Source organism: Telmatherina bonti (genome assembly GCF_933228915.1).
Source record: "Telmatherina bonti genome assembly, chromosome: 6".
NCBI lineage: Eukaryota > Metazoa > Chordata > Actinopteri > Atheriniformes > Telmatherinidae > Telmatherina > Telmatherina bonti.
Genome location: NC_136624.1, coordinates 19,505,278 through 19,577,366, shown reverse-complemented (window position 1 = coordinate 19,577,366; position 72,089 = coordinate 19,505,278). Strand labels below are relative to the sequence as shown.

Here is a 72,089-nt window from a genome sequence, read left to right as displayed (position 1 = left end):
AACTGTCCAGAGAAAGGCAATTCTTTGCAGATTTATGTCTCCCTGTGTCCATTTTCTTCTATCTTTGCTGACCGGTAAAATGTGATTAAAAAAATTAAGTTTTTATATCAAAATAGTCCTCTTTTTTCCCTATAAAAGAGCAAAAGATCTTTAGTGACTCATCTTGTCTCAAAGGGCAGTTGCATACATTTTATTTTATTTATTATTTTGTTCCCCTTTGGATTATCTTTTCTTCACATCTTGTACCAAATTACTTTAAATCTATTGTGACAGTGTTGAATTGATTTAAAAAGCAAAAAGCAAAATAATTTCACGGCAAGGTTTGCTGTTGAGCACTGCCTGTCGACCAAAACATGTCACAAGCCATATTGTCCTCTATCTCTCACCCTCTGTCGCCTCTTCAACAAAAAAAACTTGCAAAATGCAAACAACTGAGCAAAAGAATATGATATCACCTCTTTATGGAACATATCAAAGTAACCTGTAACTTTTATGTTGTTACTTACAGTAGAAGAAGAGCCAACTGTGAGTGAAACTTTTGCCCCAGCATTGCCTCCCACTTTGGTAACAGAGAATGGGAGAAGCTAAGCATAATGGGGCAAGCGCCATGTTGGCATCTGTTACAGTGTAAACAATAGTTTATTCCATTCATTCATAGTGAGTTGGGATACAGAGTGCTGTTACAGAAAATGTGCTGAAATGCCAGAAAGGGGATTTAAAGGGACACACTAACCAGCGAGACCAGAGAACGTACTCTCCAGAAAATTGGCATGATAAATATTGTGGAACCTAAAACCTTAAAACAAGACACTGAGTAACAACACAAGAAACTACCACAGGTTACCATGGCAACATTTTTGCCTACCTGGGGCCTAACTTATAAAGCGGTTGCGCGCACCTAAGCATACACCAATTTTAGTCAGCTTTTGGGATTTATAAACACACGACTTGGCAGTAAAATGTCCTTACCACCACGCTAACACTGACCCTGACCTACGCACAACATCTGGAGAGTTGGGAAACAGCGATACCAAAGGCTGAAAATGAAACCAAAGAAATGGTGTGAAATTTAAGACATTTGTTCAAAATCAATTATAAACTTTCACACAGAATGTTGTAAATTAACATAATTTACAGAAAGACAGAAAATGCATATTACTTAACAAATAAAACACGTTCATAAGAATGCCAGAGTCCCTCTTCTTTCTGTTCACAGCCTTGCAGATGTCACATCTGTCTCTGAGGTGACACATTTTCACATGGTGCACAGTGTCTCCCTCATTAGTGTTAGCTGAGAACATCTTAAACACACACACACTCACACACAAACACACGCAAACACAATCAGAAGAGTAGTTTGGATAAACTGGATTGGATTTTTTTCATGCATGATTGCTTCCTGACTTGAGATTTGAACTTTGACCCCGCTCTGCAGCCAACCACAGACACGCACACACACACATACCCAGACACACACAATCCCCCAACTGCTTCATAGTTTCACTATTTTGCCATGTTTGCCTTCAGCTGGGTCTCCTAAATCAAATCACTAACAACATGCAGAACATTGTGAAAACTCGTGAGGTATGCAAACACACGAGGAGGCACGTGAACATTAAATTACACAATTGTCGTGTGTGTGTCTCCTCCTGGTAAAGGTTTCTGTCCATCCTGCTAGCTTCACTCTGCACTTGAAATTTAAGTATAAAAAGTGTGATCTTATGGAAACCCTCATGAAGTTATGATGTTTAAGTGTGGGATAACTAATGCCATGAAACCCACTTCTGTGTGTATTTCACATCTTTTCATCCTCAGCTCCTCCTGCGTTATCTATGACGTCACACAGAGCGAAAACAAAACACAGCAGATACACAAGCTTCACAATCACTGAGTCAGAAACTAAATAAAATCTCAGTGCATCAGCTTGTAGAAAGGAAACATCCAGCAGACGTCTGAGTCAACTCAGTGGAATGTCTGAATAATTCACTAACATGTTCAGGATTTTACACACTCTCTTAAAGAGAAACTGAAGTTTGCCTGGTCGCACTACCCAGAAACAGGAAACAATAACACAGCAGCTCATGGGGCATGAAATACCAAACCAATTGCAACTTTAATAGAAGCAGAGGTATTATAGTTTTTCTGACTAAACTTGATGTGATTTATCATGGATTGAATGGACTGAAACAAAGAGAGTGAAAAATCCATTCAAATAATTAACTATTTTTATCTAATGATGGCATCGTACAAAGAAAGTGCATCAAATTTTATTGTACCAGTTATAAGGACATGCGACCATAAAAACACAAATATCACCATGCTAGGATTAAACTGTAGGAAAATAATTATTATTTAAGCATCATCCAACAGTTGTTGAGATATTTTGATACTATGATATTTTATGCCATATAGATAGTTTCCACAATGGTACAAGGCTGTTTAACAGGAGAAGAGTAGCCAGAGAATATTTTTTTTTAGAAAAAATGTTAGATATCAGCATGACACAATGAGACATAGTCTGACACAAATAAAACCATTTAGGTTTTACTGCTAAAACTGAAGGAGTGAAAAAAGCAACACAATCTCTTGTATCCCACATATGTTCAGGAATGTCAGATATCTGAGTGACATTTTACTGAACAAGGTCACATTTTTCACATTTTGACTGAAGTGAAGGAACGCTGTAATGCGGAGCATTCAGCTGAGCATTAAAAGCTGAGAGCAGCCAGGGTGCAGAGCAGAAAAGGCAACTACAACTACAATATATCAGTAAATTTAGCATGTGATAGGAGTGCTTACAGGTCAAATGACACTAATTTTCTAATCTGCAAAAGACAGGAACAAGGGAAAAAACCAAACCTTAACTTCACTGATTTGCTTAAGGATATATTTGACAATGCCATTGAGTAAAACTTGGCACAGTTGCATAAGTCATTATTGTGTGGAATGTCACTAGTGACTATTTTGGTTTTGTCATTTTATTATTAGAATTACTTACTGAGGCTGCACGGTGGTATGGTGGTTAGCACTGTGGCCTCACAGCAAAAAGGTTGCTTGGCTGGGGCAAGGTTTGGTCAGTGGCCTTTCTGTGTGGAGTTTGCATGTTCTCCCTGTGTATGTGTGGGTTCTCTCTCTCCCACCGTCCAAAGACATGCATGTTAGGTTAATTGGTTACTATAAATTACCCCTCAGAGTGAGTGTGAGCGTGAGTGGTTGCTTGTCTCAAATGTGACCCTGCGATGGACTGGCGAGCTAAAAAGAGTCCTGCTTTATAGAGTATTTCACTAAATCGGTTCAAAATTGACACTGTGTTGGAAAAAAACGATGAGAAAAACTAACTGCATTGATAAACTTGACAGAAAATTTTTTTTTCCTTAACTGTAATAATTTGCTGTTAGATATGATGCCAGTAAAAAAACCGATGATGACCACTAGGAGTTGGTTCAGTTTGTTTGTTGTTCTCATATGTATTAGAGGAAGTTCCCTGTTTTGTTGCTTTTATTTTTCTCCTTAGGAACTCTGTTTGATAGTAGTTCTAGAGCTGAAGTGTGTTTATAAGGTCTTAGTCAGTTCCTGGTGCTTTCCCCACATCACACTTCCCAACAACACTTTCCCACTAAACACGTTATGTTTAGTGGGAAAGTCTGTTCAAATGTTTGACTGGTTCTGTTTATATATAGCAATATATTAGCATCAACTTCAGGTCTTTGTGGTATAAGATGAAAAGAAATGTTTGCTCTTTTTCAGCATCATTACATTTTTGTCGTCATTCTGATACTAAAGATGTGTGCGGGTATTCTGATATATATCATCTAAAATATCTGAATCTTCCTCAAAATGAAATAACGTTCAGTCTGTGTTTCTGTCTTTGTGTCTAACCACCAACTTTCCTCTTTTCATTAACCTGCTAACTTGTGTCCACATGGCTCTTGTTAAATAGCACGTGCACAATCACACACATAATGGCACAAGTTAAAAGAAGACAGAAGGCTTAACAAAGCACACACTGACCAATTAATATGTTTCATTTACAGACAAGGACACAGAGTCATATGCAATAAATTGTTTTTGTTTGTTGTTTTTTTTAATTGTGTTCAGCTTTGTCGTTTACATGCAAATTTTGTAATAAATTTTGGATGGCTAATTATATTTTAGATGTAGGTTCAACACAGGGTCTGGAGGTTCAGAGCATCATTTTGATGACTTTGATAATGAAACTGTAGTAATGATTAATTGCAAAAAGGACATTGCTGACATTAACCTCTTGTCAGTTCACCTGGGTCCTGTGATCTAGACTGTCTCTGGCAAGCTGGTTCCAGTTCAGCTGTAGTCCACATACATCAAGCTCACATGAGCTTCATTAGCGGCAGCTGATCAGAACAGCAGCAGAGGAACATGTGAAGTGTGTTAGTGATCATGAGTTACTAGCCGCTTCTCATTAAACTGCCACATCTCTGTACCTCTGTACCTCTGGACTCCAGATGGGCTTTCATGGACAAATGTGACTCTTTGTTATATCCATAGACTTCAACTTAAGGAACAGCTTTACTGGATGGATGAATATTTAATGATAGCAGTGATGATATATTCAACTGATATTAAGCATCACTAAAAACCCAGCAGCTGCCTGTTCTTTAAGGTTCTAACTTATGAACAGACAGAAATAGCATAGGGCTAGGATATATTTAACAGTGAATGTCATTAGATTTAAAAACAAAGCCTAAGTCAGCTATTCAACCTGTGTACAGTATATACACTGGGAACACCCACTTGTTCCAATGCAATGTTGTGAAAGGTCTGGGTTGTCAGTCGATCACAGGGACACAAGTTAATGATGAAAGATTAAAGATCAGAATTATTAAAAAAAAAAAAAAACAAAGGCATGTGGTGACTGAATAGAGTCATGTTTAAATGCACTAAATTTCTTCAATCCCAATCAGACCAGTACTGTTTATACAACCATGAAAAAGTTGTTCCAACCTTGACGTGTGTGTAGATTCATCACATGTCGAACACAGTAAATTGTTGGATGTGCACAGAAAATACGCGGAAATATTTGAAAAAAGGTTGAGACAACTTGTGAATCTAAGTTGCCTCAACTTAATTGCATGAGTAATGTGAACAGTATTTTCAGTCATTTATTCTTTTATATCATGCAACTTCTGCACCAGAAGGCTGAGGCTTGAACCAGGAACCATATTGTTGTGAGTCAACAGTGCTAATCAACACACTGAAGTCCAGAACTCTGTCTCATGAATCTCCCTTAAAATTGTGTTGTTTCTTATGACTAATGAAGCATTTGTAGCAAACTATATGCAGGGGGGTATTTTAATAATTTAATAGACATCCTGGGTGATAGTGTGGTGGTTAGCACTGTTACCTCACTGCAATACCTTTTACCTATTTGGATCTCAAAGAGATTATAAGTTGAGCTAAAATATGAAAAAGCAAGAGGGGGAGTGTGACAAAAAGTACTTTTGAATGGAAAAGTAATTTATTGGAAACAGCAATTAAACTGAAATAGGCTGTTTATCAGCCGATCAAAAGTTTAAGACCATTGCTCAAAAAGTAACAAAAAACTCCCCAAACCAGATCAAAAATGTTTCTCAGTAGGACTCAGTAATGAGTAAATCCACTGTTCTTGTTAATCACTTCAAAAATTTGTTTGGGCGTGCTTGATGCGAGTGTTTCCAGGAGGCTAGTGGGAACATTACTCCAAGGGGTGAAGATGGCTTCAAGAAGGGCATCAACTGTCTGGAAATGATGGCCATTTTTATAAACTTCCCTTTTCTTCCATCCCCAAATGTTCTCTATGGGATTTAAATCAGGGGAACATGCAGGATGGTCCAAAAGAGTGATGTTCTCCCTGAAGAAGTCCTTCATCAAGCCAGCATTGTGAACTGCAGGGTTGTCCTGTTGAAAAACCCAGCGGTTACCACACAGACGAGGGCCCTCAGTAATGAGGGATACCTGCTGCATCACCTGCACATAACCAGCCGCCGTCTGACGACCCTGCACCACCTGAAGCCCCACTGCTCCGCTGAATGAAAAAGCACCCCAGATCATGATGGACTCCCTCCACTGTGCTGCGTAGAAAACATCTCAGGTGGGATCTCCTCGTCATGCCAGTGACGTTGGAAGCCATCTGGAATGTCAAGGTTAAATTTTTTCTCATCAGAGAATAAAACTTTTTTTCCACCTTTCAATGTCCCATGTTTGATGCTCCCTGGAAATGGGAAGTTTTGTGGCATTGATGGAGACGAGGTCTTTGAATTCGTTTTTTGTTTTTGAAACCCTTTTCCCGCAGATGCCGTCTTATGGTTACTGTAGCTGCAGTCGGCACCAGTAAGTGCCTCTATTTGGGTCGAGGATCGTCTTGTGTCTTGACGGACAGCCAATCGGACCCTCCGGATCAGCACAGGTGTAATTTTTTTGGGTCAACCACTTAACATTTTCTTCCCATAATGCTCAGGATCTTTAAAAAAATTTAGAATGGCTGTCTTACTGCGCCCAACCTCAGTAGCAATTGAACGCTTCGAAAGGCCTTGCTTAAGCAGCTCGATGATCCGACCATGTTCAAGAAGAGAAAGCTTCTTAGCGTTAGCTATCAGGAAGGCATGACTGTGTGAAAGCCCAACAAGAAATGAGAATTTTGAGCAGATTTTGGCTTTTATAGCCTGTGGTCTTAAACTTTTGATCAGCTGACAAACAACATATTTCAGATTAATTATTGTTTTCAATAAATTAGTTTTTCAAAGTGCTTTTTGCCACACTTGCTTTTGCATATTGTAGCTCTTCTCAAAATCTCATTGACATCCAAATATGCAAAAGTTACATTCTAGCAATTTTTCAACTGGTCTTGAGATTTTTATCAGGACTGTATGTATAGATGATTTTATATAGTTCCAATACAAACAATAAACTGTGTTCTGAAACATGCATTATGACCCTTTAAGATTATATTTACAGCCAAACCAGCACATACAAATATGGAAGCAAAGAGCTATCACCCGAATAAAAAAATAAATAATACAAAAAACTAGGAACCTAATCACATTATTACGTAATAGTTTATTGTAAAAATCTGAATCATGACACTGTGATGAACCAGAAAGGACTAGTCTTTCTGTCGGCCACTCAATTCACACAGTATAAGTGGTGCATCAGTGTTTACAATCTTAATTTTAGTTTTCAGAAGACAGAAGGGCCAAAGGTGTAACAATGGTACATGTTAACCAAAAGCAACACACATACCCAGACACATGCATGCACCATCTCACTGCATGCAGTCAGGTGATGTGTGTTGCATGTAACTTTCCCACATTCCTGTGTGTACAACAATAAACAAGTAGAGCAATTAATCCTTGACAAAAACAATTGAAATGTTTCTGCTTGACAAGAATAGTTTCCATGAAATTTATTTTGCTTCATTATTTTTATGTCGCAGCAATATCTGCATGCAGTACTTTGTGTTTCCCTTTTTTGCAATGAAACTATCACATTGTACTTGATCCCAAATATTTTTTTATTAGGGTGATAGTACGCTTCAGTGTACATAACTGGTTTTCATAATCATAAAACCTTGTGGACATGGAAAATAAAATAATATAAGCATCACTTCCACACAACAACTTTCACCCATGCACTTTAGTAGAACGTTCTTTTATTATCCAAACCCTAGTTCAATGATGGGTCGCAAAGAAGCTGGAGCCTATCCCAGCAGTCTTTGGGCAAAAGGCAGGGTACACCCTGGACAGCTCATCCATCCATCGCAAGGCCACATTTGAGACAAACAACCACTCATGCTCACACTCATTCCTATGGGCAATTTTGGAGTAACCAATGAACCTAACATGCATGTCTTTAGGACTTTGGGAGGAAGCCAAAGTACCTGGTGAAAACCCACACATACACAGGGAGCACATGCAAACTCCACACAGAAAGGCCACTGTCCAGGCCTTCTTGCTGTGAGGCCACAGTGCTAACCACCACAGTGCAGCCTTTAGTAGAACATATAAAATTTATTGCCTGTGAATTATATAATTCAAATTTAAGTGGAACTAAACATGTTTAATTTAATATGATCAAAGTTATCAGTTTTTTTCCAGACTCCTGTCATCCAGGAGGTTACCCGGAGCTGCTCTGAGCCAACTAGCTTCAGGATTATATGCACTAATTAATTGTTTTGGTCTTTGTTCTTGACTCTTCTTTTTTATTTTACTTTTGTAGCTCTAAGATAGAAAACTTCTCATTTTTATAAATCTGCTCTCTCCTGTTTGTTTACATCAGACCCACCGCTACGAGCAGCAGACCCAGATGAGGTAAGGACGGGCCCTTTGTGGGAGTTCTGTCGTGGTCGGCCCCTGTCATTGCAAACACTTTATGTTCTCACTGCTCTGTCTTGATTTAAAGTGGGTTGGCCCCTTTCTGGCTGAGGTATTTACATATTTTGCTTCTTGGCAAGAACTGCCTCTTCATTTGGTGAAAAGCTACATGTGTGCCACAGCTGTTTGTTGGTTTTTAATAAAATAAACAATATTTTACTGTTAAGACTTGTTTATTTTTGTGTATTTTGAGCCCAAGATATTAACAAAGTGGGTTAAAATGGAAAAAATAATCGGATCATGGTGAGATTGTGCTGAGAAGGTATACCAAACATAGATATTAAAAACTATCACTCGATAGTGATAGTTTATTTTCTTTTATATAGTTTAATGTTAAACATTTTATCGTCTTTTTGTTGCTCTCTTTTGGAAGGAAAGAGACAGAGCACTTTAGAAGCCTTCCAAAAACAAAGACGCTATTTATAAATCTAACATTGGACGTAACATTATACATCCTCATGTATTAGATTAAACATTGCACTGCTTTCTGTACTATTTATACAGCGTTCTATTATCTACAATACTAAAGTTTTTATATAGTTGAAAACATTTCATGTCTCTTTTTTAATTTAGATCCTGTCCAGGCTCAACTCTGGGTGTCCTTAAATGCCCCTGGTGAAGTGCTTTGTAGAAAGACACAAGGACAGAGTGTCTTTTGACTGTTAAGACGATACTGAAGATTATGTGTATGATGCTGTGAATGGGACTGTTTTGTTGCTGTTGTTGCTGTAGTTTTGCTTGTTCTCTTAAATAAACCAGTTGTATCATGATGACTATGAACTAAATGGTCTTACTTTTCAACATAAGTTCAGCTTCCAAGTGATTAATGGGTTGTAACTTGCTTCTATTTCTAACTTAGATAAGATTCTACAGGCCTAAAACACTGTGACTCCACAACACAGCCTAGGCGAGCTGATTTACCTGTAATGAAAATCGCAAACGCATGATGAGAGACAGTCATCTGTTCGCAGGAGAGGATGAATCTTGTCCACAAAGATTGTGTCCATCTTGCTTTTTCTCTTGCAGCCTCTGACAGGCACACCTGTAAAGAAGGGCAAGGGTTGTTTAGATATTTAACCTCAACAGCAAACATGAGGGGTAGCAGTTTTGAAAGGATGATAGGGTGCTTAAAGGGTCCTAGAAAAGACACTTCAACTGCATGCTTTCCCCCTGAAAGCCATTGAATTGCAAGCTACAGTCCTAAACCAATGCATTGTGGCTGTTTGACTATATCATCATTATAAAATGGTGTAACTTAATTTGCCAAATAGGAGGAATGAAACAATCTATCTACTTTCAAAACTGTAATGAAATGAGGACATTGTTCAGCGCTGGTAATGCATGTGATGAGTATGGAAGAGCTTTCACGCAAGCACAAAGAATTCAACCTTAAGGGGACTTTGTCAGGGTCACAAGCAGATGTTTCACCAATTTCACTTATGTACAGTAAGCAGATGAGACTAAGAACAAGTTTAAGAATTTTGGTTAAATGAAAGTTACACTGGAAGGATGTATTTTTTGAGCTTGTAAAGAAAAACACTAGGTCCTATTTGAGTCAGTCTTGCTTTAATACTATAGACCATATATGAAAGATAAACGGTAAAAAGTGAAGCCTATGCTGAAGTGCAATTAACTGCAGTTCCCTCCTCATCCACTAGGGCCCCGAAAACAGAGGCGGGTGGGGATTTTGTATTTTTTTTCTTTTTACTTGGCTTTAGCCCGCTTACCTCCATTAGCTGGTTAGCTCCAGTTAGCACGAGGTTCACTCGGTTTGCTCTTAGCCAGTTAGCTCCTAGCTACTGGTCCGAGTTCACTAGATGTCAATCATACAGGATAATGCTCCCAGCCCCCCTCTCAGCTCTACCGTTTTGCCTATTTTTGTATTTTCCGGAAAAGACCACAGACATGATGTTGCCAAGATGGCGATGGTAGGAACCACCCAATAAGCTTCAATTCAGCTCTTCAGAAACCTACAGGTGACGTCATGGAGGCTCTATGTTTAATACCAGTCATTTTAATTACTTTTGTTACTTTTACTTCTCAGAAGGGCCCACTATCTTGTGGTTTCGTATAAATTTAATTTTGATTACGTTTGGATGAAATTTTGATCAGTCAATCACAAGCCTATTTTACAAAACATATCATGAATAAAAACAGCCATTAGTTTAATTTGGCCAAAAATAGTATTGCAATATCATTTTCTATATTGATTATTCTTAAGCTTGCTCACTATGTTTGTTAATGCTGTCAGTTTCAAACAGTTGTGTTGTTTTGTTGTTATGTTGTTATGTTGTTTTGCTTCTTTGCTTTTAAATTGCACCCAGCAGCCCAAAATGATAAGATGATGTTTTCATATTGGATGTGTGCCCTGCAAGTAATGGTAAACAATTTCACATCAGCCCACATTTAGATGCTCTCTTCATAATCAGCAGAGCGATAGCATTCCTAGTGATTGTATGAATTAGAAGTGTTTTACTATTTTTACTGACTGGTGTTAAAGGGGCTCTTTTATGCTATTATACATGTAGTAGTTAGGACAAACCTCTGGCTAAAATCCAACAATTTGCTGTAGCTTTTCATGTCATGCTGGACAGAAATTTGAGTGTATTTGTTTTTTGTTGTTGATATTATTTCACCACAAAATTTGATGAATACACTGTTTACAAGGAAATTATCAAATTGGGAAGTAAAACTTTAAATAAAGCACAACAAATTTGACATTCATATAAATGAAGGTAAAACATAGAGGCTTGTTCAAAGATGCCCAGGTTCTTTAGCAGAAGAAAGAATACAGAGCCATACACAGTGAACGGCTCATAAACTGGACAAAGTTATTTTTTTATAAATTAGAAGGCATCATTATCTATCTTGCACCCAATTCTTCTAGATTAATGTCATGTTTGATCTAAGAAGGAATCATCCAAACTGCCTTATTCTCTTCATGACTCTGCTTGAAATATTAAAATACAGGTCAAGACTTTACAGAAAACCTGAATTTCATTTCAGGGAAATTCTAATGCTTGATTATGAGACTACAACACAGTCAAGTCTGACTGTAAATGTGTGTTCTCTGAGACTTATAGGCATTAACTAAAATAATCTTAAGTCACAGTCAGTGGGGTTGTGATAAAAAAAAAAAACAGACACTGGTTACAAAACCAAATTAGGAAAAGACACACACATACACACAAATTTACAACACTGATGCCATTGGCTGCAGCTGATGAATGGTTGAGTTGTTAACCAATCAGGAGCATGTGACCAGTGAATATGTACACAGATCAGCATCAGCTGGCTTCACTTGCACTCTCCTCATTTTACACACACACACACACATACGTACACATCTAGTAACACAGGTTCCTCACTGCCACTCATCTTGAATTCATCTGGCATCAGTCATCTTCTTCTGTTCATCATGCACAGCAAAGAGCATATTAGGTAAGAGGATTTTGTCATTGCAACATGCTTTTTCCTTCCAAATATATTTTAAGTTATTTTGTGTTTAAAGAAAAATTTGACTATTTTTCCTATTATAATATGTCAATACCTGCTACAGCTTCTGGACCATTTTAGTCTTGTCAGTGCATATTTCTCTTGTGTGGATGTTTCTCATTTTAGATGCATGAAAATGTATATGTATTTTTATAGATCCAGGAATGTATCACTACTTGCTGGCTTCCTTGTTATATCAACGAGCTTGTAGTCATTTGTTGCTCAATTCTTGATCTGAACCAGAGTTTTAATAGCTCTAAATAATATAGCCTTGAGCTCACACTGCATGAAAATAAAAACTCACCATGAAATACTAACCACTTCCCACAGCTGCTTAGATCTAAGTACAGTGGAACCGAACAAGTCTGTGGTAAGAGGATAAACAGATTGTTCTAAATATTTTCTTCATGCCACATTGTAAAAGTACCTAAGTGATGCATTAGCAGAAAGCTGTTGTTAACAGCATATTTAAATTTTGATCAAATATGTTACAATTAATTTGGTCCTGCTGGTGTTTACTTGCAATAAAAGTCTTGTATTAATTTTGTTTGATATTTACAAGCGGATCAAATTATGACCTTTGTAGTTGATTAATTTCTTTGGACAATAGCTGCTCTTTATAATTTATTTTCGGTCAGATTTCTGTCTAGCTGAGGATTGTATTTGTGCCAGCTAAATTGTCTGCATTTTTCAGCATCTCTTCCTAAGTTATAGTGGTCAGCTGTTGCAGTGCCCAGTGACTTTTCTTTAGAAACAGCTGCCTTCTGTAGCCAAAGCACAGAAGCTGATTTTGGGGTGTTAATTTTCTGTAAATGCAAAATTGAAAATAAAATATTACACAGCTCATATTACCACTACCTTTGAAGTCCAGGAAAAATAAATCATGAAACATCTATTTTTTGGAGAGAACTTTCTATTACTCTCCTCGAAAGCGCTGTTAATCCCAAAGAATCCAAACTAACAGAAAACAGCAGCATTAATTAAAAAAAACAAGGTATTTCAGGTTCTAAAATGTGATGATGACAATGATGATGATGATGATGATGATGCATCCCCAGATCAGCGGTTATGGTATAATCCAGATTTTGTTTTGCTTACCAACAGCCACTGCCCTGTAAAATGTAAAATTTTATGCTGGTCATTTATAACAGATTACTTTTTGTCATCCTTTCTTTATGTTGACAGTTATGATGAATACCAGAAAACAGCTGATTGGTTGATGTCTCAGACGAAGCACCGCCCACAGGTGGCAATCATCTGTGGGTCTGGACTGGGCATGCTCGCTGACACTCTCAAATGTCAAGATTCCTTTGCATACTCTGACATACCAGGTTTTCCTCACAGCACAGGTACTCTAACTATACTCTGAATACTAAATTATTAAAAAACTGATTCTGAAATCAGATTGATGCACAAAATTAGTGAGCCTTCAGATTACTTCAGACCTGCAGAGCAAACCTATTCATTGTGCATGTTACATTTTGATCATATGTTAAAAAAACAAAACAAAATTCTATGCAAGACGATAATAAGAAAAAGCACACGTGAAAAAAGTTTTTCTTTACATATTCACAGTTTATCTCCAGCTTGTTTATTATAGTATTAATTGTGAGATTATAGTATTTCTGGAAAAACCTGAATTTGTGTGAAAAACTTTTTATGAAATATTTCACTTGTTAACATTACAGCCAGGCTGCACGGCGGCGCAGTGGTTAGCACTGTGGCCTCACAGCAAGAAGGTCGCTGGTTCAATCCTTGGCTGGTTTGGTCAGTGGCCTTTCTGTGTGGAGTTTGCATGTTCTCCCCATGTATGCGTGGGTTCTCTCTGGGTACTCCAGCTTCCTCCCACCGTCCAAAGACATGCATGATAGGTTAATTGGTCACTCTAAAATTGTCCCTAGGAGTGAGTGTGAGTGTGGTTGTTCATCTGTGTGGCCCTGCGATGGACTGGCGAGCTGTCCAGGGTGTACCCTGCCTGTCGCCCAAAGCCAGCTGGGATAGGCTCCAGCTTCCCCGCGACCCTGAATAGGAATAAGCAGTTCGGAAAATGAATGAATGAATGAACATTACAGCCTGCAGCAAATACTGACAGGGAAAAATGTATTTACTGTCTGATCCAGTCTAGTAACCTGCTGCAATTGTGGTCAGTTGCTTCAATTCTCTGATAAAACAACAATTTCAGCTTCAGACAGAAGATTTTTTTGTCCTTTATCAGTGGTTTCAATCTTGGAAAGGAAGTTGTGTTATCCTTATTTTCTAGCCTATATACAGAATTTGAATGAATGACTTTCATATTTTTCCTTTTCACATAGCCTTTTAGAATAATATGCATTGTCCTGTTTAATTATGATCTCTGTTCTTGAAATGTACTCCTCCAAATTTTTCTCCAAACGTCATATAAAACCACTGATCCACTACACCGGTGGTGTTTTTAATATTTTGGCTTGCTTGCAGCATTACAGTTGTTTCTCTGTTGTAAAATGCCTCAAATCTTACTTCATACTTCATTGTTATATGATGCATAGAGAAAAAGAGCACAGGATTTAATATTCACATCACTTCACTGGAATGTCAAATCAGCACTACAGGCAGCATTAAATACTGAATCTGAAGATGAACTTGTAGACATAAAAAGCAAAACACAGCATGGTTTGCTTACAAGATCCATGTATATTTGTGTGTGTTTGTGTGTTGCAGTGCAGGGTCATGCAGGACGGCTGGTTTTTGGGGAGCTGAAGGGGAAGTCATGTGTTTGCATGCAGGGTCGCTTCCACATGTATGAAGGACACTCACTTCTCAAGGTATTCAAAAACTTTTTTTTTGTCTTTTTTGTTTTTCTTTACTTCTGAGGATTGGGATGCATTCAGTAACACCAGGGCAGAGCTTTAAGACCAAAAGAAAGTCTGGATCCTTTAAGAGTTCTGTGAGAAAGTGCAATTGACAAGCAAACCTCTAATTAGTGAAACGTTATTTGTTTTTTACTTAAGATGAACCTACTATACCAGAGGATTTTTTTTTTGTTTGTTTGTTTTTTTGGGGTTTTTTTTCTGAATGAACACATTTTATAGAGGTACGTAATAAAAAAAAATAAATTTAAAAAAAACAAGAAAAAAACATTAAGTACAAAGACCAGCATCAGTTGTGTGAAAAATATCTGAATTGTTGGAATGAGCAAACGAATGCAAATGCAAACAAAATGACAAAATAAAAAACAAAACAGCAGTGCATCGTGCTGAGAAAGAGACACCGGTCCCTGTATTGGGTTTAATAGCCAGTTCTACTCTGTTCTGCTCCAAAGAAACTGCAATGGAAATAACACACACAGCAAACAGGGCACAACTATTACACAAAATGCATTCTACTTATAAATGCCACAAACACACACAGTGCGCTGATTAAAAAGCTTATTCACACAACCTTGATACAACACACATATGACTGTAATCAGCAGCATGAGACTGAACCTGTAATGTGTGTGCGTGTGTGTCATGCATTGGTCTAGTCACATGCAGCCTTTTAGCGGACTACTCAATGCTGCCATTGTTTCCTACTATGTAAGACACATTCACAGCTACACAAACTCTCTCTTCTGTGTCAGGCTGAGACTCTGACTCTCCTGTAGGTGGTGCTCTTTTAAGGATCCTTTTTTCCCTTCTAAACAAAGTCTTATTACAAAATATTTTACTTGGGGTGGAAATGCCTCTTTTATATTTGGCCTTTATGCAATAAATCAAGTTTAGTGGTGTATTATGTAATCGGCATCAGCAGGTACTGCCTGAGAGGCTTGAATTAATTTTCATCATGTCACAAAACCCTGAGTGCACGACATTAAGATGTTTGTTTCATTTTGCTTTATTCCAAATAAGTTTGATTGTCTGACTTGCCGGTCTGTCCTTCAGACAACATTTCCAGTTCGAGTCTTCAAACTGATGGGGGTGGAGACTCTGATAGTGACAAACGCTGCTGGTGCTTTGGCTGACGGCCTTCAACCCGGTGATATCATGATCATCAAAGACCACATCAACTTCCCCGGACTGGTGGGCCTGAACCCACTATGTGGACCCAATGATGACAAGTAATGTGTTGTCATGGTGACAAACTGCTGTTGCTATTGTTCCTGATGCTGTTGATCATGTTGCTTGTTGCCGCTGATTATTTGATGTTTTTAGATATAAAGTTTCTTTTCTTGTCGGGAGCTGTAGTTTTACCTTTGACATGCTTCAACTATCACTTCATGTCAAAACATGTCAAAGGTAAAACTATAGTTCCTTTCTAAAAGACTAGTTTTCTGACATAAAACCTCTTATATCTAAAGCCAGAGTAGACATAATGAACCTAATCACGCTGTTGTTTTTAGGTTTGGGCCTCGCTTCCCAGCCATGTCAGGCTGCTATGACAAAGGGCTGCGTTACCTAGCTATGGAAATTTCCAAACAGCTGGGTATTGCTGGCCTTGTGCAAGACGGGGTGTATGCCATGGTAGGCGGTCCTAATTTTGAAACCATTGCTGAGGCCAGACTGTTACATCGACTGGGGGTGGATGCAGTTGGTATGACACAAATACATTTGTACTCTTTTGCTTATCACAGAGTCTGCTTAATTCATTGTAACCTTGATCATATTTGAGTCTTATAACACTAGAGAAATCAGTTTCCTCACTGAGAATGGGGCTACAAGAAATATCTCAAAGAATTCATATCTGTGAAGAGTATTAATTAGATCAGTGTCAACGACTAGTGTTGGTCAGATGCCAGAGCCAGTTACTCTTCCAAACTGCAGTTTAATGAGATAGTTTTGAAAAACTCCTTCTGCACTTCATCACGTGTCCTTTTTCTGTAAATTTACAAAATAGCTGTATACAGTACAGACAGGAGCCAGATTTATGAGAGCTAAATACAAAATAAATCCTAACAGATGTGAGGCGACACAAATCTGTCATCGCATAGTTTAGCAGGTATAATCAAGGAATGAATAAATGAAAAAACATAACATATAAGAAAAGCAAGCTAAAAATGATAGATAAAATTACCTGAAAATTTGTTCAGAAGTTACGTTATGGAGCACCAGGGTTTTCTATATTGATGCAGGGTACAGAATTATAGGAGGGTCACTATGTGTGTGCAACTCATATCTGTGCATGCTTGAAATACACATGAGGTAAGATTTACTGCCAACAGCTGCATTGATTCACTCCTAATTAGCATCCTTGAGCTAATTCTTTAATTGGTTATCAGTAGCTATGATATCGTCAAGGTAGTTTTATTCTTCAATTGGGCTTAAAATGTCATTCCCCAGCTACAACTTTTTGTCTAAATACAGTCACTTTTGATCCCCAAAAGACCAAGATTATGATTGAAAAATTCATGATGAGCTCCAAAAATCACTTGACAAACCAGTGGGTGATATTACTATAGCTGCATCCACCTTATCTAAACAATCAATACCAGAAACATCACTGAATCACTGTTAATTGTATCTAAGAATATCTGTCAGATATAATTATGGGAAACAGAATGTTACCCCAGCAGAAATAAGGCTGGAAATTTAAAGTCAACTGGTGGTCACTAATCTGCAAGTTATCTGCTGGCCATTATTTGCTGATCAGCTGATTAGATCAATACCTTAAATAACTCTATTATTATTAATATGTTGTTCTGACCCATATCAGTGACCTGTTGCTCCGTTTCCAGGTATGAGTACAGCTCCTGAAGTTGTTGTGGCAACTCACTGTGGTCTGAGAGTTTTTGGCCTTTCCCTGATTACCAATAAGGTAACACCCAATGGCACACTGATCAATACTACCATTTGCATTAATGCATCCATATAGCATTTTGTTCAGATGCCTGCCTGACCAACTTGTGTTTGACTTTGTGATTTTATAAACAGTTTTATATTTTAGTAGTCTGATTGACTGTCAGATTTTTATTTTTATAATTGGTAAATTTGATAGGTTTATGTGAAATAGAAAAGATTGATTGCCTAACTGACTTACCTCAGGTTGTGAAGAGTTACGAGGACTCTGAAAGTGTGAACCATGAAGGTGTCCTCGAGGTTGGCCGATTGCGCTCTCAAACTGTGCAGCAGCTGGTGACTGAATTGATCAGCAGGATGGAGATCAATAATAATGACAACACGAATAACGCTGTCTGAACACAAACACATACACACATATACGCACACACACACATACACGGCCAGACACTGTGTACATATCTTATTAATATATTTACAGAGTTGTTACAGCTTTCCTTTTGAGTCTTTTGTAAAGTTGTTTAAATCTTTGCTGTAATGAAAATTTTATTTATATCACTATGGTGCGTAATTATCATCCATCAGGGTAAACTTGAGTGTAAGTATTCATTTTGGATATTTTACATTAAATATAAACACTTAAATAACAGTAACAGTTATTTTTCATGGTGCTTTGTTATAACGAAATACTTATGAGAGTTGTAAGTATTGAATTGTGTTTTGTGAAGGATTTCACTGATTAAACATGCTGCCACACCTTCTGATTTTGTGTCTTGCTGAGTTTTGTACGATAGAAAAGATAAAACATAAAATATTACATTAATATTTAAAAATGTATTTGCATGTTAAAAGTGATGATAATTTTTTTTTTTTTTTTTTTGTACCCAGCATTGAAGTTGACATGTGGGACAATCTTTTTTTGAAAGCGGTAGAGTGTGCCAGAATTTACTCCCTTCAGAGAAAGGGTAACCAAGAGCAGTTCTGTGTGAAATTTCTCAGACCCCACAGAGGAAGCCGGGTCCTAAGTCCACTGTGATTTCCCAGTCTAACAAAGTCCTTGTAAATCACACATGCAAATTTAAAATCGTTAAACTTCAAACAGCTCAGCTGATAGTATTTAACTGTTACAATGGTGAAATGACAACGTTGTTTGGTTTTTTTTTCAAGAATTTTTAAAGATTTTTTGTACGGTGATTCTGAATGTATTTATGCCTGTGAAGAACCAGCCGGTGAAGCAATATTCTTAATGTGGGAGGATGGTAGAGTGTAAGAAGATTCTAGCAGCCCCAGAAATGGTCTGATGTGTTTATAATGATGTAGGTTCAATTTTATTGTGAGTGATACCCTTTTGACATTATTCTTAAAGCTTAATGTTGAACCCAATGTGACACAGAGATACCAGAAATATTTTACAATTTTCAGCTGTTTTATGTTCACTGGCTGTTTTGTAAACATCATACAGATGGTGTTTTTGGTGTAGGGGACAAGATTTAGAGAGCCACACAGGTGAGAACATTAGACACCTCTGTTGTGCTTCTTGTGCTTGTGTAAATCACAATATATTCTGCATACATAGAGGGGCACGCATTGCGTAAATCATTAATGCAGAGGAAAAATAACAGTGGACCAAGACCTGACCCTTGAAGTACACCAGTACCAGTAAATCAACAGAGGATTAGACACCATCTCATGTTTTCTGTGAGCCAAATATGATCTCGTATGACTTTATCCATGTTACTTAAAAAAAAAAAAAAAATTAATTATGGTTACTAGGTGCTTCTTCCTAACTCAGTAACTCAGTTAGTAACAGAGTTACAGCATTATAAAACAACAAAAGACTCAGATAAGTAATTATTTCATAACTTTTTTTAATGTTCAAGTAAGTTCCCTTTAACAGAACTTCAAATCACCTGCATGCTCATGTCTTCATGATAAAACTGAATCGCAGATCAGACTAACAAATCAAACTGAAACATAATAATCAGAATAAATTACTAACAGAAAAATGAAGAACACTAATCTCAGGCTGCTTGGATGTCACGGGTCCATCTCTTCATCAACAGAGCTTAATGTAATTCTGACTGATTAAAGTCACCAGAAGAAACATTTTCTTTCTGATCTGAAGAAAAATTTCTTATAATGTTTTTGCCGTTTCATCTTTGAGGAAAAGTGATAACTATGATTTCAGTTCACAACTATTCCTTTATTTCCTTGATCAAATCATTTGTGTATCAATCATTTGCACTAAGATGGATTTTCACTGCTTTCGATGGTAAAGATGCCTTAGATTTGTACACAAATGCTTATTTTGCTAGTTTCAACCAATCGTTTTATAATCTATTGTTTAAATAATAGCTACTCACTTTGCGAGAACCCAACATGTTTATACCATAGATTATTTGTATGTCTGATACTGAAAAAAAATGTTGGCTTTGATTTTTTTTATTTTTTTTTTTATATTTATTTGAGCATAATGTTTACTTTCAAATTTCTCAGAATCAACAGTCAGTATTTTTGTTCCTATTTAATTAAACACAAGTTACACAAAATTTCAACAACAGGATCAGGTATGTAACATCAACTTATAATTGAAAATGTAATGTTTTACACCATTTTTGCCATTTGTATAACATTAACGTTGTTAAAGCCAGATTACAAATGTTTTGTTAGCATGTACATTTACAGCCATGTGAATGGAGTTCTCACTATGAAGTTTCTCTTTGAGGTAGTACACAATTAAAATTGGTTCATCCTCCTAAGCATTCATGATATTTTAATGCCTTACTATATTCTAAACAAAAGTGTAAGACTGATGGACCAATAATGCTTTTAATATGTAATCAAAACTAGCTTGCATTTGATGTTACCAAAGAATATATAATGATAATTCAAGCTGCAGACTGAAAATTTTCACTTCTGATCTCATCATTGATAAGTCTTGAAACCTTGTTGTGCTTCTTCTTGCTTTACAGTTTTGTCACTCCCGCAGAATATCACTTCCACTCAGAGTGACAATGGACAATGAGGTGCCCTATAGCCTTTTTATTGTATCCCTTCTGGTTCTGGTGGTGAATCTGATGGTTCTGCTGTATCTCTGTTGGACTGTCAGAAAGACCATAGACAGGTTATTCAATTATTATTTTCTAACTTCTGCTATCTATTCTGATTTAGCAATTTAATCTATTATCTAGTGCAGTGATTCTCAAATTTGGGATTAGGACCCCCATTGGGGTCGCAAGACAGTTTCAAAAGGGGACACCAGGTCATTGTAAAAGATACAGTCTGATCTAGAGCATAAGTAAATTTGGGATTTTTATTCATTTATTTAATTTAATGTTTATTTTTTTTCATTTGACTTCATTATTTATTTATTTATTTTGCCAGGACTGTCAAAATGAAACCATTAACATGAAGATAATGCTGTGAAATTAGCACTAATGTTCATAACATTTAAACACTGAAGATAGTACCCATGTCATATTAAAATTCTGAATTTGACATTACAGTATCTTAATGAGAGAAGTTGATTCTGGCGATAGAGGTGCCTTTTCACAGCAGTGAACTGAATCCATCAAAAACTGCTTTATCTACTTTATTTGTGAAGATTTTGACAGTTTTCCAGCCTTACATTTACAGTTTTTCTCAGTCCCTTTGGTACATTTCTCCAATCACTATTTACATTTGCACAACAGTAAGTTCAACGTCCACAAAATTTAGCCATTTGTGCACATCATAGTAGCAGTTTCTCATTCCTTCCAACAAATTACAAATGCTTTTGGACATGCATCAATTGCTTTCATACAACTCTCTGCTGTTTTTATAACACTATCATTTGCTAAGGTCATGTCAGTCAAAATTAACTATACTTGTGAATGCTGAATTGTTATTCCATATAAAACTAATAATCTTCCTTTCATTGCTTGAGTCACAAAAATGTTGAACTAGTTGTCAAAATCTATCAAGCAAATAATATAAATATTTAAATTTGTTTTTTTCCTGAATATGTCTCCTAAATTGAATAATTTCTCTCAGGTGAACCTCAGCTTTCACTGATGAGAAGGGGTGTGTGAAGCATTAGTTGCAACCAATGATAAGCCACTTCTCTACAATCACTCAGAGCTGAATCCCATAAACCCCCACTTCACAAGCATATATAAACCAAGCAGGACATAACGTGTACGACTTCTACAATACTGTGACACAGAAATGAAAGGACAGCCTCGTGGAAGAAGGGTGAGGGTGCAGGGAAGAATGGGAAGGGGACAAAACAGGGGAAGAGGAAGAAGAGGCCAAGTACATTGGTGGATTCCTGATGAAATCAAGGCTACAATTATGGATCATGTTGTCAATCACAACCTCACAATGGCTGAGGCTGGTCAAGGGGTGCAGTCAAATGTTGGGAGAACCACTGTAATTTCAATTATTCAACATTTCGTCGAGAGAACAGGTGTTGGACAGTAATTCAGCACCAACTACTGTCATTGTGTCATACATGAAGCTTGCAGAGGAACAAGAACTTGTCACTTTTTACATTTTACATTTAGATTTACAGCTTTACTGTATCACAGATTTCGTGTATTGTCGTGTACAGTAGTGTTACAGTAACGATTTGGCATCCACATACCCAAATGGCCCTGCTACTGGCCATGGATGCAGCATGTGATGACATCACACCAAAGTCCTGCAGCGGGTGGATTCGCCACTCGAGGATATACTTTCCTTGCTGCATTGCAAGAGATGATATTTGCTGTGATGTAGATGAAAATATGTGGTCAGAGAGGAACGTCTGGATGTGCATGATTGATTTACAGTACTAAATATGTTGTATGTTCAGTTCCAATATATTTACTGCATTATTGTTTAGTTATGTACAGCTCTACTCAAAGGGAGTTTTTTCTTTTGCCCAATGCTGTGAACAAATTAGAATTGCAAAGAGCATATGCAGTAAAAATGCGAAACATACATTTTCAGAGTCTTGGACTCAGTTACCTCACTAAACACAGCAATGTCTAACTTTACTGTAGTTTTCAAATGGCCATGCAAATAGTATATAGTGCTGTCTTGAGCATTTTCAAGCAATGTCACAAAGACATGACTTTTTTGTTTCAGAAAAAAGCTCACATTGCACCTGACCCCAACGGCTCCTCCCGCAGATGGTGAGTTCACAGGAGGGTCCTGAGAGAGAGTCAGGTCCTGCCTCAAGTGGAGGAGTTTAAATATCTCGGGGTCTTGTTCACGAGTGAGGGAAGGATAGAGCGCAAGATTGAAAGACAGATGGGTGCGGCGTCTGCAGTAATGCGGACTCTGCGCCGGTCTGTCGTGGTGAAGTAGGAGCTGAGGAAGAAGGCGAAGCTCACAATTTACCAGTCGATCTACATTCCTACCCTCACCTATGGTCATGAACTGTGGGTCGTGACTGAAAGAATGAGATCTCGTATACAGGCGGCTGAAATGAATTTCCTCTGCAGGGTGGCCGGGCTCTTAGAGATAGGGTGAGGAGCTTGGTCATCTGGGAGGAGCTCAGAGTAGAGCTGCTGCTCCTCCGCATCGAGAGGAGCCAGTTGAGGTGGCTTGGGCATCTGGTCAGGATGCCTCCTGGACGCCTCCGTGGTGAGGTGTTCCAGGCACGTCCCTCTGGGAGGAGACCCTGGGGAAGGCCCAGGACATGCTGGAGGGATTATATCTTTCGGCTGGCCTGGGAACGCCTTGGGATCCCCCCCGCAGAGTTGGCAAATGTGGCTGGAGAGAGGGAAGTCTGGGCTTCCCTGCTTAGGCTGCTTCCCAAGCGACCCGACCCTGGATAAGTGGCAGAAGATGGATGGATGGATGGATGGATGGATGACACTGACATTTTCATTGAGATGAATACTTGCTCTTGAGGAATGAACTATCCATTTTGTGACACACTTTTGCATGTTGTCAACTAGGTTTTGCAGTTACTGATTGTGCAAATGTATGTAGGGTGATATGAGAAATGCACCGAAGCGACTGAGAAAACTTGTAGGTATTGGCTGCAAAATCAGCCATGTGATATATCACACAATCACTCAGTCAGATACTCAGTTTAAGTGGGGGTCGTAAAAACCAATGTATCTCATATTGGGGGTCAGAGCTGCAGAGACTGCTCTATTGAGTCAGCCTAATTTCAGCCTTTGTGCAGTTTATAGCAACTGAACTGTTTCTGCACCATAATTACAAAATGCTCTTCGTCTCTACCTGATAGATGCTAAGACATGTCATGCTGTGTCATGTGGAGCTGTGCTGAAGCATTTTCTGTTCTTCTTCCTCAGAAACTTCACCAAAATTCAGCTTTTATCTAAAGAACCTCCGCATCGTTTGACAATCATGACCAAGTCAGACGAGGCTCAACCACTTCTGGATCACCTTTTGGACCGAGTTTTTCTTCGGGTGGAAGTCACACCAGAATCTGGAGAAGGCAGCACTGAACAGCTTAGACCAGATCTTGAAGAGGAAGCTGAATCAAATGGTATGTCTTTGGCAGCTACTTCTCTTCCTCTTATAGTTAGAGGTTGTCAAGCATTTTTAGAATGGTTTCATTGTGCATTTTAATTAAAGATAGGAAAGATATTCTCTCCTGGCAGAGAGCATTTTTAAGGCAACTAACATGGGGAAAAAAACAACCTTTGCAGCAGAGCTGAAGAAGCATCTGACTGAAAGCACTGTTGTTTGATGAGTAGCCTGTGTGTCTTTAAAATGTAATGCAGACCTGACTCTTTGGTATTAGTTTTTTCTATTTTAAAGACCTTAATACTCTTCAGAACAATGTGTCTCACTGTAGCTCTTTAACAAATTACGAAATATTGCTTGTTTATAAACATTTACGGTATATTGTTGTGAATGTAACGTTTATGGGATGTTCTATTCTTTTTTACCATTCAAATTTGATTATGTGATAAAAACATGTATATGATCATGTAATTCCTTTCATCTGCAGCCCCTCACGCACCCTCCACCAATCAGAATCAAACTGAGAGCCATTCTCCTGAGGAGTCAGGTGCATCACTCCAAGTTCCTACTTTCTTACAAGTTGCATCCATCACAGTGTGAAGAAAGCAACAAGATGAAACAAGTTTAAAGCTTCTCTACTTCTTATAAAAAAAACTTTAATGTCTTTAATGCTTCCATTATACCAACTGACCTCTGAAAAATGTATCATCAAATGAAAGACCTTCTAGTTTTTTAGATGCACAAACACATTTAGGGAAGAAAAATAAACACTTGAAAGTAATAAATGGTCATAAAAAAATCAAAGGCCCATAACACTGGATGCCCTAGATCAGGGATCCTCAATCCTAGCCCTCAAGGACCAGGATTAAGTTTCCCTGCTTTAGATTTTTGTTATATTTGTCTCTCTTACCACATGAGGGCAGCAGTAATCAGTCAATTCATCAGATCCTTTAAAAAAATAAAAATAAAAAAAAAACAGGCCTGGCCCCAAGTTTGTGGATGTTACAGTTCAAAATGTTGATAAAGCTCCCACACTTTTTATATATTAAAAAGCATATTCATGCAAACAGTTAGTTATAGATCAACCCTGTTAGGACCACATTGACTGTACATTCAAATAATGTACATTTTAAGGGAAAGTATTTGGATAATAATTAAATTATGGCTGACTTTGATTTTGTATGAAAGAGTTGCACTTACTTTTCTAAATTAAGTAACAACTAACAAAGATCTCTGGTCAAACTTTCAGACAATGCTATTTGTCCTTTTTTTGGACACAAAAAGTTTTAATAACTTGTGCAAATAGTTTATTTTGGCAAAACATGAAAATAACAGGATGGACAATGATATAACAGGGTCAACCTTGAACATGACAGACACATTGTGGGATGTCTTTGAATGGTCCCATAAATGCAAAAACTCTGATTTGGGGTTTGACTGGAGTCATTGGTGGGGGCTTTCAGTCCTTCCTGCCATCTTTAGAGTATCCATGGTGCTACGCCTTGAAGAGAGAAGCATCACAACACTTGAGTGGTATTCAACCCCCAGGGGCCTCCTCTGAATGCATGTTAAAGGTACTGTTCAAATCCACACTGATCATTAGTAAGTCTGAAGCAGAGGTTATGAAAGCAGAGGTTTTGGCACTTAGAACTTAACTTGCATTTACACATTACTGCACGTATGCTAAAATATATCTGAAAATATATCAAATAAATTGTAATAAAGAAAAAATATTGTTTGTAAAAAAAAAATAATAATAAAAAAAAAATGAGCAGGAGAAAGTTCTCTGTAAATCCCCCCAAACGTCCCTCTGCAACAGACTCTAATATGACAAAAGTTGATTAAAAAAAAAAAAAAGTATCTTATTTCTATGTAACAAAGTTGGAAGGAGGTTACACGTGAGCAAAAGCACCAGCCCAACCAACAAGCACTCAGACTGAAGAACACATGCTGACAAACACGTCACAACACAAACAGTAAAGACATTCTGCAGTGTCACATGCAGTTGTGTCTCTGCTCCTCTGTATTAACATGTTCAATTTACCCTGAATAAGACAAACTGGGTGTACGGATGAACATTAACTAAGTCCTCTTCAGTGCACATTAGAAGTCTGAAAGGTGTTTACTTTATGGAAGTCACACGGGACTAGTGCACCTTTAGATCCAGTGTGTGTGTGGGCAAAAGTAGTAAAGACATTGTCCTCACAAGTGTTTTGTGTAGTTTGCAGGAAACAAGCCGCTGTTACCCCGCAGCCTCCCTCTCCACCAAGATGTGTTAGAACTATCTACGACTTCAATGATGTCCCCGGCGCAGAAGCCAAGTTCATCGTCTTCCTCAGCGGTGAAGTTGTACAGTGCCTTAACCTGCATGTTAGATGATCTCTGTGGGAGACAAACAAACAGATCGACAGCTGAGAAACAGTTCAGTGCTTGCAACAAAGGGAATATAGCTTAAAATCTTTTCTAACCTTGCAGGTGAACCTTAGCATGGGCCTCCAAACCAATATAACCTACACTTATAAAAGACATCTAGGTCAAAACTCTTGTAAACAGCCTGACTTATGATGTAAGCTCGGCTCAGTACAAGCAGCTGCATAATAGTTACTAATCACCTGGTTTTATGATCAAATTTGTGACTCTGCAACTTATTCTCCCCTAAAAATGAGCATTCAACATTTGGCCTTATGCCAGATACAATAGCCTTCTATTTTATTTATCTATATTACTCAGCATTAAACTGGGTTCACCATAATATTATTATAATCCAGCTCCGGTCCTCAAGGGCCACGATCCTGCAGGTTTTTCAATGCATCCTTGCTCCGACACACCTGTCTCAAAAGAACAAGTCATTGTGCAGAACTTTGTTGGCTGTTGGGTCTATTTAATGGAAGTCAGGTGTGTCAGAACAGGGATACATCAAAAACCTGCAGGACGGCGGATCTCAAGGACAGTCTTTGGTCACCCCTGTTATGTTCTATATGAGCGGTAACCTGACTCAGAAGTATCCTTTTAAAAATCTGTGTCCACAACTTCTTCCAGACCACTTCAGAAATTGAACATAATCAAAGTTAGACCAAGACCTATTCTATGAAAAAAAAAATCACAAAAATCTATCCAGTAACAAACAAAGAAATAATTTGTTTTTTAAACAAAGAAATAGATTAATAGACAGATAGACATTACCCCCTTGGTGGCAAAAACTCCTCACCCACACCTCACTCTTCACTCCATTCACTTTCCTTTTCTGCCCTCCACACTCTTCATACACAAGCTAGTTACAGGAAATGTTGACTTCCCCTTACTCACAGTCTGAAACTAGAAAAGCACTCAGAGAGCGCAAACATCCGCCAAAACCTTTGAAAAATCACTAGATCCAAACAATGATCCAGATCATCACCAAAATTAAATCAGTTCCTTCTTTTCACATTTCCAACAACTCCTGAAAATTTCATGAAAATGTGTCCATAACTTTTTCAGTTATCTTGAACACAAATAAACAAACAAACAGATAAACAGACAAACAAACTAATAAATGCCAGTAAAAACATAACCTACTTGGCGGAGATAAAAAAAAAAAAAAAGTTAGTAATTCAAATAAATTAGAAAACTAAAACATTTTGGGCTTTTATGTCACTTCCAGAAAGTCACTTTGTGGGAAAAATCTAATTACAGAAAATTGTAGCTCACCATATGAGCTGACGCCAGTATATTAAAATAATCTTGGGGATAAATGGCTCAGTGCTTAAATGGATGGCTTAGAACATCCCTTTTTGATCGGTAACATGATATTATTTTTCATATTATCATTATTTTATGGACTATTCACCTATAATTGGCTTTCTTCTTTGTGTAAAACAAAATTAAATAAGAGTAATTGTCTACCTGGGTTGTGGTACTTACTCTGCAGTTCAAGCTGAAATCTTTGAGGAAAATCTGTCTGGTTTTCGAGATGGAGTTGGTTTTGTAGAACTCCACCAACTTGTTCACGGAGGTGAACTTCTCAGACCACAGGAAGTACTGGCCTTTGTTGTCCCTCATTACTCTGAAGTGCTGGACATCACTTTCGTGTCTGAAGAAAAATTAAGTGTTAGACTTTTGTGATAGATAGATAGATAGATAGATAGATAGATAGATAGATAGATAGATAGATAGATAGATAGATAGATAGATAGATAGATAGATAGATAGATAGATAGACAGACAGATAGACAGACAGACAGACAGACAGACAGATAGATAGATAGACAGATAGATAGATAGATAGATAGATAGATAGATAGATAGATAGATAGATAGATAGATAGATAGATAGATAGATAGATAGATAGATAGATAGATAGACAGACATCTTAGTCCAATTTTCCAAGGTTTTCCAGGAGTTCATTTTTTAGCAATGTGTGTTTTTCATAATGTAATAATAATTGTTTGTTTATTAATTCATCCAATGTTTTTCTGCATAGTAAAAAAAAAAAAACACAAGGTTCCAGCTATGCTATTAAATATGGTTCAGAATATATATTGATAAATTGCTCTTTAGCAAAATTTACAGGTCAAATTTCATATTTCAAAGATTGTTTTAACAGGAGAGCACAAACTATAATTCAACTTATTTACATACAAGATCTTACTGCAGTGTGATGCCACATTTCTAAAATATGAATAACACTTTTTGCTATATTTATGTATTAAAACGTTTCGAGTCTTGAGCCACACTGATACTTTCCCACAGTAGATAAACTAAAGCTGCTCCCTTTCTGTGTATTTGCTCCATATTGCTGTTTCAAAACCTTTTCTTAGAAGAATATATAAACCTTTGTTATGTTTTCTTGACATAAACATGGGAACATATTCCCTGAAAAAACATGAATCCAAGGCTAATTACATCAGCTTAATTGCAACATTTTAGTGTGCTAATATTTTTCTTTAGCTCAAAGTCTGATCAGGAGAGACTTTATACTCTTTCACCTACTTGACAGACATGGAGAACTCTGCAAGGGACTTTTGGCATCCTCGAACAACAAACTCTCCCACATCTTTGTGCATCAAGAACTCTTCTGCATTAACACGTGTAGCAGTCTCCTGGAACCACCTGAACAGAAAGGCCTTCTTAATATCTGCTGTGCTGTACAACACATAGTGTTATAAAAATAAAGCACTTTGAGTTAAGTTTTCCTGTTTGTCACTGACAGGTAAAAACACAAATGTTTAGTTTATTTTTCTCTTTTACAGAATGTAATTGTTGTGCTTTATCAGCACAAACCTAACTTTCTTAAAAGGTTTCTATCAGTAGTTTCATATGCTTTCACTGAGCTTTAGTGTAGCTGTTTCTTACTCTGGAATCTGCAAATTAATGTAGTTTCTAGGCACATATCCTACTTGTCCGTTCATCTCAGCCTTACACCAATCATCATTTTCCCTTAAAATCTGTCCAAAAGCAGAAACACAATAAACACAAACACAAAGGTATAATGTAGCCATAAATGAGCACAAACAACTATTTAATGATGTGATAGTGCCCAACCTTTACTGTATCGCCTTTACTGAAGCTGAGTTCATCATCTGTCGTTGCAGTGAACCCATACTTTCCAGTAGCTTCCATCAGGAACAGCTGAAGCTACAGACAGGTTTAGCAAAGGTGTGAAGTGAACAGAGGAGACAACAATGGAGACCCTGCAAAAAAAAAAAAAAGGAAAAAGAAAAACACAATGTATGTAACACAAAAGTTAAAAAATTATTTCTACCCAAGCATCTTGGAAAAAACATGTTGAACATCAGTCAAAGATCTGCTCTTAGACAGCAAAGACATTTACATTTCATGATAAAACACTGTTTTTAAACCAGCACCCATTGGTTGTGGTTTATCTTTAGGTAACCAGATATAAATCTGAGCAGACTGTACTTTTGAGACTTTAACCCTATGCAGCCTAACATATTTGATACAAAAAGTTTTGGAAAAATTTGGTATAATTTTATGGTAAAAACTTTGCCCAAATTCCCATTGAATACTAAAAGCCAAACATTACACTATAATAATTTTCTCATATTATGTGGTAATAAATGGGAAATAATGATCTTGCCCCATCTTAGCTCCCTGATTTTCTTCATCCCTATTCACTTTCTCAATCCTAAGGTTATCTGGCTGTCTGCTCCTAATGGTAGCAAGATCCGCCCTTTCTTAAAGGGGAAATAGCTTTCTCTTTTGCTTCTCTCCAACTGGAAAAATCTGCCCTTGCACATTAGAAATGTACCTTCACTGAACTGTTGAAAATTAATTTTCATTATTTGGCTTTTAACCTCAGCTAGACAGACTTTTTTTCTAATTTAATCTAACTGTGCTGGATTTTGGTTATTCTTTTGTCAAATTTATACATATACCTACTAATATATATATTTGTCTGTCTTAGGTTTTATAGTTTTTAGTATTTATTTATGAGTAGCACTTTATTTCAACTATGTTTGTTGTAAAGTGCTTGATAAATAAGGTTGGTATGGTAAGGTATAACAAATAAATCTATAACTCTTTCAGTACATTTTGACTGCCAGCAGTTTTGGTTCCAACCACAAAGCGTTGACAGCGGGCTGGTCAATCTTTCAGCAAAACAACACAAACCAAGAGCGTTTCCTGTGTTTGTGGCTGCAGAAATAAACCGTGTTATGCAAAAGATTAGTAACCATATTGAAGAGAAACCAATGGCATGTTGTAGTATGTAAATTGATTTTTTTTTTTTTTTTTATCATTACTTGTTTTTGCCTAAGAATGTCTAAAATGGTCTACATATATAAAAATATAAATTTCTGTCACTTATAAATAATAAAAGTGAAGCTGCAGATAAATAGATAGATGATGAATGTAAATTTATTAGGATTTTTCTTTTTCACAAAATATTTCATCTTAACATGTGTTCTGAGTTAAACATTAATCACATATTAAGTGCAGATTGATCCCAGCTTTTTTTTTTTTTTTAATCTGTTTCTAAATATACCATCACATGATATTTACACATATGTATTAATACACCTGTTGAAGTTATAGGACACATGACTTTAAATTTTAAATTGGCTTCATTTAAATTGAATGACCATACACATGGATTTACAAACACACGCTCAAATGCCCTTTATAAACACTCAAAACTCCTGAAAAATAGCTTCACTTTTGTTTGGGAATAAACATGAGTAAATATCCTACATGGCTCTACTGTTTCCAAAAATTTCAATTTTAGAAATAGGTTATTTCTAAAATAACGAATGGCTTACTTTACAAAATCTCCTTAATGGTTTCCAGAACAGACATCTTGAATGGCACGTTTAGGCCAACCAAACCCTGCAAGTCACATATTCCAAAAAAAAAAAAAAAAAAAAATGCAATTAAATATTCATTTAACATGTGGAAGTAACACAAATGTGGTTTGCAGTCACCAGTTAATATTTTCTTCTGTGACTCCCTTTGAAATGTGGAAAGAGGAATAAAAGCACTGAAGAATAAGAAAAAATGCTGACAGCAGCTGAAAACCGCTCAACAGTCACGCTGAATTCAACATGATCATGATGAAAAGAAAGCACCCCATAAAGAGTTCTTTTGGCAATGATTAAGCCAGTTTTCTGACAGTTCTGACATTTTCTAAGTTTTTGGATTGAATTTTATCCTGATTGTGAGCCACAACCTATCCTCTGGCACTGATTGCTCCTCTAAAGCCCAAATAGTGAGCTTGTATGACTGGACTACCCATCACATCCTCCTCCACAGGATGCAGATGTTTGTTTGCTTGGATACCAAAGATGACCTCTATAAATTCTGCTGTCAAATCCACAGCTGGCTCAGGAAAGAAAAACAAAACAGAACAGAATCGGTTTTTTGGCTCCATCCTAGCTCTGTCAGAAATATTAGTTTGCAGCTGCATTTAGGGCGAAATGTGAAGAAAAACATTGTAAGAATTTTTTTGGGTTTGTCTTTGTTTTTGTTTGCTGGTGCTTAACGCAAGAAAAGTTCATTAAATTAATCCACGTTAAAAACAAAGACAAAGTACTGGTGCATAAATAAATGCATAAATAAGTATGTGTCGTGAAGATGAAAAACAGAGATATTAGAGACGGAAAGAAAATGAGGATGAGAAGTTAACTGATTTATTTATTTATTTATTTATTCATTTATTTATGTATTTAGGCTATGATTATAATTCAACTTACCCGTCTTCCTCTGCGATTCAGTCGTATACTACTTCATTGAAGAGTATTGCAAGCCTCGCAGCTTTTCCCCGCGCGGTGTGAACGCAGCAGTATGGCCACAAATCAAAACCAGAAACCAGGTTTGGAGTGGAAGAAGACGTTCTGGTTGAGGTGCAAAGATCTGAATTCTACTCAGGACAGAGATGATGGAAAGCTCCTTGTATCTCACGTGTCACGCCGCGGTGCTCTGACACAGCTCCAAATAACTTCTGTCTGCTCTGTCAGGGTAAAAAAGAAAGAAAGAAAAAAGCTGCAGAGTGAGAGCTTTGCACAGCGCCCTCCCTGATATAACGTGTGATAATAACCCAAACAGTTAGAACAGCCTTGAGTAATAATAGTTAATTTTACAAAAATGGATATTTTGTACTTTCTAAATTTTACATGAAATAATGTGATTGTTATGGTTATTCTGTCTGTAAAACTGCTTCAGTTTATTGAGGTTTGACATTAGCTAATGTGAAGTTCTCTTCGGGTCGTACCATAACAACTCATGTCATTACTCTGCTGTTTGGGTCGTGTCAGACATGTTTGGTATAATGGGGGGTCCACTTAATGACTGCAGGTCCAGGTTCTGTGGCTGCAAAACAAAAATAGCTCCTCCTCCTTTGGACAGTTTTAGTGAGGTTTCCAGATGCACCTGCACATGATGGTCAAACATCTCCACTTTGGTCTGGCTTGTCTACTTTGTTCTAGAAGTTTTACACAAATGCAGCTTTGCAAACCCAAACCATGCTGCCATGTTCCTCTAAGAGAGAGGAGGCTTTCTTCAGCAACCTTTAAAACATTAAGTCATATTGGTTTCAAATTTTTCTGTATGTATTGTGAAGATTTATAAACAATTTAACTACCTGCAGAGTCTAATGGAGTTCTTGCTTCTTTTAGTCATTTCTCTGAACATAGGCAAAACCTGGGAAAGGATTGTATTTTCAAAAGAACTGCAATGCATTAAAACACTGATGGAGTTGAACTGGTCTGATATGTTCTAAATAATCACAATGAATGCATCATGTCCTGCCCTCTTTGCAAGTGTGAAAAAATGTGAGGTGAATCTTCAAACCATTGTCTGCACTCGCCAGCTGCAGATGGGTATCTCACATCCGCTTCTTTGCCCGTTACTCATACCACAACAAAAGCACCTACGTATTTTTGAGTACAAGTGAGCATGGGCTTGTGAAGAAGCACTGCAAGTTTGGGGGCCAAATGTTTATTTCATTTACACTGCTAGTTACACGGAAACTCTTTATCTAACTTCATGCTTAAATGGAATTACTATGCGACACATATATGTGTGTGTGTGTGTGTGTGTGTGTGTGAAATCAACTCCTTACAGTGCAGTACATAAAAAAAATAATCAAAACTTTCATAGTTGAACTGCAGATGGCAGCATTGTATATATATATATATATATATATATATATATATATATATATATATATATATATATATACACATATATATATATATATATATATATGTTCGTTGTCGCATAGTAATTCCGTTTAAGCATGAAGTTAGATAAAGAGTTTCCGTGTAACTAGCAGTGTAAATGAAATAAACATTTGGCCCCCAAACTTGCAGTGCTTCTTCACAAGCCCATGCTCACTTGTACTCAAAAATACGTAGGTGCTTTTGTTGTGGTATGAGTAACGGGCAAAGAAGCGGATGTGAGATACCCATCTGCAGCTGGCGAGTGCAGACAATGGTTTGAAGATTCACCTCACATTTTTTCACACTTGCAAAGAGGGCAGGACATGATGCATTCATTGTGATTATTTAGAACATATCAGACCAGTTCAACTCCATCAGTGTTTTAATGCATTGCAGTTCTTTTGAAAATACAATCCTTTCCCAGGTTTTGCCTATGTTCAGAGAAATGACTAAAAGAAGCAAGAACTCCATTAGACTCTGCAGGTAGTTAAATTGTTTATAAATCTTCACAATACATACAGAAAAATTTGAAACCAATATGACTTAATGTTTTAAAGGTTGCTGAAGAAAGCCTCCTCTCTCTTAGAGGAACATGGCAGCATGGTTTGGGTTAGCAAAGCTGCATTTGTGTAAAACTTCTAGAACAAAGTAGACAAGCCAGACCAAAGTGGAGATGTTTGACCATCATGTGCAGGTGCATCATATTGTTGCAAACACAGCTCTGGAAGCTGTTGCTGCCTAATTGGTGTTGTGCTGTAATTACTAGCTTGAAATATGTATACTCAGGTTTAATACAGAAATCATGATTATTGATGTGATACAGGTCTAAAGTTGGCTAGTTTAGATGACAAAGGAGGTAACTGCATGAAAATGAAAAACAAATAATTGCCCAGAATATAAATTCTGGAAGCATTTATGGGATTTCTTTCAAAATATTTTAATGTAGAGCATGATGAAGACGAAAGATGAAGATGATGATGAAGATAAAAAAAGATTTTAAAAAAAAGAACACCTGTACTGAAATGAAGTGAAAATAGAAACAAAGATCTGAGAAAACTTGAATAAATGTCCTGAACATCACATATTTACATAAATGACATAGATGTCGAAATAAGTTTCACTAGCAGTCTATTACCCCATAATACTCAGTCTAATATGACACAAATAAATAAACACTCCAGTTTAATGTGTAAGAACTGATGTATTTTAACTTGTAGCATCCACATTTTACAAAGAAGTGAGGCCCACAACAACTTAAGAACCCCATTTATAAACAAAATCCAATTCTACATGTTCATTGAAAACATAACCATTGTAGTGTTTCTAGTAAATATAAATTTATTTAAAGGTTCTAGTGTAAAAAAAAAAAGTGTCAGCACAATCTAAACAAATATTACATTTGATGCAGCAGAAATATGTATTGCTACAAACTAATTCAAATACTGTCTCCTCGAAGGTCAGGTATACCTAATATCATACGGCCATTTAAAGATAAAATATTGGAAAAAAAGAACTAATAAAATACACACAAAAGAAAATTATATAAAATTAACACCATGTGTATAAATATAAAGCTGAGCACCTTTCAGCAGACAATAAATTAAAGTGGCAAGCTGTGGAAAACTGCATATGCAAACTCACCTATTTAGCTATATTCTATGTTACTAAAGCTCAAGCGCTTGTGTTCTTGTGGTGAAGTTCTAGTGGAGCATACTCTTGGCACCAGGTGATGATCTAAATGCACGTCAGTCAAAACTGAAGAGAGGGGTGGAAGTTTAGCTAAGTGAAGGTTGCAGACAGTTTTCAGACAACTTTTCCTTTCTTAATATATTTTAGAGCTCTATAAACATTTTCCACCTAATTATATTGTCATATGCTATATATGTATCTATTATTCACTTAGGAAGCAACCCTGATTGACAATCAATTTCACATGTTGTTGTGCAAACGGAATAGACAACAGGTGGAAATGATAGGCAATTGCCAAGACACATCCAATAAAGGAGTGGTTCTGCAGGTGGTGACCCACAGACCACTTCTCATTTCCGATACTTTCTGGATGATGTTTTGGTCACTTTTGAATGCTGGCGGTGCTTTCACTCTAGTGGTAGCATGAGACGGAGTCTACAACCCACACAGGTGGCTCAGGTAGTGCAGCTCATCCAGGATGGCACATCAATGCAAGCTGTGGCAAGAAGGTTTGCTGTGTCTGTCAGTGTAGTGTCCAGAGCATGGAGGCGCTACCAGGAGACAGGCCAGTACTTCAGGAGATGTGGAGGAGGCCGTGGGAGGGCAACAACCCAGCAGCAGGACCGCTACCTCCTTCTTTGTGCAAGGAGGAACAGGAGGAGCACTGCCAGAGTCCTGCAAAATGAGCTCCAGCAGGCCACAAATGTGCATGTGTCTGCTCAAACAGTCAGAAACAGACTATGAGGGTGGTATGAGGGCTTGACGTCCACAGGTGGGGGTTGTGCTAACAGCCCAACACCGTGCAGGACGTTTGGCATTTGCCAGAGAACACCAAGATTGGCAAATTCACCACTGGTGCCCTGTGCTACTCACAGATGAAAGCAGGTTCACACTGAGCACATGTGACAGACGTGACAGAGTCTGGAGACGCCGTGGAGAATGTTCTACTGTCTGCAACACCCTCTAGCATGATCGGTTTGGCAGTGGGTCAGTAATGGTGTGTGGTGGCATTTCTTTGGAGGGCCGCACAGCCCTCCATGTACTCGCCAGAGGTAGCCTGACTGCCATTAGGTACCGAGATGAGATCCTCAGACCCCTTGTGGGACCATATGCTGGTGCGGTTGGCCCTGGGTTCCTCCTAATGCAAGATAATGCTAGACCTCATGTGGCTGGAGTGTGTCAGCAGTTCCTGCAACACGAAGGCATCGATGTTATGGACTGGCCCGCCTGTTCCCCAGACCTGAATCCAATTGGGACATCTGGGACGTCATGTCTCGCTCCATCCACCAACGCCAAGTTCCACCACAGACTGTCCAGGAGTTGGTGGATGCTTTAGTCCAGGTCTGGGAGGATATCTCTCAGGAGAACATCTGCCGCCTCATCAGGAGCATGCCCAGGCATTGTAGGGGGGTCATACAGGCACGCAGAGGTCACACACACTACTGAGCCTCATTTTGACTTGTTTAAAGGACATTACATCAAAATTTGATCAGCTTGTAGTGTGTTTTTCCACTTTCATTTTGAGTATAACTCCAAATCCAGACCTACATGGGTTGATACATTTGATTTTCATTGAAAATGTTTGAGTGATTTTGTTGTCAGCACATTCAACTATGGAAAGAACAATGTATTTAATAAAAATATTTTATTTAATCAGATCTACATGCTGCTTTAGTGTTCCCTTTTTTTTTTTTTTAGCAGTGTGTGTTAAAAAAAAAAAAAAAAAATATATATATATATATATATACATACAGTATATATAGAGATATATATAGATATATACATACAGTATATATAGAGATATATACTGTATATGTATGTGTGTGTGTATATATGTACTGGAGATTGGATCGAAGTCAAAATTGTAATTGACCAAGATTTTTCAACAAGCTTTATAAGTGCATGAGGTCAATACCAGAAGAGCAGTCTGAAAATAAGACATGAAAGCAAAGACAGTCTGGCAAAGAGTGAGTGAAGTGAAGCTGCAACCAGGTTTTGATTGGAGGTGTTGAGCAGATAACAGCAGCAAGTGGAAGCTACTCATCCGATGAGGGGTGTGGCTTAGCATCACAGGGGCAGAGCAGACTGTGACAGTATTGGCTAATAAAGAATTGCAATTTTGCTCGATTAAAAAGATATAATATCATATCATGATCAAACTGGTGATTTACTGCTTTAGTAACTTGTCAGTTAAGCACCTTTTAGTTTAATATAAATATCTGTCTTTTGACTTCAGTAGTTCGTTTACAGGTATCTACACTTAATTTAGGCTATTTTCTTCATCCAATGGTCTATTATTTAGTCTCATTCACGAAAATTCAAATTTCGTGAACTGATTTATCAAGTACTCTGTTAGCTTGCAACTGCCTGTTAGCCTAGTAATCTTCTTATTAAGTCTCTTTATCACCTGACTTGTTCTTGAACTAATGGTTTGCTTTTAGATAGCTGGTGTTTAAGTTACCTAGCTTTTGGTCGTTACATCAGTTAGTTTTACCCAGTGACTCAATAGGTGGCCGTTTTCTTTGTAGGTACATCATCAATGAATAAATATCTGATTAACAAACACATTCAGCTGCCAAATGGGTGCTTTCGTCAATTAGCACATTGCTTTTTAGTCAAGAGGTGTCTTCGTATATTAATTAGTCAGTTAATAATCATGTAGCCTGTATCAGTTTGGTTACTCTGCTGGTTGAGAAAAATTTTTGCACAAAAGCTGAACAAGTTTTTTTTTTTTTTAAATTTTGCTAGTATATACAGTATGTTGTCTTTTTCTGCTTTTTGCAGGGCAGTTTTTCACCAGGTTTAACCATCCTGTTTTATTTAATTATTTGTGAAAAGTAAAGAAGAACTTGTTTTTATTTGATCTTACTAAAAATCAAGTGTGTGTGTGTGTTGGTTATTGTAGTGCTCACTCTCAAGCTCACTTTAAGTCCACAAAGCCAGTGGAAAATACATCTTTCGCTATCATATTCAAACCAGGCTGGCTGGACTGAGCTCTTTCATTAAGTTAAACTGTCTCTTCAGTCAGACAGGAAGTGACCAAAATGTTTCCAAAACCAGCTCACCCTCCACACTGATAAAACTCACACACATACACACTCCCTCCTCAGATATCTGTTTCCCCTCTGCTGTCGCTCTGACACACAACCACAGGGAGGTAGATGACCGTGATTCCACTGCTGAATTTTTAACGCTGTTGTGGAACTTTTTTTTTCCAGGTGGGTTACTGTGGCACCAGGGTACTGTTACACAGACAGACACTGGGAGACAAGGTTCACTTCTTTTCTTTTCTTTGATGAGGCAGGACAGAGGCAGACTGTGCATGGCATGGTAAGTCTGTATTTATCTACAATGTTTTCTACATAGAGATGACATGACACTTTTATGTGAAAACACATAAAACTTTATACAAACAATTGCATCTATAACATTACTTATAAGACTTAATGTTTTTTTGCATATTAGCTTTTAAGTCTTAATGTCAGTAAATGTGACTTTTGGAAATATTTTAATGAGGAATATTAAATATTTTTTAATGTCACATGATTAGACATGTGTATTGTGGTTCCTTTGACGTGTTCCAGCGAAAATGTCTCAAACTTTATTTCAAGCTTTTTCTTGATTAATTTAAACTAAAGCCACATTGGTGATTACTTTCAAGCAACTGGCTGACATTTGCTTGATGTATATGGAATCAGGGAGATATTTGTTTCAGTTTTGTTTTCCATGAACAAGCTGAAATTTCCCCCAAAAAATTGTCTATTTTCATAAAGGATTCTAAAATAGCTTCTGCATTTTATTTGTAACTATGAGCTCTTGGATGGTCTATTGTTCCTCACCAACACTCCCAGTCATTCTTGGCAGCTCTAAATACTTGAATTATTTATTATAGAAGGTTTGTTTGTTTGTAGTTGCTCACAGATAGTAAATGTATTTTCTGGTATGTGAATTTAAGGATTTTGTTTGTTGCTGTTTTTGGAATATTATTTATTTTTGTGTTTAGCTTCTTTAGTTACATTTATTTAAACTTTTCTGGGTGGTCTTGGTTTACTATAAGAACATATATATGGTGTACTACTGCTGTGTTGCAGAAAAAAATCTATTTACATGAGGGAAATGATTGTTTTTTTTCCCTAAGATTTATTTTATGTATTAAACAGGTGATATACTTAGTTTTTTAAACTGTTGTTAGAGTTTTAATTATGCACGAAACTCCACTATGCTGACATATTCATTAATATAGCATGTTGTCTACAAAATACAAATGATTTTAATGTTTCTAAGGAAAGTGATGAAAATAGATACATATAAACACTCACCAGTAATGCTAATTTAGACTGCCTTCACCTGAAAAGAAGATTACATTTATTCAAAACTAAACCAACAATTTTAAGAGCACTTTAATGAGGTAATTGTATCAAACCGAATAAAATGTGATTATTTCTATGGATTTGCATGTTTTTAAAACAAGTTTCAAAGTAGAAAGCAGTCTTGAGCATTACTTCAAAGTTTCTGTAATTCAGTTTAAACCAATAATTCAATAAATTTAGCTCAATCTGAAGATTCTGTTTTAGATAAAGTCCTTTCAGAAAGCAAACAATCTTCTGTAATCATTTGAATCTCTGTGGGATAAGTAAACAGTGTAACAAAAAAACCTCTTTCACATGGTAAACCTCTTTCACTGCTGATCATAGTGGAAGTTCGTGTAACCAAGCAGGAAGTTTAAGGAACTTCTGTATTGGGAATTTTTGTAACCTTTACAGTAAAAGATACAACTCTCTGGAGCCCTGATAGCTTTTACAACTGAGCATTTTTATTCAAATTGGAATCATATGAAAATAATTGAATTCATATGTAACCCAACAATGGCCTCTTCAATTTCATACTTCCACTTGTGGTTTCACACATTCTTTTGGTCAACCATCTGTAACCAAACCCAGCAGTGAGGTCACAGTGTACTGACACACCCTGGACTGCATCGCTGCAGCAAGGGGCAATTGATTGTTTGGAATTTAAATCAAATATTCTCTCTCTGAAAACTGCTTGTCTACTCCAATTGTATGTGAAAGGGTTTCTTTTTTTAAAAAAAAAAAAAAGACATTTGTTGTTATTTTAGCACAGACTTTATTCTGTATTATTTTGTTCTTTAGGCCTTTCCTGTCCTGATGCTGTTACCATAGCAATATGACCCTCAACACCCAGAGAGAGAAGGAGCCTTTGCAACGGCGAAGCAGCACACCAGTTCCTCCCCTTTACCAGCACCCATCCTGGACTCGGGACCTTCAGTTCTCTGGCAGCACTCAGTTGGACCCGGAGCGTTCTCGTCCACTTCGTGGCCACCTTCCTCTGGGCCAGTCAGCATCCTACAACCCCGGAGACAAGTCCCTCCGTTACTGCGCTCACTGGAGTTCAGACTCTGATGACGATTCACAGAGTGATTCAGACTGTGTTTACAGAGTGGTGTTGCTTGGCGACCATGGTGTTGGAAAGACCAGCCTTGCAGGAATTTTTGCAGGGGTCACAGAGAAAGATGAACAACCTGGAGGTGAGAATTTGTGTCCATGTTTCATGCGCTAGTTTTCAGAGCTTCTCACCAACTTGTTTATCTTTTTTTTTTTTTTTTTTTTTTTTAAATCATAGCTGCTGATCCGATTTATTGCTCCTTGTAAATGTTCCTCTTAACTCTGGTTTTCATCACTCATAACAGGGTCCAAGTTTCCCATCATTATTCAGATTTAAGGCATAGACAGGAAATGAAGCTCTATGAAAACACAATGTTTAACTTGCTCTAAAACATCCATGTAAAAAGAAATACTCTGAACCTAAAGTGAGAACACTTCAGAAAATGACAGAACTGTTAGCACAACTTCCTCTCTGCCCAACACAACACTAAGTATGCACTTAAAAATGTTTAAAATAGACTCAGCATTTAAGTAGCGCACAGTGTCTTTGCCTTTGTTGTGACATTGCAATGTGAGTTGCTTAACATCATTGACAAGCTCTTGTGTCACATGATGATTGGCCTTTGGCCATGATTGGCAGCTTTTATTGATCCTCTGAAAGTCTGACATGGTGTGAGGACTGAATCTGTCTGCTGATAGTTTTTCAAGTTGAATGAACTCTGTGTCTGGTTATGTTTGTTTACAGCTTTGTTGTCTGAACTCTGAGCTAAATTTTGCTGTCATTGTTTGTTATTGGTCTGCTTTTGACCACAGTTATAATAACTATCATCATTTGTTGTTCTTAGCGTTTATTATTTTTAAGCCAAGCCTTGGAGAAAATGACTTTAGTAGAAAGTGCTGGCCACTATGTTGAACTCTTAGTTTTGTCTAAGTTAAAATATCTCAGCAATTTTAGGATTTATTTATTAAATTATTTATTGACATCAAATAGTGTGGCAAACATGTATTTCGAAACCATTTGATGTGTTGGAGAGATACACTGATTGAGTCTTTTTGAGTTTGTTTAAAGAAGTAAGTCAACAAACTTACTGCTAGTGCAGTTTTGTTTTATTTTATTTATTTGTTAACTGAACAGCAATATTTTATTTTACACTCCAATATAATAATCTGAATATGACATCATAAAAGAATTTAAAATGTGTTTTCTTTTAACTATGTTCCCATGATAATGAGAAGTGTGAGAGATAAAGAATGAGTCTTAAAATCAAGGAAAATGTAGAAAATCGTTCAATGTTGTTCTTTGTAATGGCATTTCTTCTATTTGGATTTAAGTTTTCATTTTAAATGTTGGAATTGTGATGCTGGGATGCTGAAGTTTAATTTTATTTTATATGATGTAGATTATTATTATCTTATGACACTATAGCTACAGAAGCTGCCAAAAAACTGAATATAAAAGAATGTCTTATTTCACATACAATGTCATATCTGTCAATAAATTAAACTATACTCTTGTTCATCCTGTTATAACAACACTTAATTTAATTATATAGCCCTTTTCGACAATCCACAGGTAGCTTAAGTTTTTTGCAAAAATTAAATCATTGTCTGTACAACATCAATGCGATTAGCAAATACGGTGATATTTGTGAATAATAGGAAGAAAACACTAAATCTTCCAAAACGTGAGTTAAAAAGAAGAGAAGAAAAACCAAAAAAAATAAAATAGAATCACCATACTTTTAAAAGCAATCCTAAATAAATAAGTTTTAAGTTTAGACATAAAAAGTAGCAGGTCAGAAAGGAGCTTCATCCAGAGCCTCGAACAAATACCTGAAAAAGACTTGTTACCCCACTGTTTGCATCTAGATCTCGCAACATTAAAGAGTGGTTGACCTGAAAACCTTGTCATGCTCACAAATAGTTAATAGCCCTGAAAAATAAGATTATACAAAGCTGTTAAGAGCTTTAAAAACAAACATCAAAAGTTTCAAATCAGTCTTGAATTTGACTGAAAGTCAGAGGAGAATGACGAGAACAAGCTTAACATACTCGTCTGCATGTCAAGAGCCTGGCAGACACATTTTGCACAAGTTGAAAGTGGCTGAGACAGGACATAAGGGACCCAGCATACAGTAATCAAGCCTGGAAATGATAAATACATGAATGGCCATGTCTAGATTGTGATGATTCAGAGACGGTTTAGCTTTGACCAGTAAACACAAACCATAAAAACTTGTCGTAACAGGGGCGGTTTTTGTGATGAGCGATGTGGTCTGTGAAGGGGCACACTGTGCACAAGAGGGATCTGTGTGATAGCACACTCGAGTATTAGAGCAAGAGAAAATGAGTTGTTTCCCCCTATTTCCATGTCAAGTAATAAGGGTGGGCATCACGTTTTCTGTGTAGGCATCATGTTTACCGCCTTGCTGCTGTTTGAAAGTTGCTGTCGTAGTCAGCAGCAGTGTGTGTTGGAAAAATAGTAAAGCGGGCATCTCAGGCAGCAGGCCAAATGCAATTAATACTAAGTTGCAAACTGTTTCCAAATAAATTATATTTCAGTTTTGGTTTTATATATTTAAAGTATACTTATGCAACTCTTATTTTGCTGACAGTGATAAATTAGACTGTTATTGTTTTGCTCATTCCAACTAAATGTAAAAGATAAAGCACATTTATGCAGAAGCAGAAGACAGATATGGATCACATCGGAGTCACTTGGTTCACATTAGCTGAGTCAAGAGCTGAAGGATGGAAAACAAAAAATCAAAAAAGCCATTAGGAGTTCAGTTCAGAAACAGAAGGAAAGAAGAATAGAAAAAGGACAAAAGATAAAAGTGTGAACAATGTCATCATGTCATCTCTCTAAGTATTATGCATGCATGAAACAGCCACACCCTAATGTGAATTAATGTATTTTTTTTTGCCTCTAATAGTAACAACATTATCTATGTTGCCAACACTTATACATTCATTTCATTATAAAGGCCTGATAAGACAGTGTGTGGGCAAACAAACAGACTATTGGTTTTATTTCATCAGCTCCACTGAACAAGCTGTTCACATTAAACCTTTTTAATGATTGAAAAACAAAAAGAGTGCTTTGGTCTCTATTTTTTGTATGATAACAAGTAATAACATTTTGTAAGTTACTTTGTGATTAGTTTAGGGTGATATGAGGTGTGCAAATGGGGGGGGGGGGGCGTCACGCAGGGTTTAAAACAAGCCATCTTAATCACATCTTCAATTTCTTTTATTGAATTTAAAGTAACTATCAAAGATAACTCACAAATATCTAATAGTGGAAACGAGAGTCAAAACCTATATAGTATCGCCAGGTATGATACTCTCTTTTTTGCTTTATCCATTTTGCTTAACCAAAAAGAAAATATGTCCATTGATAGAAGCATCTTTATTATGTGGCTTCAGTGATATAAATTTGGGCATCATTACCATAGTAATGAAAAGATACATTGTGTTTTGCTATAAAGCAGTGTTTCTCAATCCCGGTCCTCAGACCCCCCTGCCCTGCATGTTTTATAAGCAACCCTACAGTAACACACCTCAATGAAATAAAAGGCTCATTAACAGGCTGCAAAGAACTTGATAAGGAAGTTCAGTAATCTGACTCAAGTCTTTTGGAGGAGAAACGTGTCTAAAACATGCAGGGCAGGGGGCCTGAGGACTGGATTTGAGAGACACCGCTATAAAAGAACCAAGTGGACGCAGAGACAATGTACACAGAACAATGCCGAGAATGCTACCCTGTGGGACCTCCACAAGAGGAAGAGAGATAAAACAAAAACACATCACCAAACATTACAGAAAAGCTTCTGTTTGACAGATATCATTTAAACCACTTGAGTGCAGTGCCTCATATACCAACATAATGCTCAAGACATTACAGGAGGACAATGTGTGGTTGGCCGTGTCAAAGGCTCCTTTTAGGTTCAGCATAACAAAGACATAAGACACTTGGCATCAACATTATTGTAAACCTTTAGCAATGCAGACTTAGTGCTGTGATGCAACAGATAAAACAGACTGAAAATTCTCTGAATAGACTTGTTTTGTAGAAAGAACTGTAAATAAATACAAACTCTTTTCTCTAAAACCTTCTTTGAAACGCATCAATAAAAACAGATCTAAAATGACATAAACTTAGTGGTTCAATGTGAAGGAGCCGGACCACTGCATGTTTAAAAGCAGATCTGGGACAAATCCTGAAGTAAGACAAGTATTAATAAAAGACACTAGACCCAACAGTAAATACCTTCATCAGCAATCTGGCAGAGACAACATCCGGAGAAGAATTAGTATGTGTCAAGGATTTCCCTATAAGAGGAAGCAAATATGAAGTCCATATTAAAATCACCACTGGATTTTAAGTGAAGGTTAAGAAGAGTATAGACTATAGCAGTAAATTATACTCAAGGACAATGTCTTGTGTTAAAACCCCAATTTAAATAAAGTTGGGATGTATTTAATCTTTGAGGTGTATTCAATTGAATATAGATTAAAAATTGCTTGCAAATCATTCTATTCTGTTTTTATTTACATTTTACACAACAACACATGTCCCAACATACATTGGAACTGGGGCTGCAGAAATATTATCAGATCAGATATTTAGATTTAGCCTCCCTTTTAGCCCAATCAGCAAGAGTATCCCTCAATATTTCCAAAGAGACCTGTACTTTGTCCTTTATACATTTCCCATCTTTCTGCCTGCAGCTTTGCCTGATCGTATTGGTGTTGTCAGTTAACCAGGGATCCATCCTTGTTTTGACAGATTAGAAACTAAACAAATTCATAAACTGCTCGTAGTCATGAGTCAGTGATGACAAGTTTCAACATTTCCTTTGTAAAAGGTTTTGGGACTCAAATCATCACCAGAGCCCAAACTGACAGAAATATTGTTTATTTGTGCACAAATTATGAGAAAAACAGCAAAAAAATAAAATGAGTTGTGACTTAATTTCCCTGTACTGTTACTCTGAGAACCATTCAAGCCAAACTAACAGTTTATATGAAAGGGGTGTCAGCAATTATACCAGAGAAAGCAGGATCACAATATGTAAGACAGGACAAGAAATATAAAGAATATCCTTCTAAGTAAAACAGGAATAACATAAAAACAACTAAGTCAAATATGAAAACTGAAGCACATCATGAGAATGTTGCTGAGTTTGAACACGGTCTTAAAGAAGTTGTAATCAGTCTTAAATGCCGTCATTGTTTATTTGTTACAGAGGACACATACGAGCGAACGCTGACAGTCGATGGAGAAGAAACCACACTGATCGTCATGGACACGTGGGAGAATGACAAACTGGTACTGTGCATTCTTGTGTATGTTGACGTGATGCATGAGCTTTAAAGGCAGATTTCATACCTGGTGGAAGTCGTGGTTTTATTCAGATGCAAGTGAGAAAAAAAGCAGCATTCTACTGCTCTGGGATGGCTCCACTTCTTAAACCAGATCTGTAGCAAGTAAGCCAGTGTGATTGTGTTGGTCACTCTGGCATGGACAGCTAATCCCAGTAAGTGATCACTGGTGTTGAGGTCAGAGCTTCAGGCGGCCCATTCCATCCTCCCCATTCCCAAATTCTGGACATAGTCTGTCATAAACCGGCAAGCAAAGTGATCTTGGAGGATATATTTTAGTTCTAGTCTGTTGAGCTATGAAATTACCATGCAGAATCTAGCTTCAGTATCTCTCCATTCTATTCTATTCTATTCTATTCTATTCTATTCTATTCTATAATCTGAATTTATCACTGGACATAACATTTCTCCTGATGTCCAGATTTCAATGCGCATATTGCTAACATCATTGTAAACAGACCTGCCAGCGTTTGGCATTAAGATTTGGCGAGCACAACCCACATACTCAACTATGTTTTTCATTTCATGACATATACAAGAAATAAACAGGTCAAATTTTCAAAAGCTAAAAGATTTTTGTCAAAGAAGTTTTGTAACACCAAAGAAATAATTCAACATACACAAACTTACTGTACAAATTTTTTTTTTTACAGATTATTTTTATTCAGTCTGCAGTCTAAATATTTTGTTTGCTTTTCTTTTTTAGAATTATTGGTTGATTGGTTTTATTAATCTCATTAAATTAACTTCCAAAAATAAGAAATGATGAGGAAAAGCCATAAGGTTAAATATTGTTTTACACATTGTCCATATTTGAGTCAACCACTCCCTTTTCAACCACAGGTGAAACAAAGTGCGCTGGACAAAGTAACACAGGAAAATAAACCAGTTAACAGGGAAATAATTAAATAAATAAAGATTTAAATAAAATTGCACATATTTGCTGCAAGTCACCCATATCAAATGGTTTGTCAGTGCTGCAGGAGCAATAAGAAGAACCTAAATGTGTCTTCTTACATGCCAGCTTAAGCTATAAATTGAATCCCAGCTGATACTCAATGAAGTTGGATTCAGTCAAACTCTTTCTTGACATTACATCAGTTTGGAGATCTCACCTTGCAAAGCAGCTGGTAAAACTAGATTTTAAGAATGTAAGATATGTCCTCTTATCTTTGTAATTGCAGGATGGTGAGGATCCCTCCTCCTATGATGACTGTCTCAAAGTAGGAAGCGCTTATGTTATTGTATATTCTGTCACCGACCGCTCGAGCTTTGACTCTGCTGCTGAGCTACGCATCACGCTGAGGAGGACACGGCAGGCTGAAAACCTTCCCATCATTCTTGTCGGAAACAAAACTGATTTGGTTCGGGCCAGAGAAGTAGCTGTGGAAGGTGGGATCAATGAATACATACAAAAATAAATACACACTGGTGGTCAAATGTGGTGTTATCAGAGCAATGCAACTAACGTTTCAGTACTGCTCCATCTGTGTGTTTTATCCTTTAGAGGGTCGTGCATGTGCAGTGGTGTTTGACTGCAAGTTCATAGAAACATCAGCTTCTCTGCAGCACAACGTGGCTGAGCTCTTTGAGGGCGTGGTTCGACAGATCCGCCTGCGTCGGGATGGCAACGAGGTCACCAAGCGCAGACACTCCATCTACAAGCGCAAAGAAAGTCTTACCAAGAAGGCTCGGCGTTTCCTGGACAAATTGGTGGCACGCAACAACCAGCGCATGGCAGTCAAAGTGCGGTCCAAGAGCTGCCATGACCTCGCTGTTCTTTAAAGGCGCATCTCCATCGACAAAATTTTTTATGATTATTTTTATTATCTATTTTTGGCTTAATTTTTCATTGGCTGGGATATGTTGGACAGAAGTGTCTGCTTTGTCTCTCACAATCAGCGAGCTGGCAAACAGCCAAAACAATCAGCAGTGAACCAAATTAAAAAAACACTTGCATTAATCACATTCATCAGTGTGACCAGCTCAGTCAAGTGTTTTGCTGTTTTATGACAGAGTTTTTGTGATTTTTTTTTTTTCCTCCAGATGTCCAAAATATAAAGATTCCAGATTAATGTAAAGTATCATTACTTGTGGGCTTTTAAAATGTATGAGTGTTCAGTGTTTGTAGGCATGTGTGGTTATACAGGGACAGCGGCATTGTGGTTTCTGAGTCCATTCTGTTATTGTCCTGAGGTTTCTACTGTTTACAGTTTACTGTGTTAATAAAGTTTTAAAGAGCCGGTTTTCCTGAAATGATAAATCAATGTTGAGAATCACTCGTACACAAATATAGATACCATTTCAACGATACTTTCATTACAACATGTAGGTAGTTCATTGTCATAAAATGAGCAATTACCTCAACTCTCGTTTTAAACTGTGTATTAAGGGGGACCATTAATCTGCAAGGCTATATTTTTCCACATATTAGTGTGCTGTACACAAAGTCCTGATAGAGACTTTAAAAAGAAATATACGTTAATCTCTGTGCTCCAAAATGCCGCCACTGTTAGCATGTAATGCTAACTTGCTTGTTATTTACAGTAACCTAGCATGCAGCTATTTGCATGTCACACCATAATGAAAATATTTAATCACGTTAAAGGGTTCATTTTATGTGTTTGTTTTGCTTGTTTTGTTTTGTTTCTTTTTATATTTGTTTTTGTTTCTTTTTTTTTTTATTTCAGATGAAGCTTTTCTAGGTCTGGCGCTGAGGTGCTGCTTTTTCCAGTTTTCCAAACGAGGTTTCTGCCAGAAAAAAAGCTTCCAGCAGCTCACTCTGCTCATTTGGAACAGATGCTGGGAAGACTGTCAAGACAACCTTGCTAATAAAGGCCAATAAAATGTAAAAAAAGAAAGAAAGAAAGAAATTTGAGTACGGAATATAAAATATAAAATGTTATGGTAATCTGTTAGTGGTTGGGATTGATATTATGTTATTGCTGATAGTGTAGCCTATCTTGTATATGAGCACTGGATTTTAAAAATCAATTTACTACTGACGAAATGGTTCATTTTATGTGCCTGCTAGAGTTACAAAAATACATTTTTCTTTTTAATTAGTTTCAAGATTAAAATCTTTATAATCAATTTGACATAAAACCCACTGCATGCAATTCCATATTTAATATTATGCTCCATGTGTACTTTACATTTATACATTGGCCAAAGGGTAAGATTTTTTGGGTGACCGGATCTTGACATAAGAAAGTTTTACTGAATAATAGTACAACTGTCACAAGTGAAAGTCATTGTCTTAAAAATAGTTAGTCACTCATTGTTAACTTAACTTAGCTTAACTTAGTTAACTTCAAATTTGGAAATGCTCTTTGTGACAAACTTATAACTGATGATTATAGAGACAGAGACTTGTACTCTTTACTGCGCTTTTAATTTTACTTATATGGCATACATGCTTTCATATCACTAAATCCTCAGATAACAATCTTAATTCATTAAAGACAAAAATATTTATTTTCAAAACACAGCTATAAATATTTATATTCATATCTTTCACATTTTTTCAGCATAAATCTCCTGAATAACTGAGTAACCCTTCTCGAAACTACCAACCATTTAACTGCAAGCTTTATAATTTGACGTCACTGTAAAGCAAACAGTCCCAAAAAACAACTTTTTTTAAATCTGTCTTAGACATGTCAATGATTATCCAAAATGCTGGGTAAATATCCTCTCCGGCCCATTTCACTCTCACTGACATGATAAAAATCTTATCTTCTGACATTCTTTACTTGTTTTATTTAGTTTCTTTTAACAATAGCTGCACAGATCAAACAACTGTAGTTCACTTAATGTAAACATACTGTAAGGACTCACTGATGTTTACTGTTGCCACGGTGACTTACAGTCATCCACCTTTAAAGAAGAGATTGTTTACCGAGCAGCAATGATGACAACACAGTCCCATGTTGACCTTTCTGTGTGGTTGACAGAAAACAGACTAGATGTTCCAGACGGTGTCTTCAAATGGGGTTTCCCTGCCATGAGTTCACTCTCTGAGGCTCCAAACAAACCATGAGCTGTCAGCGTGCTCATGAATGCAATATTAACATGTGAATTTTCAACCATAATGTTCACCATCATTATTTAGTGTGATTGCATGCTGATATCTACTGCCAAACACTAAGCACAAGTGGCAGACATGATATGATTATTGCACTACAATAACAAAGTTTCACTGAAGCTTTATTCATTTTATGGACAGCACAAACATTAGATATCATGGTTTAGTTGTTGACATTTTCCTCAAAGCGGCAGCTGTCGGCCGGCTGGTGACACTCGAGGAAAAGTCAAGAGGAAAGTTTTACAGAATAATAGTACAGCTGTCTTACTGTAAAAGGCGTTTTTTCTTTTTTCTGTGAAATAGCGTCAAACTGATTTAAATCAGCAGCATTTTATCATGAGCCTACACCAGACTGCCCAGTTGCCCCACTTTTTTTTACTGACCAAATATCCTATCTGTTTATTGATTTGGCATTTTGGTGACAAACATGTTCAGGCACATAGACACACATATGCACACACTGTGGTTTTTTGCAGTGACAGTAGATGGAGGAGGAGTGTTGAACATTGATTTGATGAGTGTAATGGAAAGAATGCCTGACTCTGCTTAACCCCAACGACACACAAGCACACACACACACACACACATTCAGTGATGTGTAAACATCCTCTTAGTGGAGGAGGACCAGAGACTCAGTCGTAAGTTCAGGTCCCTCCTGAATCTGTTAGGAATAGCAACATTCGTAAAATCCATGTGTTTCCTCTCTAAGTCTGAAGTGTAAAAGTTGACCATGCAGAATATTACTGTGCCGTTTTAACTCTGCCCAAAAGGCTCTGAAACAAACTGTTAATTAGAATAACAGAGATGAAACTGTTATGTTCAACAATGCTTTGGCAAAAACAAAATCCAACTCTGGATTTTACTTTATGGACATCCACTTGGCCGAGTGATGGACTGGCAACCTGGACAAGTTTTACCCTGCCTCTCACCCAGAAGCTGTTGGGATAGATTCTGTTCATCTGTAGCAACAAAGCTAGCCAGTACTGGAATAACATCCTCTGCACCCAAACTTAGCCTTTCTCAAACTTCATCTGTGAGACTCACTTCAAACTATGTTTCTTTTCTTTGCTTCATTTGGTGTGAACACAAAACATGATGAATACATTTGCATAAAGAAAAAAGACCCTTCAAAATCAGGAAAAAGGCCTGCCTGGCAGAGCGGTTCAAACTAATTCTGGTGAACAGTCCAGGTATGTTTGAAAACAGAGTCAGTATTTCTCAATTGGGCCATAATTACAAATGAATTATATTTTGGTCTCCAATCAAGCAAGCTCATGCAGTTTCTGTGAAGGCAAAACAAACTAAGAGTAGTAAGACTGCATGATGTTAACTTTTACTGAATAAATCACGTTTTAATTCATGTGGTGAATGACAGAGAGTAACCTCCTATGCTATCAATAGATCATTCATTAACATACAGCATGTGTGCCACTACAGGAGTGCAGGACTTTTATCTGACCAACCAGGGAATGACATGTGAACTAATTACTACACTGCAACATGTTTTCATTGCCTCTCTTCATCAGCGTTTACAGCCATTCACTGCATCAAGCTTCATCAGGAGTATCTTTCCAAATATTCCAATTAGGTTTTTTGTTTTGTTTTTTTTAAGTGCACCCTCATTAAAATAAAGATATAATCAAAACTGGCTATACGATTTATCTTATCCTTCATGCTTATTTTGTAATGTCTTTTTCACAGATATTACAACCGCTACCTGAATCATTTTTAAAGAAAATGTCATGTTTCTTTCTGCAAATGTCATTTGTGTCATCACATCCAGCACTTTGGGAAATGTTTTGTGAAAATGCTGGCTTATGGTTTTCAACCCTGAAGCTCATGAATAAGATTTAGATTTATTCCACTGCTACTGGGTTTGTGTTTGTTTTTGTGTTTTGTTGTTGTTATTGTTGTGTTGTTGTTTTACACATCAATAATGCAGTTACTCCTAAACACCAAATACTGCTGTGGCTTATGCATCAGAGCATCAATACAAAATTAGACCTAAGTGTATTTCAGCCATACTACCAGCTTTTAAAAGTATTAGTATTTAACACCTCATCAGTTTTAGGTCATGGTTAGCAGTAGTTGTAGCTTTTAAAGAAACAGTGAAAAGTTTTTATCTCACAACATTTAAAACAATACATTAACTGTTGAATAAAACAGCTCTAAAACAGACCAAAAAAAAAAAACAAAAAAAAAAACAAACACTGTATATGGACAACTGCTAAACTGTAAACAAACCTGAAAGCTTAAGACTGGGAGAAATCCTCTATAAGTCTCTCTGTGCCCCAACACACCATCACTGACCTGAACATTATTCTTCACAACATTTCAAACATTTCAGCCCCTTTGAGGTGCGTTTTAATTTATAGGTGCAAAGCAGAGACACAGAAAATCAAACACGCTCCTGTGTTTATTGAAACTGTGCAGTCCTCTCTGTGTCTGTCTCTGTCTCTGGTTCATTGTTCAGAGATCAGTAACTGTCTCTTTCCTCACAGCTGGACGCCACCAAGATGTGCAGGAATGTAAACTAATAGAAATTTACCTGTGTGACTCTCTGGCTCCCTCTGCTGGATAGATGATGTCTTCTGGCTTTTTTTTTTATTGAAAAAAAAATACATTACCCTTTATTTACTTACTAAAATTGGAGTTTTATTTGAAATTCATTTTAAGGATGAGCGCTGTCTATGTCTATGTAAGGACTGTATTTTTCATATGTGAATCTTTTCAACATGCTTCCTTTAATTCTTTAGCCACAGTTTTCCCATTTCCCCTTCTCATTAATACACGCTTCTTTTCTTTTTCTGTTCCTCAGTATAGCCTTCTCTTATGTCTCTTATATCATTGTGTTTGTCTTTTAAAAAAAACACAAATAAAAAAAATACTCCAAAAAACAAAGAAACACAATTGGACAAAAGTTAAAACTTAAGAACACTCTAAAGCTTTTTAATTCAGATAAAGTTGAAAAAAAAGTGCTGCGTGTGGACCATTTACCTTAAAACATAACATAGTTTTACTATAATATAACTAATGCATAAATGTTTTGGATTTGTTTAGATTTATACACCGTGTGTAATGGTATCTTTTTAAAGTAAAGTAAAATAGAAGAAAATACTATCTTTTGGATAGAGAAAGAGAGTGGACACTGTTTGACAGAGGCAAGGCAAGTTTGTTTCCATAACACGTGTTCAACTTAAAACCAGTCAATGTTCTTTATAATAGAATATATGAAGACAAATAGAGACCCTTCAGACAATGTAGTGACATGTCACAACATAATTTCAAGGATATGAAAAAGGAGGATAGAATGAGTATCACTGTATTTCTGATTTGTCGGGCGACAATGATTTTCTTTAAACTTGCAAACGTATAGACTCAGTGTGTCATACGGTGATGCAGTCAGCTGTTTTGTTTTGGATTTTTGGGTTGTTTTTTTTTTTTCACATGTACTTAGCATAGTGCCAGTCAACTGTTTGTCAGGTTACCTATTTTTAAAGTACTTTTAGGAAAATCTATGTACAGTTTTGTGTTGATTAGACATGCCTACAAATAACATCAGTGGGGTTCTAACAAACCTGGAGAAAAAGACGCAAATATATTATGTGAAGAATCTAGCACATGAGCCTTTTTCCTGTGCAGTGTAATGTTTTTATGCATTAGACTGGCTTTTGTTTTGTTTGTAATGTTGTATGGACCAACCTTTTTGTGTCTGAAAGCTTGATTAAGATAAAGTTTGGTTTCTTGAGATGCGACTGATGATGGCCTCTCTTTTGTTTAGCTTTTGCATCTACTGCAAGTCACAGGCCTTTCATAAAGGGAGGTAAGAAAGAATGGAAACTAATTTCTTTCGTCATTTTTTTTAATTTGGTGAATTAATACAGGAGATTAGACCTGTCTTTGTCTATTTTCACGATTTAAAACCTGTAGGATTGTAAGTAGTGAACATGTATCTTATTTGTCCAGTTTATTCAACATTATAAAGAGCTGGGTGTAGTGGAAATTTCATGTCACACCTTATTTTAATTTCATATATATATATATATATATATATATATACACCTCATGTTACCTTTTTATACTTCTGTTGACTTCATGTATTATTCTTACTGCTCATATTGAAAGGCCTCACTTTTGTCACATACGTGAGGTCTGAGGTCAATTAGACGTGAGTGTCTTCTTAGCGGGACACTTTGTCCACAATTATCTGTGTAATCTTTCTGCTTGACATAAATCATATGTAGTTCCCTTCGAGTCACAAAAGAAGTTGAAGAGCATTATGAAGTTTTATCTATCTGGGGGAATTTTGAAACCTGGAACAGCTGGAGATATACCCTAACAAAAGGTGACAGAGAGTTTCTAGTGCAACCCTTGGATAAGATCACACATGTGGTGTTCTAGAAAACATTCAAGTTACCATTGACATCTTCCTCACTAAGGTTTAAAAGGAGTTGTTATTTCCTCCTCAGATCAGAACTCTGTCAGAACAATTTGTCCAGTTTTAATCATATTCTTGTATTCTTCTCTTATTCACCAGTTTATTTACTTGTTTCATTCTTATAAACCTTCTTAACCTTTTTTCTAACTCATCCAGATCCTTTGGTCATTGTTTTACCCACGACAGTGAACTGGTCTTTAAAGTAAAATTCCATGGCTGAAAACTGGTTCCACTCTCGCCCTGCTTCGGGGGCAAAATGTCAGCATGAAATGCATTCTGTAGATTTCTATTCCTTAAAGCCATTCTTCACCAACTGTTTTCTCTCAGCCTAAGATGCATTATGTTCCTGAATGAGACACAACTCAAAGTTACACTGGAAAATCTGTTTCCTCTTCTGATTTTTCCATGTCTGTTCTTTCCCAAATTCCACTATGGTTTTTCAATCTCTGCAATTTCCTCCTTTTCCTTCATTTACTTTTCTTTGTTTTCATTTCTTTGGAACAACTCTCTCCTCCCCTTTCCTTTTAAACTCTCTACATTCTTTCTCTTATACCATCACCTCCCCATACCTCCTGATCTCCCTTGTGTTTTAGAGACCCATACTGAATGTAAAACATCTAAAGGATGTTTCCATCATGTAGAGCTGGGTAAAGTGGTATAACATTGACAGTAGCCATCAACATAACTTCTTCTAGTTGACCTGAAAAATATTCACCTTAGGCAGAAAAGCAGTTCTAGGCCCGTTGGACCACCATGACAGCCTGACTTCAGTGATGCTGCAAAGCTACTAAAATCACAGTTTTCCCCCTTTGCGTTCCTACCTATGGAGATGTTCGGCTTAAAGGGTTTTTTGTGTTTGTTTAAGTAATCAAAAATTCATCTTTTTGTGTTATTTTTTCCTCTTATTTTATGTGCAAGCTCTGTCATGTTACAGTAGGTTTTCAGCAAAGCTCACTGATCCATTGCAGATGAGGCGTGGTCAACATTCCTGCAGCATGTATTATCAAATTACCAGAGTAAAACTCTCATCAACGCTCAGTGGGGCTTTTTGTGGGGGTTTTTTCAGAATAAGAATCCACATTTATCTCCTAACCATTAACTTGTCACATGATATATTGAAATGTTTGAGAGAAAAAAAACAAGGTGGTGGTGGTGATGGGGAGGGACGCATATTTCCATATAATTTTATTTGGGATATTGTGTGGAACAGTATATTAAAACATTTCAAAATGTAAATACAATTTCAATAGAAATCTCTTGATACAATGTTTTATCCATAAACAAACTTGTAAAATATCTGATGCTGAAAAAGAAACTTCTTACTGCTTCACAAAAATATTAGCGCACCTTGAATTTGATGACAACCACACATTTCAAAAGAGGGGGCAACCAAAGCCTCAACAACTTAATGGCACAAAAGAAAGACAGCTCGAAGAACACGGGTTGGTATATAATGAGCACCTTAGAAAGGCAGAGTTTCCCAGAAGTGAAGATGACCACAAATTCATCTGAGTAAAAGAAAGATAAAAATCTGCATCATTACACTTTGTCTGTGCAAACAGTCTAATTGGTGGCTTCATTAATATGTATGTCTCCTGTCTCAGCAGGTCTCCCTGGCCAGGAGTAGCAGTTCCTGTTGTCTGTTGTCTTTCTGTCCTCTTCCCCCCACACAGCAGAGGCAGATGGCTGCCTGTCCTTGAGCCGGGTTCTGCCGGAGGTTTCCTTCCTGTTAAAAGGGAGTTTTTTCCTTCCCACTGTCGCCAGTGTGCTTGCTCAGGATGGGAGATTGAGTTGGACCTCCATCTCAACCCGTTGGTTTCCTTTTATAGACTATTATGAAATGGCTTTCATTATGTTTTTTTTTTCTGTCTGTAAAACATCTTAAAATGGCATTGCCATGATTTAATGCTATATGAATAAAGATGAATTGAATTGAATCCACAAAAACAGATTAAGAATCCTTTATACAAAGAAGAACCCATAGGTGATTCACGTTGTGAATTAAAGACTCTACAATATACTGCGGTAAAGAGGAGAGCGTTTCTGTGGTGAGACAAATCAAAATCTAAACATTTTTTTGTCGGAAATCAGAAATGCTGCATAACAAACACCATCTGGTTTAAAAGGAATACTCAGGTCAAACATCTGCTTCTCCTTGTAATTAGCTTTATTGTTCTCTGCAACTTGAATTTCTAGAAAGGCATCATCATCATCATCATCACTGCTGACCTGCATATGCAGTTTTTAGGGCAATGTGTGCTTCCATCTATATGACATCTTTTTTTCAGGGAAAGTCTTGCATATTTCAACAACACAGCGCTAAGCCACTTCTGCTTCTATTGCAACAACATGGTTTGTGGTAGAAGAGTTCAGATGCTGTCCAGACTTTCTATTAGCTAAATGCTTTTGAAACATCCTGACATACGTAGTACTGCAAAGAAAATTAAGGCCTCTTGAGCGGCCACACTGTTCACAGGTTTTTTGTTGTATCTTTTTTTTAAAATTAATTTACTGTTGGTGGGTTTTGGTTGTGTCATAGCTGATTAGTGTCAGTTCAAGAAAGAAAGAAAGAACAGCATCCTTCTCAAGGTCTAGCAACTTATCTCCTTACATTCCACTATAGTTAGAGGGATGCTATAGTGTGATTGCAAAAATGTTTTGTGACAAATAATTTGCTTAAAACTGAATCACATTTTAAAAGATAAAATCGTGTTTGGCATCAGGATGTACTGGATTTATAACCCTCACAAGACAAATATGAGACGAAAGAGCACAAATGAGGTGGAACCAAATATTTTTATTTACTGTAACTATTAAGATCCAAACCGAATTTATAGATCACACCCTATTCAATTTAGATTATTGAATGTGACAATAGTCCAACTTGTCCTGGTCCCTGTGGAGTCTTGCACCAAAATTTGAAGGCTGTATCTATTATTTTGAAGGGGGGTTTTTTTGCCGGAAGTTGTTCCTTCATTGATTATATGAGCAGACACATTGAGGCGTAGATTTAACGGGAAAACGGATTCATCAATACCGAACCAGCATCATACTGAGTGACGTGGAGCAGGATGAGCAACGCAGGTAATAAATGGCACGAGATGGGGAACAACTTAACACAGGTCACCAAACAATATGTCGAAACGAGCAGGCAGGATCTTGGCTGGAGAAAAAGACATTTGGCTCGCCTCTGGCACGTTCAGTGCTTACAATCTGTTTTAAATATTCTCAGTCAAAGTCTTAGTCCAGATTTATTAGAAGTAGATGCGAAGTTTATATTTTGATTAAAATGCGATGGAAAGCTGAATGCATGTGATTCGGTTGTATTTTAAAAAAAAAAAAAAAAAAAAGTATTTTGTTTATGTTTGGTATACACAGACTTAACCATTAAATATGTCATGAAATGTAGGAGGAGGAGGCCAGGCTGGATTCTTCTTATTGTTAGCCTGTTACTTGGCGTTATTCATGACCCGGAGGCATGGGGAATGCTGTGTAAAGCTCTGCATGACTGACTCTCAGTTGTAGCTACAAAAAGTTATTAAAACTGCCGAAAAGACTCTCTTAAACGCAACCTTCCTGTCATTTATATTAATGCACATTTTGCAGAGGAGCAAGAGTTAATTTCCACAGACCTGGATGCACAAACAATATTACAGTAATTACTCAGACTGAGCGTCTAAAATACTCGAGACAAAAGATGCGACTCACGCAGTGCAGTGTGTAAAAGCAGAACCAAAACCATTGAAAAACTCTTGAGGGCAGATATGGTGAGATAAGAATAACGTGGGCAGCAAACAACTTAAAAGAACTCCCCCCCCTCCCCTTTTAAAGTGAAAGTCGTCTGAAAATGGGATGCTCTTTGTAAAGTTTGCAAAAAGCTTGGGGCTTTGTAAAAATATAACTAAAACCAGAAATTGAATGGTTTAAAAAAAAAAAATAAATAAATAAAAAAAAAAAAAAAAAAAAAAAAAAAAATATATATATATATATATATATATATATATATATATATAATTTTGTTTACAATCAAATACATAATAGTAAAATGGCATTGTACTATTCATGAACATTAATAATTCAATTTGATTTTGATTTTGATGGCAGAAATAGCCTTGGTCTGAAACATTGGGACATTGTGTTCACCTTGAAGATCTGTGAACTGAAGAGACAAGTTACAAGATCTTTATGTTAACACTTTTTAAATGGCTCCTTTTTAAGGAGATTTTTTTCCCTTTTTTATTCTCTAAATGGTTGTCGGATACAGCTCAAGATGCTGCAATTAATTTTTTTTTTTTTTTTTTTTTTTTCAAAAAAGAAAATTTGCAATTAAAACATTGTCATCTTTGTGGAAACTATCATCTTCTGTTAGTGAATATGGCTTCATTATTACCGACAGACTGCAGATGTGCAGCACTGGTTTCCCTTCAGTTTTCAAGCCAACCTCTCTCCCAGCTCATTACAGTAAAGATATGTTGAAATTCAGTCACTGATAATTACACAAGTAATCCAAGAATGCAAGTTCACACATTTCCTATGGTGCAGCTGTCTTGGTGTTTTTCAGTAGAATGTGGTAAAAGATCACGTTCTGCGGGCTGTAACTTGTACCTCTCTTTTCTTTTTTTTACAAAGACAAACATCTTAAAAATCCAAGTGCAAGAAAAAATGACAACCAGGAAAGTGGGCTAGAGAAATGAGTTATTCTAACAAAAAAAAAACTTGGCTGATTGCATTTGATGATGAAATCTGCATTCACACTGTAAAATAAGAATGTGTATAAATATAAATATATATATATATATATATATATATATATATATATATATTTATTATGATCCTTTTTTTTTTTTTTTTTTTTTTAAATTTGTGACTGACTAAACACAGTCTATGTGATTTACTAAGGGTGAACTGATCCCAAAAACGTTTCAGTAGTAAAAGTCAGTGAGTGTGAGACTTCTGAAATCACTACGATGGATATTCAGAGCAGACTGGAAGTTCCCGGCCCCTTTCTCAGTAATTCCTGGTGTCATGTTAAACCACCACCATTTCAGATTTGACTTACTGGAACAGCTGCAGTGTAGGTGGGAGAGAAGTTATGGTTGGGCATGTAATTGCAGTTAAACCCACCCCTAACTCTGCACTTGTCTTGTAAAACAACATGATGCTACTTAACCATCATAATTTAATCCACTTTTTTGATCAAATAAATGTCAACATATTTTTGAAAAATAAACATTTATTTGGGATATAGATGAAATGATGCTTGGTAAGATGGTCACATTTAAACATTTGAACCACTAAGATCCAAATTAAGGATTAAGAGATGGTAGTATGCGGGCAAGATAAGTTTGTGTAGTTTAAATTAGTTTGGGTAGGGTGATCTGGATAAAAATTACCAGTTGACTGCACACAAGGAAAACTGACACATGGATTGAGCTGGATTCCATGACCAACCTTAAACACAAAGCTGAATTTACTATAATTTGCTTCCCAGAACAACAGAATTCTAAATAAAATATATTATTATTAATACTACAGATTAAACTAATGTAATATCACACAATAGTCTCAGTTTTACTCTGACCATCTGAATATTTATTAAACAGGCAAAACTGTAAACTTTTTTGCAAAAAGAGAAAAAGCGAACAAAATTTGACAGTTTTCTAAAACGGCCAAAATATAATGCATATTGGCTCAGATCAAACCTATCTGACCTAGTTTGAGAGAAATGTAATAAGAGTTGATCAGCTCTGACACTTTCATTGCTAGAACTATTTGTTGTGTGTTATTCCAGGTGTGTACCCCCCTCCCAGTGCCCCCCAAGGCAATATGTTCGGCAACGTTCCTGGATATGAGGGCATTGCAGCAGGAGGTAAAAGAAAAGTTAGATTCCCTCAATTTTTCACAGAATTAGAGTTTTGTTTTATATTGAAAACTTCGTAACTATCATTGTAGGTTTCCTTCCTCCCCCCATGCCTGCGGAGCCTGTAGCCCCACCACAACCGGGTCCTGTCCCCGACAACTGGAGGTGACATCACCTGCTGCTCTACATTCACCAGATACTCACGGCTGCATTAAAAAGAATATTCTTGTGTAAAACATAACTGTTTTGTCTGTTTTTTTAGCATCCCTTCACTGTCGGAGGACGTGGCTCGTGAGGCTTTCAAGAGCTTTGCATCATCTAATTGCTGCTACAGCTCAGGACCAGCAGACGATGGTGTCATCACAAACATGGAGTCACACAACACGTACAGGGTAATTTGATGTTTCTAGGCTTTATAAAGCTTGAATGCCAACAGCAATGTGAAACAGGTTCTTAATACTGTAAAATCAGCAGATAAAACAATTAATTTAGAGAAGTGGTTGTATTAACAGAATAAATGTTATGTTCCATTTTGGGATATTTTAGTTGGGTTTTTTTAACCTTCAAATTTGGAGAAAATGGATTGGTGCTCGCTAAGTCCATCTCTGTGGGTTTGATAGTCCTACACCATGCGGTCAGTGGTTGTCATTTCAGCTACTGCTGCCTTATCTCTCTGGCAGCAAGAATGTTTCCTTTAACAGGCACATATCTGCTTCGGATACATGCGTCCTGTGAGACTCACATGCGCTTTGTCGCTTCACATTGTATTTCATTGTACTCCATTAGACTGCTGAACATTTTAACTCTATAATGTACAATTCAGAAGAACACATATGTTTTTCAAAGGAATTAAAAGGTCTCTTCACATCTCCCCCATCAGGTGTCGCTAGACAGCTGAGATGTTGACAGATTAATCAGCGCTTGAACTTTGTTTCCACAGTTTGGATTAGGATTAGGAACTTTCTGTGATTTCATCACAGTCACTGGAGTTTGTCCTGCTCTGTTGACTTTTATTTCCACACAGGATCTTAGGTTCAGGATCAGATGTTAAAACATGCGTGCTGAGCAGTCAGCTCTCCTCAAAAGTGAGAAAACAAAAAGGACATAAGTGTATGAACAGGGAGCGAGTGAATGGCTTCTTGTAAAGTTTGTATTAATGCCGAAGAAATGAGAAAGCAGTGAGACTGTGCAAAACTGCTGCTGTGAGCTTGATGTAAATCATGTCATCAGAGGATGTGGGTTTGAGGACATCTGGAATAACACCAGTGTTACCCAGTACAGGTACAGATTGAATGTTAGCACTATAATCAGTGCGGTATATTTGCTACTACAGAGCACCACTTATTGACTCTACTTTATCTTTTCCTCTGTGTTTAAAACTCTTGTCCACACAGAAGATAGTTTCATATCATTTTATCTGTCTTGTTAAACCTCACACACTGCGGTGATATATACATCTGAGCTTACAAAGCATCTTCATGTGTGAAGCAATGTAAAATATGTAGGTTTTTTTTCCTTGCATAGATTTCTTTGTTTGATAAATAGTCATTAACACAATGATATAATCAGCACATCCAGAATGTGTAATTAAAGTATGATTTGTGTTCTGTAGTACCGTCTGGAGACGTTTACTGAGTCCAGGTCGAATGAGTGGGCTCACAAACCCTATGAAGGTGAGCACATGGCTGAAGTTTGTTCAGGCCAGTCTTCATGGTGAATGATGAAATGATTTTTGGAGATGAACTGTTAATCACCCTCTGAAATATTGAAAGAAGCTTTCCATTACAACTGATGATATGACTGTGGCAGCAGTTTTGTTCATCAGATGCTGTTGTGATCATCTGTGTACGTTACAGGGGAACCAGCTGACTTCTACACCCAGACCGCCCCCAGACCCTGGGAGGTTCAGGCCACACCCCCTAATCCTTTCACCAAGCACGTACAGGAGATTCGTGTGCCCTACACTTCTTCTATCAAGGTTATTATTATTATTATTATTATTATTATTATTATGAAAATCTGCTTTTCAAAGTCCACCATCTTCTTGGTTTGTTTGCATTAAACGCCCAGTTTGTATTTGTTAGGTTTGACTGGATCTGCTGAAAACAGATCAGTCATGATTGTAGGAGCTCATGTGCAATGTTTACTGCTGCTGTTAAAAGCTGCACGGCATGCTGTTCTGGATGAAAACTATTATTAATAAGCATCCTTACCTCCACCAAAATGGAGGCATGTATTCTGCAGCATTGGTTTGTCTGTTTTTCTGTCAGCAACACAACTCATGGTTGTTGTAGATTTTGATTTTAAATTTTCAGAAAATCTCAGAAGTGGAATAAAGAGCAAATGTTTAGATGTTGGGGGTGACCTGAGTCACTGCCGGGATGCTGGAGTTTATTTAAAAGAACTCTTTACGGTGGGTAGATGGGAATATTTTCCATGAGAGTTCCTCACTCTAAAGTAATACCCCCAATCATTTGCAAAAAGAAGGAATGGAAAAATTACAATGACTTAGTTTGTAGTCTCATGGTGCTTTACATGTGGTAAAAGTCATTATTTTCTAGATGCCCATGAAATTTTTCTTTTGGATTTAATTGGTGCATGAATCCAGAATTTCTTGTGAGGACCAGAAAAGTCACCAAAATGCTCATTAAGCTTCTTTTAAATTGGATTTAACTGATGATTAAATCTAATGATTAAATGATTGACCACTGAAATTGCCGTTGTGATTATGATTTGGACCTGATTTTATTAACCAGTTTTTTTAAGGTTCTTAAAATGGTCCAATGCCAGAATATTGTCTCAAATCTGTTTTCAGAAGCTTTTGAAATGTTTCAGAGATACATGAGAAAGTTACCTGAGGTCTTGAAGAAGTGTTTGTGGTCTGTTAAAATCTGTTTTCCTAAGGTTTTTATTAACTTCAGACGCTCCATAATTAGCTGCTAGCATATTGTACTGCATCAGTAATGTTCTGTGGTTTTCGGCTGTGAGCATAAAGTCTGGTCTATACTTGAACGTGAACATGTGATTGTCAGTCATGAACAAAACTTAGAGCCTTTGTGTGTCTATAAGACAGTAATGTTATTTTGAATTATGTGTGTGTGTGTCTGTATGTGCCTAAGTAGGAATGCGACAAGTGTCATGGCAAAGGGACGTTGCCATGCACTGAATGCACCGGACAAGGTTATGTAAGTAAACTCTCTAATAAATGAGTGATAGTAAACCACATAATAATAATATAAATGATAAGAAGGTGTAGTAGTTGATTTGACAGATCAAGTCAGTCAGAAGTAAAACATTTACATGAAAGAATGTGTTTGTTTTGTGCCTGTAGAAGCCATGCTGGGTGTGCAATGGCTCTGGAACGAGAAGCGACGAAAACTGCACTCGCTGCAATGCTTCGGGAAAGGACAGGTACTCCAGAGGGGTCAGAGAGTTCTGGTGCCAAAGAGTATGGGGTTAAGGGAAAGATTTGATAAATAGGAACATGGATGGGGGTCTTCTGTTCTGTGGGTAAAGCTCTATCATTGGTCTTGCAATTTTTGTTTTTATAAACATGATGCTGATTATCTGCTCACCTAAAATATGTAGGACTCACCTCTTGGCACAGATTTAAAAAAAAAAAAAAAAAAAAAAAAAAAAGATTTTATACTGTATACTTTGATAAGAAGTGTAATAAGTCTTCAGTATTAATTTTAACTACATTCAAATGTGTTAGTTTGATTTATGGTTAAGTATCAGGCAGTACATGTTTTTTTTTTAAAAAAAGTCTATAATGCTAAAACAAGGAGGGTCCAAGTTGCAAAATAAATCAGGCCTTAAATGTGAAATCCTGGTTTACTCATATCATCTGGATATAATTTTGTCAAGAGAAAACAATGAATGAATAAGTGAATGAAAGAAGTATTTTATTTTTGTCTGTGACTCAGTGATACATCCCATATGATATTATTCAGACAGTATAATTTGAAGAAAAAGAAATTCAACCCTACTCTAAGTAGACAACTAAATTCTCACTAATTAAACATCCAACCAAAACAGAATAAATAAAAATAACATCTGACAACAAAATATCCTCCTGATAATGACAATAACAATTAAAATATTCATTCATTCATTTTCTGAAACCGCTTAATCCAATTGAAGGTCGCGGCGGAGCTGGAGCCTATCCCAGCAGCCTTCGGGTGAGAGGCAGGTTACACTCTGGACATGTCGCCAGTCCATCGCAATTGTAATAATAATACCAACAGAAAAACAATAACAGTGATAACAACAGTTGTAAAACTAAAAATCGTTATAGTATTTTAAAGTAAAATGAAGATACACACATCTAGTGAAGTGATTACCAACCCTGGTTATATTATAGGGACACCATGTATCCCTATAATATGATTTTAATCATTGAACACCAAACAGAAATCTAAACTGAAGGTGATATTTACTTATTTTGTTACAAAAGTTAGAAAACATCCCTAATTCTACTAAATGTATTGACATTATTGTAATTCTCATCTATGTTGACAAATGCTATCCTGATCTGCATTTTTAAGATATAACAACATCCTATAGAAGTAAATTATGTCTCTATATACATAATAATCATATTTTTGTTTATAACTTGAATAATCAAGCGAAATATTTTTGGTGAATTTGGCCCTTTTATCAGTTTACATGTTTTCTCTGAATGCACCACAAGAATAAGTCAAAGCACAAAAATATAATCAGTTTCATCATTATTTTAAAACTCAAGACACTTAAAAAATAAACTAAACCTGAAAAAAAAGTGAGTGTGTCCTTTTTTAAATGACATATTTAAATTAGACTACGTAAAAATTCAAGAAATGTCACACAATTGTGTGAATTGTTATGTTTCTAGGTGTACAGTGTGTGATGCTCGTGGAACGAAAGAGTGTGACACCTGTAAAGGAAAGCGACAGCTGCTGACATACATCAAGCTGAAAGTGGAGTGGTAAGTAATGATACAGCACTACAACTGTCATATTCCCAGGAAAGGATTTAAGTGGCTGCTTACAGGTTCTTTAAAAAATTAGATCGAGGCCTCAAGTGGTTGTCCAGGGTATGTAGGGAAGTTCTAAGGATTATTTAGAACATCAAAGCTTTTTAGAGAGTCTGGGTTTTCTTACTGGTTCGCAGAGTTTACTTGACTCTTTAAGAAGTGGCGCTCCAATGCACATGATGAAAGTCCGTAACAGCTTGTCCCTCACTTCATCCCCAAGCCTTTTAATGAGCCACCAAGTTGTGCCAGGTGGGTTGGAGCAGGGAAACATCTCACCACTCATGTAGCATCTATTCTTGCCTATTCCAATGAGCCTTTCTAAGCTGTTCTCAGACGAAAGGCAAGATACGTCCTAGACAGGTCACCTGTCTGTTGTAGGGGAGAGAAACCTCTAAGATCATCTAAATCTGCAATATACAGCTTTTTCATGATTGACCTTTATGATTTATTCATTTGTGTTGAAAAAATATACAGACTGTAGTACATACAGTAGCTGCTGAGTGTGGATGATGCTTCAGGGTTCTTTGAGGAATATTAAAGACAAAACTACATTTTTATTGTACCAGGGTTTTATTGAAACTTGAGCAGGTCGCAAGATGCACAGTACTGAAGATTTGACCTTTTTGTAATGTTTGTATGTGTGTTTATTTGTTGAGGACGAACCAGGTAGAAGACTATGTGACGGTGCAGAACTCTGGTCTGAAGATTGAGGATCTGCACTCAGTGACTGGCAAGGAGCTATTCAAGAACAGCCAGTACCTGGTACGCACTTTCTCACACATACACACACACACACACACACACACACACACACAAGAATCAATTATAAGTGATGAAAAATGAAATTGAAAAGGCTTTCAGTGAGAAAATGTTCTACCTGTCTTCTTTCAGGCCTACCCGCTGCTCGGGTTCCCAAACCCATCCATCACTGAGGCATCTGAGCGTCTTATCAGAGACCATCAATCCAAATATGGACAAACCTCCAGGATCCTGCAGCAAGTAAGCAATGGAAAAAAAAAAGTTGTCCTGAGATAGTCAGTTTGGACTAAAATTCAAATCTTGGTGTTTTTTAGACTGAAATAAAAGAAAATAAACAAAGATATAGCATTATGATTATAATTATTTTTAATTATAATTTTTGATTGCGAACAACTTTATAATTATAAAGTTATCTTCCTTTTATAATATGTTTATCTATTTCTGTTATCAGACAAGATATTGAATTTGGAATAATGGTTAGTGTTAACCAGCACTAACTAGTTCTATGACAGCCTGGTCTTTGAACAAGATCACCACTGACAAAGAACTGTGGTGTGATGTCGGTTCCGTTTACAAGTAAACATGATTACTTAGAGAGGAAATTAGTTTCCAGTTCACTGCATGGCAGTCAGGCTAATGTGTAGCTGCTACTGAGGGAGCAGAGCAGGCTGAGGGAAGCAGGAAAGCAGATCCAGCCTGACATTCAATTATAGGAATAATACAGCTTATTTTGATACTCTGTGCCAGTGGATGAGCCAGTATTGTCTCCATTTTTGTTTAATGTAAAAAAAAACTAGTTAATTGAGAAGTTTGGAAGGCCATGTAGTCTTCTTGGGAAATCTTTCAATTATTATTTTAGTTGTGTACAGCACTTGCTTTGTGTGACAGATTAAACAATAAGTGATAAATGTGAGGATTTTTTTAGTTAAATTTCAAGTACCACAGAGTGTTTTTCCAGTTATTATTTGAAGTATTTGAGGGTATGAAGTGGCAGGAACTGAAAAGCCTTTTAAGGATGTATACTCACTGATGTTGGATATGAAATATCTATTAGTATGAATATTCTTTTAAGATAACAAAAATACTATTCATGTTTTCACACAGCTATATGTCACTAATATCTGTGCCTATAAATCCTGCTTAATTTGTATACACAAGAATGTAAAGGGAGAGAGATGTGAAAGTATAACCTCTGAAAGGAGCTGAGGTGTTAGTCAAAGGACATGACATAAAATGTCATATTTTAATTAAAACAGTTGCTCTAAAAGTAAATTAGATGTAATTTGATATCAAAGAACTGATATAAGCTGGGTCAGGTACAAGTGCATGAAATAAAAGCAGAAATTTTATTAATAGAACTAGTAAACCTTCTTTCAGGACTGGTGCTACAAAATTTTTGATTGTTGGACCAGGGAGAGTGACAAATGTAAATGACACCTTTTTTAATATAAGGCCTAGAGCAGGCCTCTTCAAATGGCGGCCCGCGGGCCACATGCGCCCCAGAACCAACTTCTATGTGGCCCAGCTTGTGTAAAAGAATAAAGATATTAATCAAGTACCTTCAGTCATTCCTACGCTGATTAAGTAGCCTACAATCCTACAGTTATGCAGACCATGAATGCAACACTTGGTTGCCTAGCAACATCAACACAAGCGTGTGTTGTTGTGTTTTGAAGTTGTAAGAGTAGCCCTAGCAAGCGTGTCGCTCTCTGTCCCAAAACGTGAAATTAACAACGAAAACCGTATATTTAACCCCGCCTGAACTGATAAATATTTCTTTATTTTGCCGCCACATTCGAGCACCGAACCGATTGTTTAATATGCAATGAGTGTGTAGCGGTTTTTAAAGACTATAACGCGAGGAGGCACCACATCGAAAAGTTTAGTTTGATATGATCTTTTTATATTAAAAGTTAGGAGGAAAATAGGCTCTGACTGGAATTTTCATTATTTTATTTTGTGCATTTGCCCTTGTCTTGTGGGACTGAATTTCAAAATGTAAATGTGTCTTTTTATTTATTTATTTTTTTTATTCTTTTTATAATTTTATTTTTACTAATTTATTTTCCCATACTTCATTTTCTGGCTCTGATCATTTTGTTATTTGAAAATCTGGCCCACCTGAATATCTAATTGAGTAGCCCTGGCCTAGAGTTTGACGTAACTGTGCAGGTAACAGTTCAATTTTAAGCTAAAAGATGTAAAGTAAAAAACAAAATACCTTAAATATCAGTTTCAATATTTAAATGAATTAAAAAAATAAAAAGTTTTAGAGAAGTCCTAAAAATTAAATAAGAGTATGAAAATCACAAGTTCAAATTTACACCAAGATACTGAAAAGTGCGCTTTGGAACTATATTGTAAGAATAAGTAAAGTTTCAATTCCGCTTGAAGCAAAAATTAGTGTTTAAATACATGTACTGAAGATAAATAGAGCTAACGGAAAAGCATTCATGAAGTGTCCACTTGCTGTCGCTGTCTAAGCTAACTAAAGCTGTAAGTTCTGGCTTTGTACTAAATATACAGACAAAGGTGTTTCTAGAACATGTCATCTTTTTCTTAAAATAACTGTGTCTCTTCTAGAGGCAGACTGTGGAACTGATCCCCATCACAAAAGTAAACTACAAGTGGAAAGGTGACACCCATGTTTACTACGTTTACGGAAATGAGAACCAAGTCAGCGCCGACAACTATCCAGCAACCTGTTGCTGTGTCATCCTGTAAACATACATATAGTTGAAACCAAACTCCTTTGTTCTCGTTATGACTAATGTCACTTTTTCTACATCAAATCAAGTTAGATGAATGTTTTGTTTTTTGAGGGTTTTTTTTTCTCTTCCTTTTACAATCAACACTTCAGAGCTGCCATCTGGGGCTCAGGTTGTACCTGATCTTCCAGACATACTTTCTTATTTTTTTTCACAAAGTCACAGTTACATAATGAATGTGGGCTTATTTTGGGTCATCTTGCAAAGATACACAAGAAAAGATGGCCCAGATTAAGCATTTACCTAATTATCAATTCACTGTGCACTGAAAACCATCCTGATATGTTTGTTGGGACCTCCTTTAGCGTGATGAATTTAGCTTGTGTCAGTGAGCTTTCATTCAACTCACAGATTCTACCTCCAGTAAGGATGAAACAGTGCTTTACCAGGCAGATACCCTGATGGGAGAAAGTATAAATACTAAAACTTTATAAAATAGCTCTACATAATGGATGACTGACATATCAATAGTTAACCTCAAAGTATTTTTTTATCTTTCTTTTTTGTAGTAGCTCGTTTACGTTTTATTTTTTCATAAAGATACTGTATACTCTTTGTTCGCCTTCACACTTTTGGGCACTGTACTTAATATATCCTATGAAAACCGTATTAAAGAGGGGAAAAGCTCTAGGAGTTATCATGTTATCTGTGTAGAGTTCTTGTTCTTTGCCATTGTGCCCTCAACTGCTGTCTGCTAACTGTAAATTATGTCGATGTTGAGGTTCATTTCAAAGATGAAAGTTAAGGCACTGCCATCTTTCATATCAGTATTTTAGGTTTTTCAAGAAATATCACTCTAACATTACTATCTACATACATACACTCGCGGTATTCCTTCTACAATAGAAATGAAATAGCCTCCAGAAAGTTTGTCCCACATCTGTTGCAGAAGATCACAGAATCGTAGGTTCCTTTGCTTTTGCTCTTCTTTCCAGTTTGTCCAAAACCAGCTCAACGTGCACGTTGTTTAAGCCTCTGCTGGCCACTCCATGTTTTCAAGCTTACAATTGTGTTCTTCTTTTTTCTGAGGTAGTTCCCTTGCTGTATAATGAACCCCTGACCACCTAGACTCATACCAGATGTTATTGCATGGGGCTGCAGAACGCTGTGGTAGCCATTTTGATTCAGGGTGCCACTCACTTTGTACCGACCCTGGATCCAGCAAAACATCCCCAGACCATCACACTTTCTCTTTCATGTTTGACAGTTCATACCACACATTGTTGAAACATCCCTTTTGCCTACTCGATGCCTCACAGATCCTGCATGATGAATTGAAGATTTTAGATTTTCATTGATCAGTCCATCATACCTTCTTCTAGTCTTAAGTAGTCTAATATTTTCTTGCCCAGGCAAGCCTCTGTCTTATCCTGACATCCTAGTAACAACTTTCTTGCTGCAACCCGTCCTGTCAGACCTGGAGCTCAAGTCTTCTGTTGTTAGTTGAACCTTAGACATGTTTAATACAACAGCTGTGATTGAAGCCATTATCCTGTGAACTGTTTATCACACAAGCTCTGAACTTGCATAAAGTTGCGCTTTGCCCTCAAAAAAAAAATTGAATTGTTTTGTCTCTCCTGCCATGTACAATGCACTATGGTAAAGTGTACAAGTCCATAAGTCTTCAGTCTGAAAGTATTGATATGATTGAATACTGGTTGTTGTCTGACATAATACAGCTGTAGATAAATAAACAGTTGAGGTATATTTTGTGAGCTGCTAAAAGATTCTGTAAACTCAATAGGGTATCCTTGATCTTGGTGGTGGTCTTTGTTTTAAATCAAATAATTTCATGTCAAAAATGGTTTTAAAACCATAAAACCTCTTTGATGTTGAAAAAAGATGGTTATTGTTTGATTCTTTGCTTGTGTTACCAGTTATGTACTCACTGCATGTAAAATAATAGACTCAGTCTTTGCTTTGGAGCACTTGCCTTATAAATGTAACCAAAATCAAACTTAACATTCTTATTTTTATAACGTCCATATTGCTGCGTAGTGCCTTATATAGTTGGTGTATTGCTTAAAACTTGCGTGTAAAAAGTGTTCTTGATGAGAGCTTACTGTTAGTGGATCATGTATCACACTAAAGGTATGGTAGAGTGTTTCTTTGTCTGCAGTGTAAATGCCATAATACTGGGGGCTTCAAAGTGTAAGACACAAGGCCTTACTGGAAAGGCTTAGTGGATGGAAGAGAGCCACTATTACATTAGTTATCAAACAAATAAATCTTTGGAATGTTTTTGGAAAACCCAAATACAATAGGTATAAAAGTTATTAGCATCTTCTTTTTTCCCTAAAAAAAAACTATTAAATTCCCTATGTTAAATCATATGTATATAAGGCATACTTGATACATTAAACCAGTGTCATACTACACGTGTGCGTGTGCGTGTGCGTGTGCGTGCGTGTGCGTGTGCGTGTGTGTGTGTGGCTCATAAGTACATATTACATTAAACACAATCATCATTCTGTAGGTAATTTCGAAAAACTAAGCAAAAATGTGGGTTGAATAAGGTGTTTAAGTGCCAAGTTTCAATAAAGGGGAGGCCTTTTGTCCTAGATTTTGAAAACCTGCCTCAAGTCAATGCTGCTACTAACAAACTTTGCTGCTACTAAACTCTAGAATATTCTGCTGTTGTTATAGATGATTAAAAAGTAATGTGTAAACCTTTCCTGCCTTTTTGGTCTTTTTTTTTTACAGATACACACAGAGGTGAGTCAGCCACCATGCTCATTTAGGGAACAAAAAGGAGTTCAATCTATGTCAACATTTGAAGACATCAAAATATATTAATTGCAGGTTAAGTAATTAAACACAAATGTATATAACTGTATCTATAACTATCAGGAAAGTCCCTGGAATAAGATGTTTAATTGAGTGTATGTACTAGGGGAAACACAGATGGGATATGTGTATACACAGCAGTATGG

General features: G+C 36.8%; 4 protein-coding genes across 4 annotated transcripts; 3 read left to right on the top strand and 1 right to left on the bottom strand.

The window, feature by feature from the left end:
• Window positions 1-11,802: 11,802 nt before the first annotated feature.
• On the top strand, window positions 11,803-18,028 carry pnp4a (purine nucleoside phosphorylase 4a; the record flags this gene model as incomplete). Its single annotated transcript, XM_079242333.1, has 7 exons — window positions 11,803-11,825; window positions 13,065-13,228; window positions 14,577-14,680; window positions 15,779-15,954; window positions 16,237-16,427; window positions 17,569-17,648; window positions 17,876-18,028. 7 exons carry the CDS (start codon window positions 11,803-11,805, stop codon window positions 18,026-18,028), a joined length of 891 nt encoding a protein of 296 aa, XP_079098459.1.
• An 8,150-nt stretch (window positions 18,029-26,178) lies between these two features.
• LOC306757380 (GRB2-related adapter protein 2-like) lies at window positions 26,179-29,696 on the bottom strand (the record flags this gene model as incomplete). Its single annotated transcript, XM_079242415.1, has 5 exons — window positions 26,179-26,479; window positions 27,998-28,166; window positions 29,067-29,186; window positions 29,430-29,521; window positions 29,619-29,696. The coding sequence occupies 5 exons, from the start codon at window positions 29,694-29,696 to the stop codon at window positions 26,300-26,302; spliced, it is 639 nt and encodes a 212-aa protein (XP_079098541.1). The 3' UTR covers window positions 26,179-26,299.
• A 10,928-nt stretch (window positions 29,697-40,624) lies between these two features.
• On the top strand, window positions 40,625-48,015 carry rem1 (RAS (RAD and GEM)-like GTP-binding 1; the record flags this gene model as incomplete). Its single annotated transcript, XM_079242404.1, has 4 exons — window positions 40,625-40,985; window positions 46,095-46,177; window positions 47,415-47,622; window positions 47,738-48,015. 4 exons carry the CDS (start codon window positions 40,625-40,627, stop codon window positions 48,013-48,015), a joined length of 930 nt encoding a protein of 309 aa, XP_079098530.1.
• A 9,806-nt stretch (window positions 48,016-57,821) lies between these two features.
• LOC306757323 (protein SSUH2 homolog) lies at window positions 57,822-71,750 on the top strand. The gene is made up of 12 exons (XM_079242339.1): window positions 57,822-57,839; window positions 60,547-60,624; window positions 60,708-60,780; window positions 60,878-61,007; window positions 62,228-62,288; window positions 62,472-62,593; window positions 63,738-63,800; window positions 63,947-64,026; window positions 65,489-65,581; window positions 66,286-66,391; window positions 66,521-66,628; window positions 68,972-71,750. The coding sequence occupies exons 1-12, from the start codon at window positions 57,827-57,829 to the stop codon at window positions 69,110-69,112; spliced, it is 1,068 nt and encodes a 355-aa protein (XP_079098465.1). The 5' UTR covers window positions 57,822-57,826; the 3' UTR covers window positions 69,113-71,750.
• The last annotated feature ends 339 nt before the right edge of the window (window positions 71,751-72,089 follow it).

What these genes read in the sequence shown, in the direction of transcription:
- LOC306757323 (XM_079242339.1), top strand. An exon ending in AATGCTTCGGGAAAGGACAG is followed by an intron (nt 64,027 to 65,488) that starts GTACTCCAGAGG and finishes TTATGTTTCTAG; the next exon opens with GTGTACAGTGTGTGATGCTC. An exon ending in TCAAGAACAGCCAGTACCTG is followed by an intron (nt 66,392 to 66,520) that starts GTACGCACTTTC and finishes GTCTTCTTTCAG; the next exon opens with GCCTACCCGCTGCTCGGGTT.